Here is a 69,222-nt window from a genome sequence, read left to right as displayed (position 1 = left end):
ATTGAGGCTCCCATGATCCAAGAGGAGGCGGTTAGAGACTTGCTTGCCCAGCTAGACACCCACAAGTCTATGGGGCCGGGTGGGATCCACCCAAGAGTATTGAAGGAGCTGGCAGATGTCCTTTCCAAACCCCTATCCATCATCTTCCAGAGGTCCTGGCTGACTGTGGAAGTTCCACTAGACTGGAGGCTGGCTGATGTTGTGCCCGTATACAAGAAGGGTTGCAGAGAGGATCCAGGGAACTACAGGCCTGTCAGTCTCACCTCAGTGCCAGGGAAAGTCATGGAACAGGTAATCTTGAGTGCTATCATGCAAGAGAACCGGGTGATCAGGCCCAGTCAACATGGGTTTACAAAAGGCAGATCTTGACAAACTAACCTGATCACCTTCTATGACAAAATCACTCGATTACTGGATGGGGGAAAGGCTGTGGATGTAGTCTTCTTGGACTTCAGTAAAGCCTTTGACACAGTTTCTCACAGCATTCTGCTTCAGAAACTGTCAGCCTCTGGCCTGGACAGGCGCACACTCTCCTGGGTTGAAAACTGGTTGGATGGCCGGGCCCAGAGAGTGGTGGTCAATGGAGTTAACTCCAGCTGGAGGCCAGTCACAAGTGGAGTTCCTCAGGGCTCAGTACTGACATTGAGTGCACCCTCAGCAAGTTTGCAGATGACACTAAGCTGGGAGGAAGTGTGGATCTGCTGGAGGGTAGGGAGGCTCTGCAAAGGGATCTGAACAGGCTGGACTGCTGGGTCGAGACCAATGGCATGAGGTTTAACAAGGCCAAATGCCGGGTCCTGCACTTGGGGCACAACAACCCTATGCAGCGCTACAGACTGGGGGAAGAATGGCTGGAGAGCTGCACGGAAGAGAAGGACCTGGGGGTGCTGGTTGACAGTCGACTGAACATGAGCCAGCAGTGTGCCCAGGTGGCCAAGAAGGCCAACGGCATCTTGGCTTGTATCAGAAATGGGGTCACCAGCCGGTCCAGGGAGGTTATTCTCCCTCTGTACTCAGCACTGGTGAGACCGCACCTTGAATACTGTGTTCAGTTCTGGACCCCTCACCACAAGAAGGATGTTGAGGCTCTGGAGCGTGTCCAGAGAAGAGCAACAAAGCTGGTGAGGGGGCTGGAGAACAAGTCTTACGAGGAGCGGTTGAGAGAGCTGGGGTTGTTTAGCCTGGAGAAGAGGAGGCTGAGGGGAGACCTTATTACTCTCTACAACTACCTGAAAGGAGGTGTGGAGAGGAGGGAGCTGGCCTCTTCTCCCAAGTGACTGAGGACAGGACAAGGGGGAATGGCCTGAAGCTCCGTCAGGGGAGGTTCAGGCTGGATATCAGAAAAAAATTCTTCACAGAAAGAGTCATTGGGCACTGGAACAGGCTGCCCAGGGAGGTGGTCGAGTCACCTTCCCTGGAGGTGTTTAAGGAATGGGTTGATGAAGTGCTGAGGGACATGGTTTAGGGAGTGTTAGGAATGGTTGGACTCGATGATCCAATGGGTCCTTTCCAACCTTGTGATTCTGTGATTCTGTGAAAGGCAGGGAGAGAATGCTACAAGTAGCCGGAACTGAGCCAGCAGTAATTAGGATGCCAATTAGAAAGGATACTTTGGACTGGTACCTGTGTAATAGTGAAGAGCTACAGGAAGCACTTTTAGGTGCGAGCTGTCCCATTGAAACAGAAAAGCTCGGCAGGCGCCAGTTCAATGGATAGGGGAGTGGGATTGGATCACTCGGCCAAAACGAGAAAATTCCCCTATCGCAGATGCTTTTTACTGCATTTATGGATGCTGCAGAAAATCCAGAACTGCTATAATAACATGGCAAGAAAATGGACTATGGAAACATCAGATTTTACAAGCAGAAGCCGCAGACAGTCTACAGACTATGGAACTTTTAGCGGACCGATATGGGTGCCTGCAAGTGGACTAAAACCTGTTCTCGATGCAACGACTGCCAAGCAGTCTGACGGAGGAAGACAAGAGAAGAATAGAGGAGAAGCTGCCGCTGATCCTACGACCGCTGCTGTCACAGTTGAAAGGATGCTCGAAAGCCATCGACAGGGCTTTGAAGCACTGCCAGACCTTTGAAGACTGATTACAAACTATTGGACGGTTATCGGAAGTATTACATACAGGGCCAGCAGGTCAAAATTGTCTTGACTGTAATAGTCCGTGTTGCGCTGCTTGGTTGGCTTTATACTGCGGGGGTTGCGATAAGATCTTTTGGATAGAACAGTCCCTAGTACGTGACTTATGGTGTAACAGGTGTGCATTTAACCATAACTTTAAACAGCTGGCAGAGAGAGCTGCAAGAGCAAACAAGGCTAGCAACAACCACGGCCTTTAGCGTGTTTTTGAAGCACCTGACCAGCAAATATTGGCTTACTACCGTTGGGATTGGAGAACATTGTTAAAAGGGTTACAGTTCAAGGTAGATCTCATATTATCTCTGCGAGGTGTAGGAAATTGGTACCCATAACACAGCATTCAGTGGTAGGGCCCCATAAGAGGAGATCCTGACAGGGAATTGGATCAGTGCTTGAGCAAGTTACAGGAGTTAAAACTGCAGCGGCTAGGAACAGTAAGAGTTAAAAGGAATAAGAAGAGAAGGAAGCAGGAAGAAAAATGAGGCTTAACTGTATTGTATTGCTTAGTGCTGTAATAGCCAGTGTAGCAGGAGTTACACACTTTAATCAGCAAGAGATAACATCTGGGTAACATTAGCAAACCAAACTAATCAATCCTCGCTTTGCCTTAGCTTAGGAGGGGTTACTAATCCTTTTCGAACTTGCCTGATAGGTTTGCCTGTTTGGTCCCCAGGGGAATTTTGTGGTTTTGTGAACAAAGCAGCCTGTGCAAAAACTTATCGAGCACTGAGGGTCTGTAGCCAGCTGCGCCAGTGGGGAGGTAACCCTCAGATTGAGGATGGCTGCCAACAATGTAAGATCATACTGTCCTTGAACATCACCCTGCACTCTCCCCCAGAGGAATTAGATCTCTTTGGAAGTGCAAATGCCAGTTTATCCAATGTCAAACAAGGGGGTTGGTTCGGTTTTGAGCCACTGAACCTAAATGACTTTAACAAGAATCGCAAATATTGGGACAGCCTAGACTCATCCCTGGAATCAGGAACAGTGAATAGCCAGCTTTACTCCCGATGTAACGGTGCCAACATTATGGCCCACGAAGAAATTGCCCCCCGGGATATTTTTAATTTGTGGAGACAGAGCTTGGAATGGTATACCGGCAAAGCCACAGGGAGGACCTTGCTACTTGGGGAAATTATCATTGTTCCACCCTAATGTAATCCTTATTATGCAATGGAGTCCAGAGAAAACGCAGTGTGCACGAGCTAGACAGCGGTCAGATAGGGGAACCCACGTTTTGGAGTCAGACGAACCTTCTTGCTCAGAAAGAAAAGCGGGGGAAATGTGGAGAGTTTTGTAGAGATGTGGCTTGAGGAGAAGGGACATGAGAAAATACAGCTGGTGAAGCAATAGCAGCCTCGTACAAGGACACAGTCTCCTTGAGCAAGAAGTTAGGCGATAACAGGATGTAAAAACAAGATCTAGAAAACCACAAACATCCTAGGAATGTAGCAGTAGAGGCAGGGCTGACATTCTGTATCGGACCAATGATGAGCCTTACTTTTGCAATATGTATGAGCCTTATTACTGCTATTATAAAAGCATGCCTATCGTATCAATAAATTGAGACTTGTTGATCATCATCGGATGTGCTTGTCTTCCGTCGACTCCGTCACTTATGTATGTTCAGGTTCCTCAGGTGGTCACAAACGTGATCCTCCCCTACAGTAGGAGAGGCTTTACCCATCTGGTCACCATCTTGTTCTCCCTTGACCCAGGAGGGGTGAGGAGAGGGCTGTCAGTGAAGACTGAGGCAAAAAAAGTTGTTGAGTACCTCAGCCTTCTCCTCATCTCTTGATACAAGGTCACCATTTCCATTCATCAGTTTGGGGTACGCTTCTTGACCTCCCTTTTCTGGTTTGACGTAACTGTAGAAGTCCTTGCTATTCTTCACTTCCCTTGCCAAGTTCAGCTCCAAATGCGCCTTGGCCTTCTGACCCCATCGCCTACACAACTGGGCAGCATCCCTATACTCTTCCCAGGTTCCCTGTCCCTGCTTGCACTGCCTGTGCAGTTCCCTCTTTCCTCTTCAGTCTGACCAACAGGTCTTGACTCAGCCACGCTGGTCTCTTCCCTTCCCTGCCCGATTCCCTGCATCTGGGACTGAGGCACTCTGTGCTTCATGAAAGCATCCTAAATATCTGCATCCTCTCAGTAGGGATGTCTATTATCTGGGTTAAGAAATTATCTCCAATGCACTCTAGGAGTCCCCTGGATTGCCTACAGCTCATCGTGTGCTTTTCCAGCATATGTCAGGATGGTTGAAGTACCCCAGTGGGATGAGAGGTTGCAAGCTTGAAGCCTTCTGTAGCTGGAGGAAGAATGTTTCATCAGTAGGCTGTCCCTTGATCATGTGGCCTGTACTAGACACCACCCACAAGGTTCCTTTTGTTGCCTCGGTCTTTTATTCTGACCCACAAGCTTTCAACCTGTTTGTGGCTATTCTTCAAAGACAGCTCCTCACACTCTATCCTTTCCTGACATAGAGGGCAATGCCTCCACTTCTCCTTCCTGGTCTGTCCCTTCTGAACAGCCTGTAACCATCAATAGCCACACTCCAGTCATGGGATTCATCCCACCAACGTTTCAGTAATGACAAACCAGATCATAGTTTTCTAGTAGCATGGTAGCTTCCAGCTCCTCCTGTTTGTTGCCCAGGCTGTGTGCATTTGTGTAGAGGCCACTTCATCTGGGCTGTTGGCCGTTGGTCACCTTCTTAGTGGGGAGACCCTTTATTTCCCTTAAGGTGTTCTGCAGAAGTTCCCTTCCTCACACCTACTACCTCAGGAGACTCCTGCTCATCTCCAGACGACTTCAACTGTGCCACAGCATCCCCAGCATACCCCAGGGCAGCAGGTGGAGGGCCCATACCAGCACCCCATCCCTCCAACCATCATGTGTCCTCCCGCAGCTTGTCACAAGCAAGCCTGATGTTATCCCCCTCCCCCTTCACATCTAGTTTAAAGCTCTGTCAATGAGCCCTGCAAGCTTCTGAGCGAAGACTCTCCTCCCCCTTTGAGAAAGTTGGCTCCCATTTGATGCCTGTAAGTCAGATGTCATGTAGGCCATCCCGTTGTCAAAAAAACTAAAATTATTATGGTGACACCAGCCACGAAGCTGTGTATTAATAGACTGGACCCATCTGATCCTTCCTGTGTCACTGCCCATAAATGGAAGGAGGGAGGAAAAAATCACCTGGGCCCCAGATGCCTTCACTAGCTGTCACAAGGGCCTAAAATCTCTTTCGATCACCCTTGGGCTCCGTACTGCAGCTTCATCACCTCACATGTGGAAGAACAGTAACATGTAGTAGTCTGATGGCCATACCATACTGGGGAGTTTCCTAGCGATATCCCTAACTCGGGCTCCTGGGAGGCAGCAGACTTCCCTATGAGTAGGGTCTGCTCAACATGTTGGACCCTCTGTTCCCCTCAGCAGGGAGTCCTCCTACAACTATGACTCACAGCGTTGGGATCCAGTTATGTTCAATATCTTTATCAATGATCTGCATGAAGGGATTGAAAGTACCCTTAGTAAGTTCATGGATGACACTAAAACTGGGAGGAAGTGTTGATCTTGCTTGAGAGTTGGAATGTTCTAGAAAGGGATCTGAACAGGCTGAATGGATGGGCTGAGACCAAATGGATGAGGTTTAAGAAGGCCAAGTGCCAGTCCTGCACTTGGTCCACAAAAACCTTTTGCAGCGCTACAGGCTTGGGGGATAGTGGCTGGAAAGCTGCCTGGCAGAGAAGGACCTGGGAAGTGTCGGTCGACAGCCAACTGAATGTGAGTCACCAGTGTGCCCCAGGTGGCCAAGACGGCCAATTGGCATCTTGGCCTGTATTGGAAACAGCGTGGCCAGCAGGACCAGGAAGTGATTGTGCCCTGTTACTCAGCACTGGAGAGCCACACCTCTAATACTGTGTTCAGTTTTGGCCCCTCACTACAAGAAAGACATTGAGGTCCTGGAGCACGTCCAGAGAAGAGTGATGTAAGCTGGTGAAGGAGCTGGAGACAAGTCCTATGAGGAGCAGCTGAGGGAACTGGGGTTGTTCAGCCTAGAGTAGAGGAGGCTGAGGGGAGACCTTATCAGTGTCTACAACTACATGAAAGGAGGTTGTAGAGAGGTGGATGTTGGTCTCTTCTCCCAAGTGATAGGTGATAGGACAAGAGGGAATGGCCTAAAGTTGCATCAGGGGAGGTTCAGATTGGACATCAGGAAAAATTTCTTCCCAGAAGGGGTTATCAAGCACTGGAATGGGCTGCGCAGGGAGGTAGTTGAGTCACCATCCCTGGAGGTATTTAAAAGACGGGTAGATTAAGTGCTTAGAGATGTGATTTAGTAGTGGACAGGTACAGTTGGGCTTCATAATCTCAAAGGTCTTTTCCAGCCTAGTGATTCTATGATTCTATATTTTTATGATATGACCGAGATCTGCTGTTCCCTGTGGTTTCCCGCTCTTCATGTCAACCATGTCCACTTCCAGGCCCGTTTTAGACATTCTTTGAATTCTGCCTTATCATGATCCTGTGCCCCTTATTGCTTCAGCTGAAGTTGTTTTACTGGGCTATCCACCTGCATTGGAAGGAGGTGAATGTATTTGAAGTTTCTGAGCTCTGAACACCAAAATCGCCCTGTCTTCATCTTCCTGGAGTTTCCCAAGGCACAAGCGGGTCTGTATCTGGAGACTGTTTTCCTGTAACAAAGCAGGTCCCTATCTGGAGGTCTGTTTTCCTGCGACAAAAATATGCCCCAGGTGAGAAATTTGCCTCCTGAACTCAGCACAACCTCCAAGAGCTAAAAGGCTTTGGATTAGGATCTCTCAGGCCAGAGGTCTCCAAGGGATGATCCCAATTCAACTCACATTGAAGCCCCACTGTCCCTCTCTCCACTGGCAGCAGACAGAGCCGGCAGCGCCTCCAGAGGTTGGCTCTAAACCAAACTAATGAGCTTCAGTAGGTGTGGTACTGGGGGTCAGTTACATACCTTCACTGGTTGAATGATGGGACCCTGAGCTGTCCTACTCTTTTCTTTGCAGGATGCCTTGTGCAAAACAGATACCTTTAGGGTTAGAATGTGATTTTTCCTAATTTTTAGCATATTCAGATTGACATTCTCATCTGGGCAGCTGTAAGGAATAACAGGGACCCCTCCCTAAACTCTCATACAGCAACTCCCCAGAGGTCTCTGTTGGCCCAGCTCCAGGTATGCACATGCCTCAAAATAACTTACATATTTTCTACAGGGCAGAGGTTATAAATACATCCATGGTAATGCCAGTCCTAAGTATTGCCACTACTGAAAAATTAATAATTAGTTTCTTGCAATATATGAGATTTTTTTTCCTTTTTCCCATGCGTGTTTTAACCTTGATAACTGACAGCGCCCATATCATCTCTTACTTCTGCTGCTTTGTTCCCATCTGATATGAAGACTGCAAACATTTCACTGTTGCTGAAAGCTAATTAAACCAGCCAGATTTTACTCTCAGAGCTTCTCTAACACCCAGTGGGCCTCAATCTCCTTTCCTTTAGCACTAACTCTGCACAGACACAAAACTGTAAGTGATGGGGCCAAGAGCTTTGAGCATCTGCCCACAACATTGGGCTCAACACCTCTTGGCTGAAGGAGCTCAGAGCCTCCACTTCCCGATGGTGCCTACAGACTGAGCTATGGGTGGTTGAGTGGATGGAGGGTGTAAGGACACCCCCTCTTGTTTCAGTTCAAATGGCTTCCTATCCTCTGCAGTAAATATCTCACTATTGCATATGGCACCAGACACATGCCAGAGCTGCGATGGGGACATCAACATCCCTTTGCACAGAGTGTCTTAAACGTTGAGGTAGAGTCCTGCTCCTGCTCAGTCCTGCTTTTCCTTGCTCACTGACCCAATGAGCATCTCAAAGGCCTGGCCACCAAAAGACCACTACCCCAACCTGGACGGCAAAAGCACACCCTTGTTCTCACCACAGAGTCCTTCAGGAAGTACAAGTCATGGCACAGCTCAACCTGCCTCTGCTCCAGGACAGCTGCTAATTCATGTCTTCGCCCCCACACAACCTTTTGCATGTCTGAAAGCAGGAACTGAATTCACCCTCAGATTTCCATCACACTTTCAGACTTGATTGACATTGTCACAAGGTTCAGGAGTTATTTAGTGGGCAGCTGACAGCCAGATGGATGTATGAGTATTGGAACCTCTTGGCTTTCAGATTCATCATCAGGAGCAATTTGGCAGTTTATGATGCTGGTCCAGTCAGCATGCTGAAGAGAAAATTTCCCAGGCTTTTTCACCAAGCTGATGATAGAGACCTTTGGCTGGTAAATGTGACACAGCAGTGACTTCCCTGTTAACCACAAGACCTACCTGACCCTCTCAAGTGTTTCAGATTTTGGTTTGTTTCATCTTTAAACCATCCAAAAATTTGTACAATGACTCACTGGAATGCCCAGCGATGACCCTCTGGCTCCACTGTGCAAATGTGCAAAGGACTGGGCAAGTACATCCTCCTTGTCAAAGCCTGGTGACACAATGGGGTCAGAGGGGATAGACCTCTCCCACCATGGGCTGGAATTTCAGGTCCAGTCCAGGCCTTGCTGTCATACCCAGCACAACACCTCTCATTGTTGCTTGTGCATAGGCTGCTTGGGCCAAGGTCTTTATAATGTCTGTCCCGAAAAGGCTCCATATGAGTCCATACTACTGTACAAATAAACGGCACAGGAGAAGCTCTATCCATCACCTCTTGCTGTGAACATTTCTTCTAATCAGTTGTCCCAGAACCACCAAAGCTGTATCCCCACCTTGACATCTTGTCTCCAACCATGTGCCCAGTAAACCAGGTTGTATTTTTAAACACATGTAGACAATATAAAGCAAATACTGTTTCCATGTACGGATGTTTTTTTATTAATTCATCTTAAGCTAGTACTTCACCACTTTGCCTCCAGAAGCTCTTGCAGACCAGGATGTGCATATACACACATAGATCTAACTGAGCTACCATTTGCAGACTGAATTAAGCTCTGCTGGGGCAACTTTATACGAGTAAACGGTGAAAGCGAAGTACAACCAGCATAAAGCAAATGCTTTTCCAAGGACTCACTCTTTGAACTGTCTGGAGCTGCCAACCCATAACCACCACATAGTCCTGAGGGCTGCATGGATAAAAGGGTCCATTCACCTAATGGGCTTGCAAACAACCTGCAAGACAAGACCCCACAGATGCCTTGGGGAGGATGAGGAACAAGTCAGAATCTGAGCATCACCTAAGTGAGACTGGGATCATGGCTCTGCACCATGAGCCCAGTGGAAATCTGTTTGCAAATGGTTTCCCATGTGGAAACCATGATTTCAAGATGGTGGAGTTTTACCACCTTCCCTTGCATCAGCCATTACAGACACTATCTTTCATCAATAGTTGACACTTGGAGCATATTTCGTATATGATTTAGCAGTAAAAAGTTACATTGTTTGACTCTTCTTTATTGCAGTCTTCTGTAGAAAATATATTGGAACAAACTGGACATGCTGCAATCTGAGAAGCCTGCTTGCACAACCCTGCCTATGACGATCAGTAGAAAGGAATGTGCTAAAGTATCAATGTTTAGACACAAAGGCCTATAGCCAGTTCTTAGATACAAAGCCTTAGTATAAGGCTTCAAGGTTGTGATGTTTTCTGAGAGCTTCGCTATCTCATGAGAATGAGGAGGCTGGCTTGATAAAGTCAGAACCAGGCATGGGAACCAGGTGCATAGTTCAACAGTGTGACTTTACGATTAGAATATGTTGTAAATATTCTGATTCCATGGAAACATGCACTCTGATTATCTGTATAAATAGACCCTCAGATGTTACAATAAACAAGCAATGATTCACACCTCTGGGAGGACTCGTTCATTGACTCTGGGTCCGCCTCCCACTCCGACATCTGGTAGCAGAGGATGGTTACAGGACGCCTTTGACTTCTCCGAGACTGCGGTAAGCAGCTAGAGGAGGGGAGTGGGAAACCGCGGCTAAGGGAAGCGCTGCCTGTGCATAGTCAAGGTAGACAGCTGGTGTGAGGTCGCTCCTCGCCCCTTAGGGATAATTATGGAAACAGAAGCTGCGGCAACGCTACTTGCGGGGATCCTCTCTAAGAGAGGGCATGAACTGCCCGCAAAACTGCTGATAAAACTTCTACAGTTAGGTAGAAAATGGGGACACTTTACTGATCCGCACACGATGTTTTCCGTTACGGAGTGGCAAGATTATGGAGAAACGTTGTGGCAAAAGACTATATCAGGAACCGACAAGGATGAAAAGGAAGTTAAAGCTGTTCGGGGGGACTGGAATTTGGTGTTGGACACTTTGAAGGAGATAAAAGCGGAAAGGGTTAAAAGCAGAGACCCTTTGCTTGCAGACATGGAATCTGCATATGCTGCAGCACAAAAACTGCTATTAGGTATTCTCACTAAGCGAGGTGAAGCAGTTGCCGAAAAGGTGTTAGTGAAGCTCATTCAATGGGCTAGGGAGAAAGGATTTCTTGCAAATCCTTCTCATCTTTTTGACTGGGCTGCGTGGCGCGCCGTGGGGGATGAATTATGGAACTGCACGATCACGAAAAAGGGCAAAGAGCCTCTTGGGGGCTGTGGGGAAACTTGGCGGACTGTTGTTAATGCTTTACAAGCGCTGAAGGCGGAGTCAAAAGTTGCCGCTGCCGCTGTGCGCTCCATAGCCTCCCCCAATCCCCCGTCTGAAACTCATCGCACCACGACGAGTCGTATGAGTGCTTTCTTTGGGGTGAGCCAGAATTGCCCAATGAAAGGAATGGCTGGGAAAGTTTGTACCAGTGTCCGCGAGGTCTTAAATCCGGCTGTGAAGGGGGGAAATGCGTCTGAGGACACAGACGGCCCCAGTGCGCCGGAGGCGCCCGATGTTCACCCATCAGAGGGCGGAAGTGCAATGACACAGAAACCGGAAGTGCCCACAGTAGCCGGCTGCACTGATAAAGTGCGGGGTGGACAAAGCTGTCGGGCTAGCGAGGAATCAGAGGAGGAAGAAGATGGCGTGGCAGAGGAAACACCAGATCTTCGCTGGGAATCAGTTAGTTATGAAGCGATAAAAGAAATTCGAAAAGCTGTAAAAAGAGAAAGTACTGACTGTTTCATCGCCAAGCTGCCCCCACCCCGGTGCTCGAAGCAGCCACCGGCTCCATCATGTGCATGAGTAATTCACAGCTGCCATAGGATAGTCCTTTGCCACGAAAATGCTGTAACGACCAAAGACTATTACCTGTTAAACAATTGATAAAACCTTATTTTACAATATATGTGCATATTTTAAGTGTTGTATGTGTTCGGTACCGTGTATAGTTTAAATATCCATACCATCGTGTTATTCTTATTGACTGGTCGTAAACAATATTGTATAGGTATATTAAGCCAGCTCTCAAAAGAGTGGTTCTGTGTGTGTATGCGTGTGTGTGTTTAAAGCACTTTAAACGTTTGTAAGATTTGCAAATTGGGCTTTGGTTATAGGAGTTTGAGCCTCTGTTTGTTTTGATTAATCTTAAAAATGCAACTCTGAGACCTTTAAATCTCAAACGTCCACTAAGCCGGCAAACAGGTAGATTTACCTGGGACCTTTGAAGTGAAAGGCTGCAGAGGACACAATTTTAAAATACCTTAAAAAAATTGAAAAAATTGAAAAAGAAAGAAAAAATAGGAAAATACAAAAAGAATCGTAGAAAACAGAAAAAGAACAATGGAAAAAAACCCCAGCCCTGTGGCTGTTGTGTGAGTTCCCCCCCCCAATTCCTCCCCACTCACTCCTGATTTGGTTTGAAGGTGAAGTTTTTTTTGTTTTCATAGAATCATAGAATCACCAGGTTGGAAAGGACCCACTGGATCATCAAGTCCAACCAATTCCAACACTCCTTAACCATGTCCCTAAGCACTTCATCAACCCATTCCTTAAACACCTCCAGGGAAGGTGACTCGACCACCTCCTGGGCAGCCTGTTCCAGTACCCAATGACTCTTTCTGTGAAGAATTTTTTTCTGATATCCAGCCTAAACCTCCCCTGGCGGAGCTTCAGGCCATTCCCCCTTGTCCTGTCCTCAGTCACTTGGGAGAAGAGGCCAGCTTCCCTCCTCTCCCACAACCTCCTTTCAGGTAGTTGTAGAGAGCAATAAGGTCTCCCCTCAGCCTCCTCTTCTCTAGGCTAATCAACCCCAGCTGTCTCAGCTGCTCCTCATAAGACTTGTTCTCCAGCCCCCTCACCAGCTTTGTTGCTCTTCTCTGGACACATTCCAGAGCCTCAACATCCTTCTTGTGGTGAGGGGTCCAGAACTGAACACAGTACTCAAGGTGCAGTCTCACCAGTGCCGAGTACAGAGACAGAATCACCTCCCTGGACCTGCTGGTCACACCATTTCTGATACAAGCCAAGATGCCATTGGCCTTCTTGGCCACCTGGGCACACTGCTGGCTCATGTTCAGTCAGCTGTCAACCAGCACCCCCAGGTCCTTCTCCTCCAGGCAGCTTTCTAGCCAGACTTCTCCTAGTCTGTAGCACTGCATAGGGTTGTTGTGCCCCAAGTGCAGGACCCGGCATTTGGCCTTGTTAAACCTCATGCCATTGGTCTCAGCCCAGCGGTCCAGCCTGTTCAGATCCCTTTGCAGAGCCTCCCTACCCTCCAGCAGATCCACACTTCCTCCCAGCTTAGTGTCATCTGCAAACTTGCTGAGGGTGCACTCAATGCCTTCATCCAGGTCATTGATAAAGACATTGAACAGAGCTGGACCCAGTACTGAGCCCTGAGGAACCCCACTTGTGACTGGCCTCCAGCTGGAGTTAACTCCATTTACCACCACTCTCTGGGCCCGGCCATCCAACCAGTTTTCAACCCAGGAGAGTGTGCGCCTGTCCAGGCCAGAGGCTGACAGTTTCTGAAGCAGAATGCTGTGAGAAACTGTGTCAAAGGCTTTACTGAAGTCCAAGAAGACTACATCCACAGCCTTTCTCTCATCCAGTAGTCTAATCATTTTGTCATGCAAGGTGATCAGGTTAGTTTGTCAAGATCTGCCTTTTGTAAACCCATGTTGACTGGCCCTGATCACCCGGTTCTCTTGCATGTGCTTCATGATAGCACTCAAGATGAACCTGTTCCATGACTTTCCCCAGCACTGAGGTCAGACTGACAGGCCTGTAGTTTCCCCGGATCCTCCTTGCAACCCTTCTTGTAGAGTGGGCACAACATCAGCCAGCCTCCAGTCCAGTGGAACTTCCCAGTCAGCCAGGACTGCTGGAAGATGATGGAAAGGGGTGTTTGGAAAGGACATCCACCAGCTCCGTCAATACTCTTGGGTGGATCCATCCGGTCCCATAGACTTGTGGGTGTCTAGCTGGCAAGCAAACCTCTCACCCTCCTCCTCTTGGGATCATGGAAGCCTCATTCTGCTCCTCTAACTCCTGGGTTTGTATACGGAGGGAAGAACTTTCCTTGCTATTAAAGACTGAGGCAAAGAAGGTATTAAGTACCTCAGCCTTGTCCTTATTCCCCTGTCACTGTTTGTTCATTCTGCATCCAATAGGGGCTGAATATTCTCCCCAGTCTCCCTTTTCTTGTTGATTTATTTGTATAGAAAGATTTTTTATTATCTTTCACAGACTCAGCCAATTTGATGTCTAGTTGGGCCTTAGCCCTCCTGATTTTTTCCCTGCACGATCTCACTTCCTCCCTGTAGTCCACCCAAGATGCCTGCCCTTTCCTCCAAAGCTCATAGACCTTCTTCTTCTTTTTGATGCATCCCAAAATCTCCCTGCTCCACCAAGCTGGCTTTTTCCCCCGCTGGCTCCTTTTTTGGAACATGGGATGGCTTGCTCCTGAGCTGCTAGGATTTCATTTTTGAAGAGCGCCCAGCCCTCGTGGGCTCCCTTGCCCTGAAGGACCGTCTCCCATGGGACTTTGCCAACCAACCTTCTGAACAGTCCAAAGTCTTCCCTCTGGAAGTTTAATGTGACTGTTTTGCTACTCCCCTTCTTTATCCCACCAAGAACTGAAAACCCTATTATCTCATGATCGCTTAGTCCCAGGCATCCCCCAACCATCACATCCACCACAAGACCTTCCCTATTCTCAAACAGCAGGTCCAGGAGGGCACCCTCCCTTGTTGGTTCACTAACCAGTTGTGTGAGGAAGTTGTCTTCCACGCACTGCAGGAACCTCCTAGGACTGCTTCCTTTCTGTGTATTGTACTCCCAGCAGATATCCAGAAGATTGAAGTCCACCCACGAGGACAAGAGGTAGAGATCTAGAGACCATCCCCAGCTGTTTATAGAAGAGCTCATCAGCTGCTCCTCTTGGGCTGGGTGGGTCTGTAGCAGACTCCCATATAATGTCTGCCTTCTTGTGGGCCTCCTCTGATTTTAACCCATAAGCTCTCAGTCCCTTCCTTACCATAATCCAGAATCAAGGGTTATCGAAGCACTCTTTAACATAGAGGGCTACCCCACCTCCTTTTTCTACCCTCCTGTCCCCGTCTCTGAAGAGTTTATAACCCCCCTATAGCTGTACTCCAGTTATATGAGTCATCCCACCACGTTTCGGTGATAGCAACAAACATCGCAAGGCACCTTGCCCTACAACAGCTTCCAAACTCCTCCTTCTTATTGCCCATGCTGTGTGCATTGGTGTAAATGCACTTTCAGCTGAGCTGATGAAACCTTCAGCCCTCATAAAGGGCATAGAGTTCATTCCCAATTGATTGGTCCCTTGGAATAACTAACTCCACAGCTCCAGTTCATTCTTGCGGTCCCAGCTGTACTCGCCCCCCTCTTGCTCTGTGGTGGTGTGCTGGTGGTCCACCCCAGCACACCATATCTCAGTCGCTGGACTCCCACTACCGGGCTCATTCCCAACTAGCCTGGTTCTCCTCTCCCTCTCTCTTCACATCTAGTTTAAAGCTTATTTAAGAGCCCTAACTAGATTTTTAGAAAGTACTTTAGTTTCCTCTTGGAGACAAGCGTGTCCCATCCCTAGTTAGAAAGCCCTGGGGGTGCGTGGGTCACTCCATGATCAAAGAATCCAAAGCTCTCTCCTCACACCACGCTCGGAGCCAGGCATTAATCCAGCTGTTTGTCTTTTGACCTCCTGTTCTTTATTCCTTAGTGTGGGATGGAACTAAACACCACTCCAGAGCCTCCCATCATTCTCCCTAGAGCCCTGAAGTCTCTTTTGATGGCTTTCAGCTTTCTGCGCTCTAAGTCCTCATGGCCTATTTGAAATACTAGCATGGGGGGTAATAATCCGTTTCCTTCACCAAGGAAGGAAGTTTTTCTAGTGACATCCTTTACTGATGCCCAGTTTTTGTTTCAGCTTGGAGTCCTTATCTCTCTCTAGGGGAGTAACAGTTATGAAGAACACTCTGCATTTCCAGTGTCCCTTATCAGATCAGCAACTGCTGGGTCCTAGTGCAGACAACTGTAATGGGGATTTTAGCCAGACACTAATGAAAGCATGATTTAAGAGTCCAAAGGGAGTATCCTCTGAGAGTAAAAAAACTGCAAAGGAATAGAAAAGTTAATGTATTTGCAGCCTTGAGAATTCCCATAGAGGTAAAAACAGACAAAAGAAGCCAGAGGGTAAACCATTAACATTAAAGAACCAAGGAAACCAGCAACCCAGCATGTAGGTGGAGACGTGACAACAGTAAAAGCTCCTGCTTGGATCTTCTCCACATTCACCAACAGGTCCAGCAATGTAGAACATTCTCATTCAACCTTAAAGTCACTTTTTGCAAAAACAAAAGGGGGGGAGAAATGTTACCTCCTAGTGAAGGAATTGCAAAGGCGACTTATGTGTTGAACTTTTTACGTTTAACTGGGAAAATAGAACTAGTCCTCCTATTGTAATCCATCACGATCGCTAGAGTCAGGACTGAATAACCCGCACCAGCAAGGTTTCCAGCGAAATAGGTCAGTAATAATGGATGCTGTGTAATGTATAATTTGTACCTATAACGTCACTCAAAAAGGTCAGAATGTAAATGCTACTTTAACCTGTGTATAGAAACACTACAGCCTTGTATTATTATATGTCTCTAAAGTATCATGTTTCTTTTTCTTTTCCAGTTTGCTTTGCCTGTAGAATTTTTTTCTCTGATTAGTGGAGGTAAAGTGTGAGGAGGAATATTATCAAAATTTAATGGCAGGCTATGTAGCCTTGGATGGCTTACGTTACTAACTCCCAATCTCACTATGATTTATAACAAGAAACAAAGTAAACAAAATAAACGATCTATCCATCAATTTGGGGCTGTGAGAGTACAGTCACCTTTCTGGGAACCTGGAGAAATTGTAGCTGCCTCAGCATTAGCTCCTGGGGGTAAGCAACTGCAGCAGCCTTGACAAAGCTGACAAATTTGGGATGTTGGTTGAGAAGCAGGACTAATGCTACTTCAATGGCTTTGAGTGGCTTGTTAGCTGATGTTAATAGTGTTCGGCATGTTACATTACAAAATAGAGCTGCAATAGATTTTTAGTATTAGCATGAGGACATGGCTGTGAAGAGTTTGAAGGAATGTGTTGTTTTAATCTTAGTGATCACTCTGAGAGCATTCATAGAAAACTCTGAGAGCTGAATGAAGTCATTAATGATGTCGTTTTTACCGTTGATTTTTAATGTTGCTCCTTTGGTTGTGTTTGCATGTTTAAGAAGAATAGCAACTCATCTAGTCAGTCAGGCTTTGGGTTGTGCAGAAAGAAAAAAGGGGGAATTGTAGGAACATATATTGGAAACAAACTGGACATGCTGCAATCCGAGAAGCCTGCTTGCACAAACCCTGCCTATGACGATCAGTAGAAAGGAATGTGCTAAAGTATCAATGTTTAGACACAAAGGACCCTATAGTCAGTTCTTAGATACAAAGCCTAGTATAAGGCTTCAAGGTTGTGATGTTTTCTGAGAGCTTTGCTATCTCATGAGAATGAGGAGGCTGGCTTGATAAAAGTCAGAACCAGGCATGGGAACGGGTGTGTAGTTTAACAGTTGTGACTTACGATTAGAATATGTTGTAAATATTCTGATTCCATGGAAAACATGCTCTTTGATTATCTGTTATAAATAGACCCTACAGAGTTACAATAAACAAGCAATGATTCAACACCTCTGGGAGGACTTTGTTCATTGACTCAGGTCCACCTCCCACTCGACAGTCTCAATTACCGCTCAGCAACATGGGGAAAAAAAGGCCTGACTGTACTGTAATTTACTGTGTTGCAGTATATCATTAGAAAAATTTAGCATTGTATTATGCTGGAGCTGTGGTCCAACGCAAAGTATAGTTAACTGGAACAGATTGATTTTCAGTAATCTTTAATTTCCAGATAAATCCTTTTGTAAGGAAGAAAGGATGGGAGGCATTGTCCATGGGCCCACTGGGAAATCAGGACTTCAGACTGTCTCAGCCAGCTAATGTCTGAGCCTCTTAAATTAATGAGATTTTCTGTAAGGTGATTTTCCAAGGAGGGAAGAGTGGAAACCATAGCTAAACCATACAGAGCACGATGATATGTGAGGGGTCCCAGGGCCACCACTGCTCTGTTGGAAGATGTCCATGGATGTCCATGGAGCTGGAGGTGCTCATACCTGAGGAGGTGCCTTATTTAGGTGCTATGGGCATGGAGCAAGAAGGACATCATGTTGCTGGCCAAGAGCGACCTTGATGCTGGACATCAGTGTTTTCATTTGGGAAGGAGCTGGCTCTACCCCACCCACAGATCCCTCCATCCAAGGGCAAGTTTGATTCTGCTCCTTAATCTGGTGCATTACTGATCATCCAAATGTGAACAGATCAAGAGTGGCCACATAACTGCATTTCTGACACATTACCTCCAGCACTTGGAGTTCATGCAAGCACATGTGTTTAAGTCTGGCTTTGTGCAGCGCTGCACAGGGACTCATGTAAAGTGAGAGTGGTACAACCAGATGAACAACGCCAGCAGGACCACATTGAAACAGGTTTATACTAGGTCAGCACTTTGCTTTATGTGGCTGCAGCTTTTCTGAGCCCAAAAGATGGATTTACAGCATCAGCAAACCCCAGTCAAGGGGGAAATTCTTTGTCACTTTAACCTCTAATCTCTATTTTAACTTTTAGACTACTCCCCACTCTGCATCTACCACCCTAGAGCTCTGGGCGAATGGGGACATATATGACAGCATCCTTCTGTTGTGTTTTTTCTTGTTTTGTTTTTTTTGTGGGTTTTTTTTTTTTTGCATTGAATGAGGGCTAAAGTTACCTCAGCAGGAGGTTGATAGACTAAAACATTTAAGCTAAGCTGCTGTAGTATTGAAAAGTCATAGTTCTGCTGATTATTTTCCCAGCTTTCTTGTCTGTGAGCATCATTGCTTGGTCTTTTATTTTGACAGATGAAATGCAAGTCAAGATCTCATAAAATAAAAGTGCTCCATGAGGTGTTTCAGTTCGTTCTCCAGGACAATCCACTGAGTAACATTTTGACCTGAAAGGCATGTCTAGCTGAAGGTCCAGCAAGTTCAACATTGTCTCAGCCATGGCCAGGGCTAGTCACATAAGACAAGGTGTAAAATGGGGTGTGTGGAGGATAGTCCAAGGCCCAGCAGGACACTTGCTGCACCTAGCAAGTGATAGAACAGTCCACCAGCACTGCCACACTATCATGGGGACATCTCCACAGTCAGCCTCTGGGCTTTGCTGTATCATTTTTCCTCTTTGCATTATCATAGAATTATAGAATTATTTGGATTGGAAGGGACCTTAAAGGCCATCTAGTCCAACCCCCCTGCAATAAGCAGGGACATCTTCAACGGACATCAGGTTGCTCAGGAGCCCTGTCCAAACCTGACCTCAAATGTTTCCAGGGAAGGTGCTTCTACCACCTCTCTGGGCAGCCTGTGCCAGTGTTATATGTGGCAACGATATTGTGCCACATCATAAAACATTTTCTTCCTGCTATCTACCCTGTTTTAGTGTAAAACCATGACCCTTTGCCCTATTGCAATAGGCCCTGCTAAAAAGTCTGTCCCCATCTTTCTTATAAGCCCCCTTTAAGTATTGAAGGGCTGCTATAAGGTCTTCCTGGAGCCTTCTCTTCTCCAGGCTGAACAACCCCAAATCTCTTATCCTATCCACACAGGAGAGATGTTCCAGCCCTCTGATAATTTTTGTGACCCTTATGTATTTCGGAAAGTTGCTGTGAAGAGTGCTCATTTAGGGGTACAGTATTTCCATCTTCTGCTTTCAGCTCTCAGGAGGAGCAACGATTTGTAACCTCTGTATCTCGCAAGTGGAAATTCTGAGAAACAGCAAGGTTAAATGATTTGGTCATATCTCATGGACCAATGAGCAGGGACAAGAACCCATATCTCCAATTCAAGGGACAACATAATTTATGCTACAATTTGGCTTCAGAGCTTTAACCACTAGGATATGATATGTACCTCACAGAACAAGGTGAAAACATCTCTTAAATGCAGAGTGCTCTGGTGTGCTGTCACGGTCCACTCATAAGCGGACGCGTGGTGGTTCTTTTCAGCTATGATCTTGGAGTACAAAAAGAAAGCAAAGCAATAATTCAACAAGTCAAGGGAGTTAAATTTCAATCCAAACAGGAACTTTATTAATGTGCCCATAAAGCGGCTTTGCGATAGAGAGAGACAATAAGGAAAAAGGATGGGGAGAAAAGGGAAGGAAAAAGAGGTTTATAGCTACCACCACGGGTCCACAGATGTCCGGCGTTCTCTGGGAGTCCCAATCCGAAAACATTCCTCTGCCTCTGTCTTCAATCGATGTGACCTCATGGTGGGGAAGATCTTCAAAGTTCAGCTGCTCCCAGAGCTGTCTTTTATGCTAGTTCAATACACCTGGTTCCTCCTTGTGACCCGCCTTTGGTCCACCCTCAACCCTGTGGAGATATGCCAAACTCCACCTGGCAGGCCACACATGCCAAGAGAGGAGTGTCTGAGGCATGGTCGGCTTTGGGAGACAGGTTTTCTTCCCTTGAGCATGCGCTCCTTCTGGTCGGCGGTGGTCAACTTGGGGTCCCTTGATGAAGGCTAGCAGTCATCATCACCTTGAAACCCTGGATGAACGTTGTTCCCTGCGCATGCTCTGGTGGGGTATGGGTTCTGTGGTAAGTCCCATCATTAATTTTCCTGTTTCGCTTCATGGTTCTTTCACAATAGTGGTTAGCAGGGAGGTCTATGGGTCTGTGGTCCTGTCTTGCTTCATGGATCTTTCACAATAGTAAGGACTTGGAGACAGGTACAAAGCATTCGTTCTGTTACTAACTTTGGCAGGTGCAAAGCATACCAGCTTTGACTGTTATCGTAAGGCCTGCATCTGTGATTTCTGAGGCTTAGCACCTGATGAGAAATGTTGAGACTGAAATCGATCCTTTGACGGACCCTTACATGTGCCTATGTTGCTCATTGCTACTTTGGTGTCATATATCAGGGACAAAACTATGATCTCATCTCTTCTGGGTAAAGGACCCATGTCTAGTTGCCAGTACAACAGCGGAGGTGGGAGAAGTATGAGTGAACCCAATATTCCCTATATTTTGGTTAATCCAGAGTTAAAAGTCAACTTCTCAGCCAGCTGACCGTAACCCTAGTGTGGCCATTGACCTGATGGCTCCTAGACTTGGAGGGATCTTTCTAACTGCAAGTTCTCTACTGCTTGCACAGCCCTGCTCCCTGCAGCGTGAATGCTACGAAGGCTTGGAAGACTTGACAGTTGGTTTTGCAATGAAGTTGTCTGCTTCATCCTTCATCTGCAGGGCCCTTTGATGGAGTGTTGCCTGAGTGGGTGTCGAAGACATGAGCAGGTGCCACTCTTCCTTGAGCTTCTGATGCAAGCCATCAATGCTAGCTTGGCTGCTGGACCATAAAGGTATGATGTGATTATTGGATATTTCAAGGCTGCTGGCACAGAATGGAATGGAAATGTAATGAGCCAAATTGTAGCATAGATGACATTGTCCCAACATCTGGTCCACGGGTGTCTCTTAGTGCATGTCAAACAAGACAGGGTGGGTGGGTGCATCCATCATGCCCTCAGCCTTCGATGCGACTTCACCTGAAGGATGAGGTTGAGAGCCTGGAAATTAAAACTCCATGCAAATCTCACACATGATCAAAAGCCATTGGAATCCAACCGAAGGCAAAGTCCATTCAGAGCATATCAAATACTGTATCTCAATCTGGATTGGGCACATTGTTGAACAAAAAGGCACAGCGTTAAGTGAAACCTGGTCCAGAGGCTCACAGAGCCTGATTCTGCTATGGTCATCAACCACATAAAGGTCAGCAGAAGCTAGAAGTCACATTCCTGAGGTCCAGGCGCTTTGACAGGAAGGGAACTTACAAGTCCATCTGGACATCATACTTCTGCAAATCCTTCAGTCTCCACGACTCTGATAGTTTCCACTCAAGGTCCCTCTCAATAAAAGGCAGGAACCAGCTGTAGTAACCTCCCTGGTAGAGGACACGTGCAAACAGGATGTGGCACAGTGGAGCAGTGAACACCTGAAGGCAGGGTGAGAGGGGCAAAAGGAAAAATAACCTTTATTTCTAGAGGCATGGGAGATGAAGGAAGTAGGTAAATGTTGAGGAAAACCCACTGAGGACTGTTTTTCCTTCGCCTGGTAGCATGGGCCACCCGTGTCCCAGCATAAAGCAGAAGCTTGACTTCCCCTGGTATTTCAGGGGCTGGGAGAGTGTCAAATGGGAGTTTGGTCCCTAGCATGGGGGCTGTTTCAAGTTGAAAATATGAGAAATAGGAATAACAAAAATAACACCAGAAGATTTTGGGCAGTGAGCCAGGGACACCTGTGCAACCCACCCAGATCTGGCCACCTCCTTCAGACTTGGGCTGATTGGATGCATCCAAGCGAGGGAGCCCAGAGCCACTTAGAATCATGGAATCATAGAATCACTAGGTTGGAAGGGACCCACTGGGTCATCGAGTCCAACCATTCCTAACAATCCCTAAACCATGCCCCTCAGCACCTCGTCCATCTGTCCCTTAAACACCTCCAGGGAATGTGACTCAACCACCTCCCTGGGCAGCCTGTTCCAGTGCCCAATGACCCTTTCCATGAAAATTTTTTTCCTGATGTCCAGCCTGAACATCCCCTGGCAGAGCTTCAGGCCATTCCCTCTTTTCCTGTCCCCTGTCACTTGGGAGAAGAGGCCAGCTCCCTCCTCTCCACAACCTCCTTTCAGGTAGTTGTAGAGAGCAATAAGGTCTCCCCTCAGCCTCCTCTTCTCCAGGCTAAACAACCCCAGCTCTCTCAGCTGCTCCTCAGAAGACTTGTTCTCCAGCCCCCTCACCAGCTTCATTGCTCTTCTCTGGACACATTCCAGAGCCTCAACATCCTTCTTGTGGTGAGGGGCCCAGAACTGAACAAAGTACTCAAGGTGCAGTCTCACCAGTGCTGAGTACAGAGACAGAATCACCTCCCTGGACCTGCTGGTCACACCATTTCTGATACAAGCCAAGATGCCATTGGCCTTCTTGGCCACCTGGGCACACTGCTGGCTCATGTTCAGTCGGCTGTCAACCAGCACCCCCAGGTCCTTCTCCTCCAGGCAGCTTTCTAGCCAGACTTCTCCTAGTCTGTAGCACTGCATAGGGTTGTTGTGCCCCAAGTGCAGGACCCGGCATTTGGTCTTGTTAAACCTCATGCGATTGGTCTCAGCCCAGCGGTCCAGCCTGTTCAGATCCCTTTGCAGAGCCTCCCTACCCTCCAGCAGATCCACACTTCCTCCCAGCTTAGTGTCATCTGCAAACTTGCTAAGGGTGCACTCAATGTCTTCATCCAGGTCATTAATAAAGACTTTGAACAGAGCTGGACCCAGTACTGAGCCCTGAGGAACCCCACTTGTGACTGGCCTCCAGCTGGAGTTAACTCCATTTACCACCACTCTCTGGGCCCGGCCATCCAACCAGTTTTCAACCCAGGAGAGTGTGCGCCTGTCCAGGCCAGAGGCTGACAGTTTCTGAAGCAGAATGCTGTGAGAAACTGTGTCAAAGGCTTTACCGAAGTCCAAGAAGACTACATCCACAACCTTTCCCCCATCTAGTAGTCTAATCATTTTGTCATGCAAGGCAATCAGGTTAGTTTGGCAAGATCTGCCTTTTGTAAACCCATGTTGACTGGGCCTGATCACCCGGTTCTCTTGCATGTGCTTCATGATAGCACTCAAGATCACCTGTTCCATGACTTCCCCTGGCACTGAGGTCAGACTGACAGGCCTGTAGTTCCCCGGATGCTCCTTGCAACCCTTCTTGTAGATGGGCACAACATCAGCCAGCCTCCAGTCAAGTGGGACTTCCCCAGTCAGCCAGGACTGCTGGAAGATGATGGAAAGAGGTTAAACTTGCAACGATTCAGACCAACAGAGCCCAAAGCTCACAAGTGCCCTTATCTGGGTGCTACCCACACCAGTGGTCCCACATGGGGATGGATGGGGTGGGTCTCCCCATTGCCTACCCCACACAGTACCTGCTTAGAGCAGCATCTCTCTTGCCTGCCTCATCCCTGCCACTAAAAAAAGCCACACAGCACAGCCTGGGATCGTGTGTAATTTTTTATGTTTTTAATAGAACATAAATGCCTTTAGAAAAAAAGATATTCACTTGGATGATAACATCCATAGAAAAAACACCGATCTCGTTTTCTTTTTTTTTCTTTTTTTTAACTTGGCATTTGTTATTTGCAGTTATATTAAAGCAAAGTGCATCTTTCTTATTTTTTCTTGTTTATACACATTGCACAATACATAAATAATGATGCTTATAAAACATCTTTATATTTACAAGTAATAATATATATATAACATAAAATACATTTTTTCTTTAATAAATCTCAAGGTTTTTTTAAGGAGTCTTTTATGTATGCTTTTAATTTCCAAAGCACTAAAATGCTAAAGCTCTGATGAAAATGCTCTCATTCATTTAAACTTTTATATTTAGAAAAAATAGCTTATGTTAAGGTCTAAACATGCTCATTGAGCTAAGAACAGTGTAAAAGTATCATACTCGTGTATGAATTGAAGAAAAAATGAAAACACAAGTGCATTTCCAGATAGGATGGTACCAGGATAACCTGGTCTAAGCAGGTTACAACAGACCAACTATCATAAACACCTTTTTCTTTTGTTTTGCCATTTGTTTTTCATTTGTTTTGTTGGTTTTGTTTTGCTTTGTTTTGTTTTAGGCTTAGGCTTCTGTTGCTTCGCATCTCAGCTCAAATTATAAAGCAAGGGCCACACACAATGTTTCTCTGCTGTTGTTTTCTCCTCTTGCATCAATCCATGACCATAAAAAAAAGCAGTGGAAGGATGAGTAGTGACAAGACGTGAACCCAACAACAAGAAAAATAAAATAGAAATTAAAAGGGTGCATAAAGACTTAGTTGGGAAGGTTTTGCACCATCCTTTGACAGAAACATGGGGTTAGCACTGCTGGGGAAAGGGTCTCAGTGTCACCATCACCAAGGATGGCTGACGGCAAGAGGAAGGTGGTGTGTAAAAAATACAGGTATCTTGTCATTTTATCCAAGGGAAGGAGTTGTAACATATAGCAAGTGGATTCCAAATCCATTGATCACATAGGATAATCCTTTCAGAGGCATGAAATAATTATCATATGAGATCCATCCCCTCTGCACTCTTTTCTCATCCTGAGTTATTGGTCATTCACACTTTTAAAAAAAATCGATGCATTCATCAAAATAGCCAAGGCAAAAAAAAAATCTTTCCATGAGCTATTTCTCAGAACTGGAGGGATGGGACAGACGACAAACAAAAAAACCACAAACCATTTGCATGAAAAGCAAGCACTCAGAAGGAAATAATAGCAGCAAAGTAGTATAAATGTCGTGAGTCCACTCTGTCTTGAGTCATCAGTTATTAAAAATAACCTCCAACCAGCAAGGGCAACTGCTGATGAACTGTCTCGTGTAGCACTGGCCCCAGCCTTTCACAAAGCTGATCTGAACAGTAAATCCGGTCCATGGTTGCTGCATGAACTCATGGTCGTTGGGTCTCTGCAAGCTGTATGCCTTCTCGTAGTCAAAAGCCTTGATGGAAAATCCTGGAAACACTTTGTGAACCATCAACGTCCTGGAGTCAGGGTTGTCCAGTGTGGCTGACTTGATGAAGATGGGGTAACTGCTGCGGTTGTACACCCACACGCCGTCCACTTCCTTGGTAAGCTGGATGCCATAGCCGATCTTGCTGCGGACCTTCTGCACCAGTTGGCTTTTGTTGTTCGAGTTGAGCTGTCCGAGGCAGAAACCATTCCCCTGAGGTAGATCATAGAAGATATCCAGGGAGGGCTCCTGGACAGAGTACAGCCGACCCACACGTGTTTTCTCTTCCCAGTATGCCACCATGCACCAGTGTAACCGATCCCCTGGCTCCTGAAGAACTTGGGAATCTACAGAATAGGAGAAAAAAGGGAAGAAAAGGAGAAATTGAGCACCACAGGGGTAATATGATGCAACGCTACCAGGTCCTTGCCTGCTCATATCTTCATGATGCCCTCCACACACACACACCAATGCCCATCATTACCATCATTACCACATCCATCATTACCAAAAGCCATGTGCTAAGGCCACATTAATACCATTTAAGTTGACCCAGGTTTAGGTCAACTATGTTGCTTCACTGCCTAGCTCTAGTTAGCGATGTAGCAATTGTGGGTCCTAAATTGCCAGGTCCACCTTCGGAAGTGGCTTGAGACCCACCAGCGGCACCTGTGGCACAGTCATTTTTCACCCAAACCATCACTAGGACCACCTTCAGTGCCAACAGGAGAGATGAGATGTTCCAGCCAGCTGCATCCAGCGAGACCAAAGGCCCTAAAACCCCTTATTTGCACTCAGCAGACAATGGAACCATTTCCATATAACTACCTACTGTTACAGATGCCAAAGAAAAAGAGGTGCTGCTAATAAAAGCACATTGAAGGTCACCCCATGGGACCAGAAGGGACAAGGACTCATCTGCTCTAGTTCATAGGGCTTTTCCCTGCCTATAGGCAGAGCCTGGGTGATTGAGAGGATGGAGAAGATGGATGAAGCCCTGACCCACAGGAAGCACCATCAGACAGCAGCAGTGTGGGCACCAGAAATCCGTGCTCATTGACACAAACAGACTAAAAGAAAAAAACACACAAAACTAATTTGCATAGCCCTTCTTTTGACTCCCTCATCTGTAGCTACTCCCTACAAGCAGCAAGGATACTATGTGTGAGGAAAAAGCAAAGTGGGGACTGAGAAATGTGAAAAGCCCCTTTTCCTGACAGAGGACCCCTAGCAGCCTGGCACTGTTCAAGCAGGTAATTCCTTCCAGCCTCAGTAGGCATGTTAAGACCTAGGAACCATTCATCTCTATAATCACATTAAATAATACATTAAAAAAAAAATCAAGTTGGAAATGCAAGTTAGTGAATACTACCAAAATAATCACCTGTACCATGGGAGCAGCTATGGGACCGGGGATGGTGGGTGACCCAGACCCCAAGACCCCCCTAGCATGAGCAATGGCAGCGACACACTGGCTGCTCTGTTTTCTATAATTTTTGCTATTAATAAGCCTGTTACCTCAGCATAGGAGTTTTTCCTCCTTTCTCTGAGTTGTACTTCAAGCCCTTCACTGTGCTTTTGTAAGAAAAAGAAGCCCAGACACTCACTTTTAATTTCTTCGTTTCTATGCCAGCAATGAAAATATTTCTCCAGTTGCTGAAGGCAGCTACTAAAATTGGGCCTGACTGCATATGCCCCAAAATAGAGATGCTCACTCCTGGGTGAATTCGGGGATGGGAGTCCTGGCAGTGTGGAGTGGTCCCCAGGAAAGCATCTGTTGAGGTGTGTCCACCTCCCCTTTTTGGTGCCTTCCAAGACTTTGTTGCAGGTAACTTTATATCCTGCTGAAACCTGGCACCGCGTGAGAGACCAAGGGGGAATGGGGTGGGAAGCTTGGGTTACCTCACCCCCAACCTAAATGGGGTGTCCCCCACCCAAGGGTGCATCCAGCAGGGCAAGAAACACCTCCGGGATGGTGTTTCCCCCACCTGCCTGAGAGATAAAGGAATTTGGGGAGAGATGCTTGGGAGACAGAGGGATTTGGGAGGGATGCTCCTGGATCGAGGGAGATGATGCTCCTGGATCCGTCCCCATCTTGACCATTCACCATCCCCTCCACCACACCCTCCTCATTGACTGTCTGCCAGCAAAGTTGGCAGGCAGTCAATATCAAAATAATGATAATGTTTAATGCTATAAATGTCCGCATTATTATTTCACTATTAAGCATTCCTCCATTTGCTGCTATCATCTGGGGAAGGATGCTGCAGAAAATGCAACATCTATACAGAAATCCTGGAGGATGGGATGCCAGAGCAATAACCCCCCCAAAATTAAAAACTGCTTCTGAACCAAGGAGGTTCAGGTGAAGGTGGGTATGGGAGATTCACAGCATGGAAACACCCAAATTTATCAATAACAGCCTCATGCATGGTTCTCCCAAGCTGTGGCAGGAGGACTCAAATCTCACATCACTTGGAAGTGGCAGAAAAATTCTGTTGTGGCTTTTCTCCTTGATGCACCAACATTTTTACATTTTTAAGATAATGAAACCACGTCATCTGTATGTTTTATTTCTGAGCTCCGGCAGTTTTATTAGGAGCATGGGAAGAAAAAGTTCTTTTCTTTTTTTCATTCAGGAAGAACCAAAACACTTCAGCAAAACTGAATTTGAAAAAAAAAACCACCCCAAAACCCAATGCAGCTCCTGGCCAGCTTTCAGTTGTCAGCTTTGTCCCAATGCCAAGTTCATGAACATAGGAGGGGAGGTGGGCTGGGGATCTTCTGTTTTGTTTTGTTTTGTTTTGTTTTGACATAGATAAAGGCTTTCCTGTAATCAACCAATCTCTAAAAAAAAAAGCAAGTTTAGCACACACTGAGTAATCTCACTCCAGTACTGGGACTACTCCCATCTGATCAAGTCAAGAGCTATCTAAATTGTCACTGATATCTGCAATAATAACTCATCACTGAAAATGGGAATACAACTGCATCCCTGATTAGGTTTTTAAATGCCCGTAATTTGAACTTTCCTCAATGATATTAAGACTAGATGCAAATTAAATTATCCAACTGCAGAAGTGTTTCAAACTACATATCTATACTCTTTTTTATATAAATATATTTATAGTTTGGGTTTTTTTCAAGAGCAGATTTGACCCAAAGCATCTTCTCATGCTCTTCTCACCATCACACTCCCTCCTCTCCCTCATTCCTCTGTGATCCCTGGGGCTGGATTTCCCACCAAACATCAACCCAAAACAATACTCACCATGGCATCATCTACCTTGAACTGCTAACAAAAGTCTCCTTGTTTTCACAGAATCATAGAATGGTTTGGGTTGGAAGGGACCTTTAAAGGTCATCTAGTCTAACCCTCTTGCAATGACTAGGGACATCTTCAACTAGATCAGATTGCTTGGGTTTTGTGGTTCCCTCACCTGGGCCACTTGTGGAGGTGACACTGCACACATGATTGATAAGCCAACACGAATGGGTAAAGGCAATGGATAAATTAATGTATATGTCCACCAAGAAATCAGCACCAGAAGGAGACTGGTCTTACAGATCTTTCCTAAAAGGACCATGCCCCAGATGTGGGCTCCTGGGGCAGCAAAGAGACACAGAGAGTTGGTGAGATCCCTGCTTGGCTTCCCAGGAGGCAGCTTTCTGCTGGAAAACAAACAATGTGGACACTGCCAATGAGTAGATGAACCTATGGTCCTTCCTACTTTATCCATCAACACACATGGAGGGCATCTGTGCTTAAAAAAAAATTGGCTGGACAATCTGTCAGCACATGTCATCTGGCTGAGGCCAAGGCTTAGATCAACCTCAGTGTGTCTCGTGCCCAGTAATCTCTCTCGTCTGACCTTAAATGGCATTTGCAAGCCCGGGGCAGAGCCATGCCCCTCATCTTCTCCTCCTCATGGAGATGGAAGAGATGAAGACACAAACCCTGGAGTTTTTTAAGGGTTTTTGCACGCTCTTCTTGAGGGTCCTCAGGGCAGCTCATGGTACTCCAGTTGCAGTTTTGCCCCTTGTGTTACTGGCAAGGATCTCAGGAAAAGTACACCCCCTGAACTCTTACTCAAGAGGTCAACAGGCATTACATGAAGGTTAAGAGAATACCAAGCACAACGTGCAACCACACAGCTCATCAAAGCAAAGAAAAACAGGCATCAAAAAGGCAAACTTTACTTCCTTTCTAGTCTCTCAGGTAATTTACAGGCTACTTGGGTGAGGGAATAAACAAACAAAAAAAAAAAAAAAAAAACCCAAGAAAAATCCTGCAAAGCCAGATTTCCAGGTATGCTTTTCAGAAAAGGGTCTTTGTACCTTGAATAGAGTTTGTGGACAGTCTGGAGACACCACCCACAGCAGTTTGCCCCAAACCTTTTATATCTCCCTGCCCACAAGGGCTAGACAGCTTCAGATTCCTCAACACCCACCCCCCACCCCCCACCCCCACTTTAAATGGCTGGGATAATTTCTGAAAGGCTAATTTAGAGGATGGTCATGTGTTAAGCTCCTGTTGTTTGCAGAGAAAATAAACCCTTACCTACTGCAGGGATGCCACCACCCAAGGTAGCCCATGAGGTCCTCCACTGCGCCAACACAAGAGCCCCTAAAGAGCTGTGACAGTCAGTTCATGTCAACACATACTTAGGGAGACCTTAATCTGTGGATTATTAACACAATAGACCATAACATCTCTTTAGAAGCCATTACAGCCCATCATGCCAGTAGGTACTTACAGAGTCCTTAATCCATGGGTTGACAGGCTAGACCATAAATTTGTGTCTATCTGATTAGGCAGATCTTATTACTCAACATATACAGTAGTCATGCAGGCTAAAGAGCCTTATGATTATTTCTTCAATTTATTAACAAGTTGTCCACCCAATCACTTAAATGGCTCCTTGCTCCTAGCAAAATAAAGCCAACCTTGCATGAAAATAAATGTCCACCTGAGATTCCCTCCAAGACTTCAGTTTGCTGAAGGTTTTTAAGGGCTAGTATCCAGAAGCTGAGATGTTGCCAACAGATGTGAAACCTTGCAAGTCTGATGGGGACACAGAGGATAAAATTTGGCAGAAGTCATCAGGGGAAAGAGTCTGGAATTTCCCAGTACTTGTAACTAGGGCTTTGGTTCAGACTCTTGTTAGCAGCGACCTATGAGCTTGGGAATGCTCTGCTTGGACCCAACCAAGAACTTCCATCACCTTCACCATGGCTAGGAAAGTCTCTGGTGAAATCAGGACAAAAATGAGGTCAGGTTAGATGGTGAGTAGAGATGATTGATCCCTGAGGACATCCCCTATGGTTCCCAGCCCAACTTGGTGGCGCCTTGAGTCAACCTTCTCCCAACCTGGAACCCACCCCTGACCTTTGAGGGTTAACTCAGAGATGGGACACAAAAGAAAAAAAACAAACCAAGAAAGGGTCCCTACAAGCATGTTGTTGCAGACCTACAAAGCCTCAAGAGCAGGCACCAGTATGGCAGATGTCAAAGCTGCCCCAGGAAGGATATCCAAGCTTGAAAAATACAGGGCAATTGATATATACGTGTGAAGGAAGTCCAGCTCTCCAATGTCCCCTGCATCAAAGCATGGCAAAGAAAGAACCAAAGTGAAACTGCCAAGTTCATGAAGTCCACCAAAACAGAAATTTGATTTATAAACATCCTATTAGTCACTGCTGCTGTCTAATTACAGTGATTAATCAATTACCACAGCTAAAAAAGACTTGAGAAGATAAGAACCTTTTTTGTACCTATTTTCTTTAATAGTTAAGCAAGGCTGCAGCTACAAGAGGGAAGGAATATGCAGGCACACATCAAAAGTGCCTGTCTGCCTGTCTCCAGCGGTTAGAGAGGAGCCAGCTGACTCCAGTTTCCTCCATACCAGGCTTCGGGCTTCACCAGCCATGCAAATTATAGAGTACTGTGCTGCCTGAAGGCTGAATTTCAACTCAACTCAGAGAAAAGCCTTAGAGGAAGGGTGGGGCTGAAGAAGCCAGCCAAATCCATTCATAATATTTACAATAAATTGGCCTCTTTGTGGTTGTTTACAGTCAATCTAATTGGTTTTGAAGTTTTAATTTAGAGACTCTTCCTTATCTGCCTCTCCTACTACACCCCTCAAAGGTGTGGGAAAACTTTTCCCTTGTTTCAAAAAAGCAGTAGGATGGGAATCTCTTCCCTAAGCTCCAATCTGGCAGTTGGGTGGGACGAAGGGATGCTTCAAGAGGGGAGACTCTTCCAGAGGGGTGCTACCAACATCCACGGGTTTTTTAAAACCCCATGGATAGATGCAAGGTCATGTGGGTCCAGGTGGAAAATGTCCAGAAATCCTTTTTTGCTGCATGTATCACCATTGCTGTTCTCCAGCACTGGTAGGGATGTCCTGGGAAGACTTGCTGTTTTAGGAGGTGTTGCAGGATGCTCTGCAGCCCCATGCACTCTCCAGTCTCCTCTCCTGCCTTGATAGCAATCCAGAATAATCACATTTTAATGACAATCAGCCAAGAAGCTCCTCTAGAAAATGCAGGAAGCCCAAGCCAGTATTCATGAGATGCTGCTGAGCCACGCTCAAGTGACTCAGGGCTAGTACCAGCCCCAGCTCCTAGAGATGAGCAAACACCTCCATGCTTCATCCTCAGCAGATACCAAGACACACCTCTTCTCCACTGATACCCAACCAACATCTCAACCAGAAACCTTATGAGAAGGAGAAACCAGCACACAAAGGCCTCCTGACTTACAATGACGCAAATCAGACCTGAGGATGAGCTTGCTAAAATATTTCTTTTAACTTGGGTTGTGCTGGAGCTACTGTGACAGCATCCTGCCCATCACTCTTCCAGCGCAGGGATAAATCACTGACACGGATGTTGAAGCCACCAGAGGCCACTGGGTTGTGTCAGCCCTGGGATCACAACCCTCCTGAATGGAGCCACCGAGTCAGTTTTTGAGGATGAAGACCTTAAAAAATCTTTTGCAATTAAAAATAAAGCTCCACTGTTGCAAGGGAGGAAGGTCACCTGGTACCCGGCAATGCCCTAGGGGAGGGCAGGGATATGGCCCCCAGGAAAGCCACAGCTCTCCACTGACAACATGTAGCTATGTGGGTTACACATTAAAAACCTTGTAAAGACTTTAATAAAAACTGAAGCAGAGCAGTCCAGGATTTCTAAACAGATACCTAATACAGCATTGCTGTCGCTCTCATTTCAGTAAGAAAAAAAAAAAAAGGCCTCTCCTCACAGAACACTAACCTAGAATTCTCCCCAAAAACTGAAAACAGACATAAATGTGTTAACACACACACACACACCCCGGTCAAAAAGAAAAAAGACCACCCTCAGCTTCCTTTTCCAGAGCAGCATCTCTTGCAGAGATATAAACCCATGGAAAAAGCAGGGTTTGAACAAAAGTCCTTTTCACACCCATTGTGCCCTGCTCCATAACAATTAATAAAACTGTTTAGCAGGGCTGGCATTTGGAGCATTTACTGCATTTCTACCAATAAATTCCAGTCCCGGATCTGATGGAAAAGGCTCTCCCCCTTTCCCCTTCCTCCCTTGCCTTCATTCCTCCTGGCTTTCTTTACAACCTAATACCCTGTCAACATGAGGCCAGGGCCTACTTAGGGGGGAAAAAAAACACCCAGCGTCAGACTTTAGACAGCATGCAGACTGAAAAAGTTAATCATTACTTCTGTCTGCCTTCATAATCTAATCACACCTATTCCTAACAGCAGGCGATGAAGCACACTCGTGTACAGGCAGGATTGCTGCCCAGGAATGGATGGACCAACAGATGGATAGCATCAGCCCCTACCCGGGTAAGGGGCAAGTGAGGGATGGACAGACAGACAGCATTTAGGCAGAGTTCATAAGCCTGGTCACGCACACACCCCTCCCCTCTCACTTTGCTCTGGATTAATAACACTTAGCAACTATAGAGAATATTACATTCATTAAGTAATTAACCCTCCTGGTGCTCTGGCAGAGTTGGCACCCCTTCGCGGATGGAGGCTGGCAGAGGTTTGCCCCAGGCTATAAAATGGGGCAGGTTGGCAGCACCCAGATTTAAAAAAACAAACCCCAAAAAAGCTCCTTGTGCTCATCCCACCCTGCTTACGGTGGCAGCAGCAAAGCCATGTCCAGGCAGGGACTATGCCACAGCCAGGGAGGCATCACCAACAACCAGCAGCGTCCTCCCATGGGGGACAAAGCCCAGGGGATTTGGGGCACCATCGAGCCCCAGCAGCATCCTCCCACAGGGGCAAAGCCCAGGAAATTTGGGGCTCGGCACCACCACTCAGCAAACCCAGTAGCATACCAGGTGCTCTATAAAATAACCTCTCAGGTGTATCAAGGCTTCATGCTCCTGACACCTGGGATACATTTTCCATGCTCGGCTGTAACAAAGAACAGGAAAACTACAGGCTTACACGTATGAAGATTTCCTTATAATGAGCTAAGAAGTCTCAGCCCAGCTTCCAAAGAAAATGAATTAATCAGTTCAAATGCAGTGATGTAACTTCAAGCTCCTAAATCTTTTTTCAAATAAAACTGTTATTTGATTCCTGCTCAAAAGATGACTTTGTGGAGTTATTTACTCCGTCCTCTCTGCCTGGGAAGGTGTTCCCAGGGGGTCACTGGCAGCCATCCTGCATGGGCAAGCAGCACCCCATCTCACAGTTTAATTTCTCGACTATTTTGCTATATTCTTTGTTTTTCCACTCAAAACCTCACCTTGCATACCAGTGTGCAAACAGACACACAACCCCTCCAGCATTATTTTGCATTACCTGCTGTGGAGGAAGCTCCCCCTTGGCAGTGATGCCTGGCAATTTTTAGCATCTATAAATTCAACACATCAGTTTCCATCACTGAAAATCACCAGATCCACAGCTGACTGTAGAAGCAAAGGTGTTTGAACTTTCACCACCTTTCCGAAACACGAGTTTCTCCAATGCAAAGCCAGCTCTTACTGTTTCAGCATTGGCGGCTCTACAAACAAAATCTATTCAACCTCTATATGTGTGTGTGTGGGGATGTTTCAACTTCTCTCTATATATGGGTTGAATATATTCAACATATTAATTATATAATCACTATACTGAATATATTGAGTATGTTGAATATATTCAACCTATATATAATTCATATATTGAATATATTCAATGTACATACATATATATAATCTATATATATATATTCAACATATAAATACATATATATATATATAACTGACCATGGCCTCGCTTATTATGTACACATATAGGAACATATTTGCAACAATGCTTTGAAGGTTTAACAGCCTGAGCGGTTCTAAATTATTCATTTAATGGAGAAATCTGCCTTTCCATCTATCTGCTCAGGTATTCAGGGAAAAGCTGGGACTCCCACAGGAGCCAGGACTTCACTCCAAAGATAGCTCGCCAAAACCCAGCACCCCACCAGGCATCTTACTTCATCCCTGAGGAAGGATGAGGAAGGACCGCAGAGCTGGGTACCTGCCATTGCACATGGAGGAGCATCCTCGAAAGCATCACCAGGACCCCCTGCACACACCCCGTGGTGCTTTGGGGTTGTTTTTTATACAGCGAGGTTAAAAGGGTAGAGAAGGACTGAGCCAGCTCTTACAGGGTGAGGTATTTTTTTTCCCTCACAAGTTAAAACCAAGATAATGACACTGGGTGGGGATCAATTTGAAGGGCTGAGCAGCCAAACCATAATTAGTCTCCAGGCCAGGAGCTTCCTAGGCCTCACAGTTTGGGGAAGGAAGTTGAGAAAAATATGAAAAGTACGAAAAGTATGAAAAAAAAATAAATTCCTCAGGAAACTCGAGCGTCGTGCTCAAGCAAAGGTGACCTTGCTAGTCAAATATTTTTCAACATGATAAAGCCAAAATAAAAGTACTGGAGCAGCTTCCCTTGGAAAAGCAGGGCCCATGGGATGAGGGTTTTTTTCTCCTTTTTCCTCCTCCTCCAGTACTTTCTTTCCTTTCACTAATAACTATGTTTTCTTGTATTTTTTTTTCTTGGCTCTTTCCTCATAAAAGACTGATGCAATTTCCTGTCTTGCCCCAATGTTTCCTGTTAATTAACAGGGTGAATGTTATCATCATGTATTTGGCTACCCAAAAGAGGGAAGGGGGAAAAAAAAAAGGAAAAGTAAAAAATGAAAATAAAGGGGAAAAAGGTGCTATCTGTTAGCAAACGCCATGTCACATCCCTAGTAGCACAAAAAAAACCCAGGAAAAGAGCTTTTTGGACCTGACAGCTCAAGCCCACTGGCAAAGAAACCCCTCCCCCTCAAGGGTGGTTACTCTGCAGGTCTGTGCATCCTTCACCCTTCCCTGGATGGGGATGGAAAATGATTGCCCAGAAAAGCTTTTTTGTTGTATTAAAAAAGGAAAAGGAAAGGGAAAAGGGAAAAGAGGAGAAGAGAAAAAAAATAAAATAAAAAATAAAATGCAGAGAAAGAGGCAGCCAGCAACACCCAAGACACTTCTTTTCTTAAAAACAGTTAAAAAATAAAAAAGAAAAAAATCCCAAGGCACTAATCCAAAGCCAGCAGGCAGAAATCCTCCAAGACGTCGAGCTCCTTCCCTTCCTCAACCTCAGACCCGTGCAGGATAAGGCTGCTCACTTCTCTGTGCCTTCCTGTTCTTCAACAGCAGCCGTGATGCAGACAGTAACCTGGCAGCAATGGAGCTAAGCCAAAAGCCTTGGCACGCCATTGAGCGGTGAAAAAAAAGCGATTTAGGCAAAAAAAAGAGGGTGGTTAGAACAGAGACTGTGACTGAGCAGTTAATATCTCGGCACTGAAAATAAACTGGAAATGAAGTTCCTTTGTAACAGCCAGCAAGCAGGCAGGCAGTCTGCGGCATGGGTCAATTAAGCTGGCTGTGCACCCTAAAATGGGATGTACCCCATTTTTCCACCAGCATTGAGGTTTACGGTGCTGGCTGCTGCTATTAGAAATAGGCATCCCCCCATGCTGGCAGCAGGGAAATGCATGTGGTTAATTTTACTGGTTCCTCCAGTGTAAGTGATACCCGCTGGCAGACAGCAGGGATGGAGACAATGCAGCCCGCATCCCTGCCAGCCTGGGGCTACTCCTCTATGAGTGTCTTTGTCCTGCTGAGTTTTAAATGTCTCTAAAGATCAAGTTGCTGGCACATATCTGGACATCTTTTGCGAGCAGAGCATAGTTTGAATTGACACCTAACTTCCAAAATTCATCTTTTTGTCCTGATTCCTCCCTAAAAAGTGACAGGTTGTGGGATAAAGCAGTACCCATCATTGTCCTCACCATGAAGGACTTGCTGGTGGTGAGGCCTTCTGCCTTTTATTGTCAGCAGCTCTCAAGGCACCATTTGGTTGGGAAAAGCTGTCGGCGCCTGGAAAAATGGATTTAATGAAGCTGTACAGGGATGGATTGAAACTGGATGCTGAAGCGTGTCCAGAGTAGGGCAATGAGGCTGGTGAAGGGTCTGGAGAACAAGTCTTATGAGCAGCAGCAGAGGGAACTGTGATTGTTTAGCCTGGAGGAGACTGAGGGGCAACCATATTGCTCTCTACAACTACCTGAGGAGGGTGTAGCAAGGTGAGTGTTGGTCTCTTCACCGGAGTAACAAGTGATAGGATGAGAGGAAATGGCCTCAAGTTACATTAGGGGAGGTTTAGATTGGATATTAGGAAATATTTCTTTACTGAAAGAGTGGTGAAGCATTGGAACAGGCTGCCCAGAGAAGTGATGGAGTCACCATCCCTGTAGGTGTTCAAAAAATGTGTAGATCTGGCACTTCATTACATGGTTTAGTAGGCATGGTGGTGTTGGGCTGACAGTTGGACTGGATGATCTTAAGAGGTCTTTTCCAACTTTAACATTTCTATGATTATATGAAACACCCAGCATATAATGACAGGAGCACCTCTGCCATCATTTTTTTTTAAAACCCACAGGGTGAGACCTCCCTTATAGAAAAACAAACCACGGGGCCAAAGGAGCTAGAACAGGCAGCCAAGCCAGGAGCCCCAGGGCTAGTGCCAAGCATCAGATCACTCTTCCCTGCCGGCCATAGTTAGTGAGGCAAGCTGCCAGGAGGTGCTTAGTCTGGCAGGCAGCCTCCTTTGCTCCAGATGCTCCAGTGCTGTCATCTTGGTGTTAACCCCTAATAATCTTGCCTTTTCCAGGATGGAATGGTGTTTTTTAAGTAAGCAGGGGGTGGTTTGTGTCTCCAACAAGGCTGGGAAGGAAAGGGTGCAATGCCTTGTGATGCTCAAAGCAAATTAAAAAACATTAAAAGGATGTATGCTCAAAAATAAACCAAGAATAAGTGATTGAAAAATAAAAATTCCCAAGCAATTGTTTATCCCTAGGACAAATATACAATCCTAATTCCACAGGAAGATGTCTCAATTTCAGATTATAATAGGACGCCAATTTGTAAATAAAGGCATTACACAGGAGGTTATAAACTCTACAAGAGGGAGGTGGAAAGGGGGGGAATGGGAAAACACAAGTAGGACTCTGTTGGAAAAAAACCACACAGGATCCTGTTTACATGGCGAGGCCTGTGATTTTGGAATGAAATGTTGTTCAGCCAAATGGTCCCTTAAACGAGATGAGATCCCACCCCCAGGAGAGCCAGAACAGGGAGCGATGCTTACACTTCTCCAGCCTCCAGAGGTCTTTTCCCATCTTTTCAGTGCAGAGGAGTCAGGAGGGAGAAACTGAGGCTGTGCTTGCTCTGGAAGATTCTTGTGGGTCTCGGCCTCAAGCCTTGCAGAGCCTTGGTCCAGCACCCACCAAGCACTGTCACTCAGCATCCACTGGCTCCAGGAGACCCTGGGCTGGTTCCAGAGCCAGGGTAAGTCAACAGGATTGGGCTGAAATCTGGGTAAACCCTCAGGTTTGATATTTTATGAATAAATCCTATAAATAAAAAAGCAGCAGAGGTGGTGAAGAAACAAGTCAGCTCACCTTACTTTCCCCTGTCATGGCCAGCTCTAGGCTTCCTGGACAGCTTCGCTTTGCCTGCAGATCCAGCACCATTCATCTGTCCTGCAGGAGAGCCACCTTCTCACCCACCACAGGCACCACAATCTTCCAACAGCCAAGAGCCACCAGCCTCACACAACACATCAGTCAAGAGGTAGATGTTCAGGGCTGGGTAGAGAGCATCCCATGGAGACCCAACACCAACACCATCAAGCACCATAAGCTCACTCCTACTCTTAAAGTAGAGGTCCTCCACGGGTTTTATGGGAATTCAGCTCACACTGATCAGATGCCACTGGACCGTGGGCCAGCCACCTCCAGGCTCTCTAAGCATGGTTTTGCTTGTTTGAAAGAAGAGTCATAACCCACCACATCTGCTGGGAACAAGTCAGCTCAAACTACAGGAAAAAAACACCCTCTGCCTCTATTTACAGAAATTATTTTTATCTCCAATATAATATTTTTGCTGTCTTCTTTATCCACGTCAAGGATACAAAGGATCTGATAATACCTGAGCACAACCATCTCAGTGTGAGAGTGTGAGCAAGGAGTCCTGACCTACCCACAGAGTGACCATTGAAAAATAAAGATATAATAAAATAAATAAAGGCAAGAATATGGAAGCGAGAGCCAGCACCTCTGCGGGAGCAAGGGGTTCATCAATCAGAGAACAGGATGTCTAGGGAAGAAACAACAGAGTTAAGATGAGAAGAGGACACCAGCACAGTGTCAAGGACTGCACAATATTGCATTCCTGGGCCAGGAAGGGGAACAGAAAGAGGAAGAAGGAAAAAAACAGCTCAGATCAGTTATCGCAAGGGGGAAACACTCCCCGTACATCATCCCAGCCATGTTGCTGCCCATCCCACATTCTCCAGCGCCTTTGGTATCCATCAATGAAACTGCCTTCAGGCTCCAGGAGACTGCAACGCTGGTGTTGGCCAGACCAGAGACTTCTTCTCATCAAAGGATCTTCATGGAGAGCTGCAAGGGCACTCGCTTTCATGCCCCTTTTAATGGTCCTTTTGCTATTATCCTCTCCACACGGTTTCCCTGCCAGAGTAGCTGTGAACCCCAGGTTGGCCCCATGACCAAATTTTTAGTGCCAAGAGCAATCTGCCTCACTAAATCTTGCCCTTTCAGCTTCCAGACGTTAGGACAGGTCTACTAACTTTGAACACCACTACTACACCAGCATCCACTGCCCATAACTGGTGGCTATGGTGCTATGGGAACCCACCACCACCATCCACCCGTGATGTCTTCTTCCTCAGCCTCCTGATCATTTACAAATATACCAAAATTAGGGCTTTTTGCTTTTCTTAAAGCCACCCTTTCAAGGAACTGCAAATTCAGCCCAGACAGCCCTGGTCTGGAGGGGATGAGGGATGCTGGATTCTCCACCCAGCATCACCGATCTCCATCTGCCCAAACTCGGGTCAGACCAAGCCAAAGTGCTCCTCATGTATCCTGCCAATAACTCATTAAAGCTCTCTTCAAATACACTCTTCTGCTAACTAAAATATGGGGGGTGGGGGGTATAGAAAAAAAGGAGAAAATGAGCTTTGGAGGATTGCTGCAAAGTACGTTTATTTTCCTATCTCGACTGGGTCTCTCCAGTTGGGAATTTTGAGTGCTGCACTTCTACGTGCAGAAGGGAGATGCCAGTAAACCAGAGCAAATTCAAAACAAATGCTTTTTCATGTGGAGCCATTCAGCTTTGTTTCAGGTCTTGGGTAGCTAACTGTATTACTTCATAAGTCAATTCTCCTATCAGCTCCTCATTAAACTAAATGGCTACAATTACATTTGGGGAGGAAAAAAGAGTGATTAAGGATCGTAAAAGGTTTTGTTTCCAGGCTTGGGGAAAGAACCCTTGATAAGGGAGACAAAAAATAAATCTAATCCAATGAAATAATAAAATATAATAAAAAACGTAAAAAAACCCTGCATTTTCAGGGGGAACCATGCTTTCTTTTGGGTAGAAGGCTCTATTAAGGACTTGGGGCTCCCCTTCCTGCAGCCCTTTGAGAGGCACCAGGAATGAGTTGTGTTATTTCCTGCAGCTCAAGCCCCCAACTCCCTGCCTTCCCTTTGGGAGCAGAGAAACCAGACAGGAGCAGAGTAGCCAGACAGAGATGTTATAAATAAGCTGAACCTTACAGAAAGCCCACTTTTAAAAGTGAGTACTTCCTCCGCTTATTTCATGTGGTATCCTGTGGAACTGAACTCTCTCCTCCCCTCTGCAATGGGTGTATTTCAGGAGGAAAAAGGAAAAAATATATATCTAACAACATCCTTATTGTGTTGTTTTGTTTCTTATCTTTTTTCTTTTCACAGTCTCTTTTTTTTTCTTCCCTAAAGCTATAGACTCCAATATTAAAAAAAAATAAAGAAAAACCCATAAGTCTTCTGCATAAAAAAAACCAAAAAAACAAAAAAACAAAACAAAAAAAAAAACCCAGCAACAAGTTTCTCTGATCCCTCTCCCCCTCCGTTTGATTAATACTCATTAGGGACTTTGAGCAAATAATATAGAATCATAGAATAGTTAGGGTTGGAAGGGACCTTAAAGACCATCTAGTTCCAACTCCCCTGCCATGGGCAGGGACATTCCACTAAATCAGGCTGCCCAAGGCCCCATCCAACCTGGCCTTGAACGCCTCCAGGGATGGGGCATCCACAAGTTCCCTTGGCAACCTGTTCCAGTCCCTCACCGCTCTCATGGTGAAGAAATTCTTCCTAATGTCTAGTCTAAATCTGCCCCTCTCCAGTTTATACCCATTCCCCCTGGTCCTATCCCCACAAGCCTTTACAGATAGCCCCTCTCCAGCTTTCCTGTAGGCCCCCTTCAGGTACTGGAAGGTCGCTATAAGATCTCCTCTGAGCCTTCTCTTCTCCAGGCTGAACAGGCCCAACTGTCTCAGCCTGTCCTCGTAGGGAAGGTGCTCCAGCCCTCCGACCATCTTTGTAGCCCTCCTCTGGACTCGTTCCATCAAATCCTTCTGCACGGTACAACCACACCTGCTCCAATAATCCATGCATCTGAATGAACAGGTGGCCAACACCACATCACCTTCCCCAACATGCCTCTTCCTTTCACACTCCAAAAACTAATGGAGCGCAAAGTTGGAATTCAAAGGAAATATGGGCTTTCAGGGATGGAGAACCTCACCTGGGATTTCAACACATCCTCTGCATGAGAGGTATGTAGCTGCTACTGAAACAAAACCCAATTCTTCCTTCAAGCATGCCTTTCTCAATGACTCACATCCCCAAAACTCCCAGCATCACTTAGTTGTTCATAAAGACCCTTGGTCAACGCAACCTGCGGCCAAAATCAAGAACAACAAGAGATATCTTACCTGAAAGCCCCCCAGGGGCTAGACTATTAGTTCCCCCTGTTTCAGTGGAGGAAGGCACAGAGTCTGGACAATCTGCTGGAGCAGAGGAAAAGAAAGAAAAAAAATCAGTAGATAGGCAGTTCTTTGCAGGCTTCCAGCATCACCACAAGCAGAACACACATTCCAAAGAGTTTAACAGGAAGCAATTACTAATTGTCCGTGCAGAGACAGCAGTTCATCAAGAAGCATGCACCTTAACTCATTGTCTTAATCAAGGCTGCACTCTGCGCTTCATCACCAGCCAATGCTGATTATAGACTGAGAAAAATTACAGACTGACTGCCATGTCTCTGGCCAAGTCACTGAGCAATGAGGTCAAGGTGGTTGTTGTTGATGTAAGCGAGCTCCCAAAAATGCTTAAATCATGGCTTTACACACCCAATTTGGTCAACACCTGTAACTCACTGAAAAGGGAACCAAAAGGGAAATTTCTCATTGCTACCCTTTTGTGGCAAACAGTCTACATTTGCACTCCTCTGCTCATTTTTTTTCACTGCCAACTGCTAGCAGATCTTACACCCTGCTGTCACTTGGAACAGGTGGGCAACTGGATCTATTCCTCCACCTATCACCAAAGGGCAAGGACAGGGTAAGACTAGCTGCCCCATTAGAGGTTTCTCCTGATGCATGGAAGCATTCAAGCTCAAGGTTTGTACCTTTCCATCCCAAGCCTGTTCTTCCAGGTGACAACAACTAGGAACCAACACCGATCCCCTGGTCCTATAGGCAAACTCCAGCTTTTCAGTCACTACCATGGGGGAGACAAGCTCAAGAACACTCTGTCTGTGAAGATCCACGAAGTTCACACAACCTTCTGGTCCTCAGCAGGCTGACAGGGATTTTGGGTTTCATTAAATTTGGGCTCCCTAATGACATCATTTTCCTCATGGCTGTATCTCAAAGCAAAGGCCACCACCAGGAGAGCTGAGATAATTTTCTCCCTACTGATAAAGTATTTTTTCCAGTTTTCATCTCTGAAATCCCAGTGAAGAAGAAATTCCTGTCTGCATAACATTATTTTATCAGAGTAAAGAGACAGGAAATGGACTTGTGAAATATTGTATACGATACACTCCCTAAATACTTTGTTGTACTTTCTATGCTTTTAAAGAACTATGCTTTTTCTTTTTATTAACCCTTTCTAGTCCAGACAGAAGATTCCCCCTGCCCTTGCCCTGAGATGGCTTCAACTGCTTGGGCTACAGATCCCTTCTGAATGCAGGCTGGACCACCTTGCCCCATGCTGGGCTCCATCTGCCCCCAGTTACAGCTCCCTGATGAGCCTCTGTGGGATAAAGGACATAATTTGCCATTTCCATGTTGTCTTACTCTAGGAATCATACGCGATCAGGTCCTCTGTTAGCACACTGGACAGGATGGCAGGAGAGAATCTTATCCCAACTTAAAACACATAACCCTAGCAAAGGAGTGAGGCTGGTCTTACAGCAATGCTGCTCCAGTTTGACTGCAAATCCACTTGACATTTGGCATTTCTGCACTGAGGTTGAAAACAAGGACAAATTCAGAGCTTCCCTAAACATGTACACCACTCCCTGATCTGCACTATCCATCAACGGAAAGCCCAAGTGTGCTTTCATGACTTCTTTACAACTGTCAACTCCCTTCCTGTGTCCCATCATCCAACAAACAGTTAATTAACATCTATTAATTACCCTCTGAAGTGTCTTTAGAGGACACAGAGTTGATGTGCCTCGACTCTAGACCAAGCGTGATAGTCAGGTGTGGGATAAGCCCAAAAGCAGGACCCTTCTAGGCTCTCTGCCCTACACGTGGCTGGTTTCATCCTTGCACTCTTCCCATCACCCACAGATCTGCCAAGCGCATTTGCTAGTAGGGGGTACTTGGGCTCATTTTATTTTCAGCACTAAGAGGTCATAGTATCAGGGGTTTACCCAAGTTCACTGCATGTGAATCTCCTCCCAAAACTGCCTTCCCGCAATATAAAATCATCACAGAGACATACAACTATTCCTGGTGGCCATCAGTCCAAACTTGCAAGGTGCTGAATAGTTCCTGGAAGCTGCCAAACCTCCAATTCCTCTGAAAGTCAATGCCACATTCTGCTCTGCAGCAACATCGGTGGGTTTCCTGCACTCTCATACTCCAGCAATACCATGACCAGCCACCCAGGAGCATGATGGACACAGCCACTTGCAGCCCCTTGTCCCACTTAATGATGGGTCAAAATATCTGCTTGAATTATTTGGGGGCACCACTATCCATCTCACTTCCAACACAGCCGCAAGTGTCTATCCTGCAGGGATAGATATTAGGGATGCTGAGCGACACATACCTCCAGGATTGCATAGTGAGCTTGGCCCTGTGCAAGCCACCTTCACCCATCCCTGCAACCACCTCACATAAGGAAGAGGGAAAGTCCTCTCCTTGATGAACAAGCAAGCCAGCCTAGACCTACAGCCTTCCCTCAGGTAACCTGGCTGTCAGGAGCAGATCTTTACACTCTACAGCAGGGGCACAAATACCAGATCTATCCTATCAACACACAGACTTATGTGTCATGTCACTGTCTGCAGCAGAACCCCTAGCTCCCTGTCCATCCCCGCTTTCCTCCAGCCAGCAACACAGTCTCAACTTCCATCACCTCCAAAAAAAAAAAAGCATTCCCCACCATAATGGTTTTACACTAAAAGAGGGTAGATTCAGATTAGATAGAAGGAAATAATATTTTTTTCCAATGAGGGTGGTGAAACACTGGCACAGGTTGCCCAGAGAGGTGGAAGATGCCTCATCTCTGGAAACATTGGTCAGGTTGGTCGGGGCTCTGAGCAACTTAATCAAGTTGAAGATGTCCCTGCTCACCTCAGGGGGGTTGGACTAGATGTCCTTTAAAGGTCCTTTCCAACCCAAACCATCCTATTATTCTATGATCATGGGAACTGGTGACTGCTGCCAGAGCCCATGCTGGTACAGGTATTCCTGTCTGTCTGTCCATATGAAGCACTTACAAGACATAGCACTAAGTACTTAAATATTTTTATTACCACTATCATGCTTGATAGAAAAGCAGAAGTTTCCTGCTGGATGCATGTTCCCAGCTCCATTAGGAGATGCAGTTCCCCAAGTCTAAATGGAGGGATCACTCCCACCCAAGTTCCTAGTGAAGATTGTTTATGTGTATCAGCCAGGTAAAAGGCTTCACACCTTCCCATCATCATCTACTGTCCCTCTCCCATCTAGACAGCCCATGGAGAGCAATCTTCCAACATACAGCTGAAAAAAACTGCCACGGGAGATGGCACTGATGCTGGGAGGTGAAACCCTCAGTCCCTCCACAGAGGAAACACTGAGAAACCCTGAGCTTGCAAAACCCACCTGCAACAACAGACTTCCAGGTTTTGCTTGTGCCTGTCACAGCCCCATTAGTCAGAGTTCAGCTGGCCAAATGTATTATTCTTTTAAAAAGGAAAAAAAAAAAAGGAGGATTTTTTGGTGAGTAACCCAGTTGTTTCTGCATTTCCGATGGGCAGTGTTAATCACTTCCTATTGGCCGATAAGAATAACTTTTCCTTTTGAAATGTCACATTCATGTTCTGCAGCTTTTCTGTTTACACACATTTTGCTACCTTATGTCAAGCCTTGCTAATGAATAAATATCTCACTAACTGCAAATGAGGTCCTGGCAGAGGCAGATTGGATGTTTAAACCCTGCTAATAGATTTATCCTAACATCTTCACAGGAAATCAAAGGTAAGCTTTAACCCCTCTCTCCTGCATCTCCGAACTCCTTTGCAATCCATGCCAGGACCATCACTGGGTAGAAAGAAAGGCAATAAAAGCAGAAATACAAACTTTTGGGGGAGGACTGCAGGGACACAGTCAAAACAATGCCCATCTCACCCAAACCCACAAAACTTCTCCACACAGCAGACCCTCAGAGTATATTATGGAATAACTCTTCTACATCTCAAAACTTGCTTGGGATGCTGGACCTACTCCCGATATCCCTCTTTCATTCATGAGCCTTTATCTTCTGTTTTTTCATGATGAGGCAAAATATTTCATGCTTTGCAAACCAATTGTTTGTTAAACAGATACGCTTGTTTCCACAAGTCATAAAAAGACTTATTAGTGTTTCTTAGAGGGGAAAAACAATAGTCCAGCCTTTGAGGGAGTAATGGGCAGGATAGGACTCCACAACGGTACCCCATGTGCCTGAGCAACCTCAAGTCTGAGGTTCCTTTTAGTCTCAAGAAACTAAAGAGCAGTAATTTTAAAGAAATTGCTCTTCAGGCCAAAAATAAAGAAATATCTATCTTTGCCTCCCTGCAGCGCCATGCCCCTCCTGTCTGCTCTGACCAAAGGACAGGATCACAGAGACCACCATGCTCCAGCCAACCCTCCCAATCCACTAATCCTGGGAGAGCCAGGAGCTGCTCCTCCAGAGCTCTCCCCACCTTTCTGATTCTCCCCACCTCTCCTCCTTCTTCCAGTCCCATTTATCTCACACCTGGTGAGCTCACTGCCAAATGTTTAAGAGCTGGTGCCAGCCTCAAAAGGGCTTCTCCCCTGGTACCTTGACATCCAATTACAAGCAACAGGCATGCAGAGCAGTGCTAAAAAAAGATAACAGGACGCACGCATCCCTTTTCAATCCCCTTCCCTAATTTTATCAACCCAACAAGGTGGAATTAGGCTCCTTTGAAACAGAAAGATTTCTACTAACTTCATTTGTCAAGGTTCATTGGGATTCCCAGCCATCAGAGAGACGCTAATCCAAGCTGTGCTGGATTCCAACCTACATCCCTACAAATTCATCTAGAGATGTGGGAGCAAGTTGCACCACTGCCATTTATAACTGGAGCCCACGGTTTTCCTGGCTTTCCAAGTGATTCAAGCAGCAAAGGCCTGTGCTGCATTGCAATCCCTCCTAAAGTTTCCTGCCAGAGTTTAAAAATCCTACTCTGTGTAGAGGGTGTCTTAGATAAATTATAGGTCAATTCTTCCGGGGCTATCAGAAAGCACAGAAGCAGGCAAGCAGCCCAAAAGTTAAATGCATCGCAGTGTGACAAAGGCAGGAGACAAAGTTTCCCCTTGGGAAAGGCGCCCATTTTCCCTTTTTTCATCTGCAGTCTGCATTGAAAAAGTCCACTTACCAATTGGTTTGAGAAAATCCATTGGATATCTGGAGTAGGGTGGAGGGGGAGACTCTGGAATTACAAAAGTACATTGAAAATAGAGGCAGAGACATGAGAAAGAAAAAAAAAAGTAAAAGAGAAAAAGAGATAGGAACTTATGATAACAGCGGCATTTTTTAGCTAAACTGTTTGTCTTAGCTCTGGGGGTTGGAGGCAGGACAGCGAGGTGGTGATTGCCTTGATATTTAGCTGTCAAGTAAACAAAAGGGGCCGTCTGGCGCCAGTCTCCCTGCTATCTGCCGCTCGGGATGTCTGATCTGGGCCTCCTCGGCTCAGCGGAGCCGCGGCAGCGCCAGGGCCAGACAACGCGCCAGGCGGGGCCCCCCGGCATGGCAGGGGGTCGGCGAAGAACCCGGGGACGCCGGGGGCGGGGGGAGAAGGCTTGCCCCCCTCCCCAAAATAATAATTTAAAAAAAAATCACATAAAGAACTGCAATGTAAAGGAATTTTTATTGGTGGGGGGTGGGGGTGGGGTGAACCCTCTGGAAAAAAAAAAAAAACAATTCAGTGGGCAAGGAGCCAAGTAGGGCTGCATATTCCCTCTCCCCCCGCCGGGCCCCTCTCCCCCTTCCACCCCACACCCCTCCTCGCCCTCCCAGCCGCCCACCTAGCTCGCAGAGCCGGCTGAGGTGGTGCGGGTTGCAGCAGACGAGCTCGGGTTGAGCCTTGCCGTAGGATTCACAGCAACATAACCGCTTTACTTCGGAGCAGTGGTGGAGGTCGGGCCAGCGGAACACCTTGCAGAGTAGCACGGGCAGCGGATACCAGTGCTGGCCCAAGCGTGAGTCGGCCTTGGCGGGCAACAGGAGGCAGGGGGTCTGCGCTCCGTCGCGGGACTCCACGGCGTGTAACAGCCTCTCCAACTGCCGCTCCTTCAACCGCTTCAGCACGGCATGGGTCAGCGCCTTCAGTTCCGCCTCCGCGCCCGCGAACGCCCGGCTGCCGCGGCCCGCCTTGCCCGGGCAGCACCCGCGCCCCCCGCCGCAAACATGCGCCCGGGCCTCGGCTGCTGCGCCGGGTTCGCCTGCCGCCGCCTCCTCCTCGCCGCCAGGCGCACGGCTCCGCCAAAGCCGCCGAACGAGCACCGAGCGTTTCGTCCTGAACATGCGGGACGAGAGGAAGGCCCCCCGGCTACAAAACGGGCATGTTGTCTGCCGCGCATGAAGGGGCCGGGAGCAGAGACGTGGCGGCGGCGGGCAGCGGCAGGCAGCGGGCGGCAGGGAGAAGGCGGCGGCAGGGCCGAGGCGGGCTGTGGCATGCGCCAGTCTTCGCGCTGGGGCCGCGAGTCCCGCCGCCTCCCGCGGGGGACTGCACCTTCCCGCGCCTCTGCCCGCTGCGAAAAACAACAATAACAAAAAAAAATAAATAAAAATCTAAAAAATACTAAAGGAGTAGGGAAAAAACCGGGGGGGGGGGGCGCTGCTCGCTGTGACTTTGCCTCAAAAAAAGAAAAATAAAAAGCCCGTCTATAGTCTGCGGCTCATCGCGCTAGGGAAGGCAGGCTGAGCTCGCCAGCGCCGCGCCGCCCTGCGCGGCTGCGGAGCGCGGCGGGGGATCCTCGGCCTTCTCGGGGCCACAGCTGCCATCAACTCGCCAGTGATGGGGGGAGGGAGACGAGACGGGATTGATGCGACGCAGGGCAGAATCAAAAGATAAAAATTAAAAAAGCAAGTCAAAATAATGTTTACTAAAAAGAATTTTAAAAAACAAAACACCAACCCTAAGATTTGAATGTCGGAATCGGTTTAAACATCTGTCACAAACAAGAAGTTCATCCAGAGTGTTGTATCCGTTTTTAAAGCCCAAGTCGTCCTGATGCAGGGTTTGGGTGTTTTTTTCTCCTTCTTCCCAAAGGTTTTAATACACACACACGGAGTCTTGATCCGTCTGTTATGAAAAGAAAGAAAAAAAGAAAGTGGGACCGCGTCCCTTCCTTCCACAGCAGCGCGGTGCCGGCATGGGAGAGTCGGGCTGCCCGCTCTGCGCCCTTCCGCGCCGGCCCGCGCTCAGCCGCCACTTCTCCCGGCACCGCTCCACGACGATGCTTACACGGGTACAGGGGCAGCACGCCGGCGACTCTCTCTGTGCTGCCGGTGCGTCTGCCTCGGTGGTGTTTTGTTTGGGGTTTTTTTTCCGCCTCTCTCCCCCTTCCTGCCTTCCTTCCCCCGCCTCTGCCCACCCCTCCTCCTCCTCCGTTTTTTTTTACCTTCCCTCCGCCTGTTGCAATGAGGCTTCCTCCCTGCACCGATGCCTCCGTCTTTCCCTTCCTGCGGCGGAGCCCGGCGCGACGGGAGCATAGCAGGCAGCAGCGCGCTGCCTGCACCTTCGGCTGCGTCCGCCTCCCCACCTCTCCCTGCGACGGCGGCAACCATACGCAGCACGCAGCAGTGTAACCCCGGCCCGGCTTGGCCCGGGCTCGGCCCCGTCACGTGGACCTCTAGACACCATGTCGCTCCGGGAAAAAAAAAAAAAAAAAATATTTATCTCCAACCGCCTTGCGCAAGTGGCGGCTCGGGTTGCTGGAAGGTTGCGTGTCTTCCCCGCCCCGCACCGTGAGGATGCGCCGGTAGCGCCCGAGGATGCCAGCCCTGCCCCAGGAGAGCTGTGCGGGTGCAGAGCGGTTGGTCCCCTCCGCACCGCTCCTCCGCACTCAGCGAAGCCTGGCTATGGCCGAGGGGCTGTAGCCCGCTGTAAATATTGAAATGTTAAACCCCATCCAGCCATAAAAAGAAAAAAATATATACATATATGTGATTCTGGGCATCAAAAGAGAGCATGGCACAAAACGCAATAATGCTAATAATACTTTGCACTTTTACAGCACCTGTCACCAAAGGAAGGGAAAGTATTTCATAGAGGGTAAGTTTACTCCGGTTCTCACAAAATGAGAAGCAAGAATGATTAGCACGCAGCACTAGGACTATTCTTGTTATGGGTACTACTAGCGGTAATAATTTCTGGCACCGGAGGTGCTCCACAGATCCTCCATTTCAATTCTGCCAGCGAGAACCCTTGGAGGATGGGGAAACCAAGCCACCAAGAGGCTGTGTGGCTCGTACAGGTCTGCTGGGGAGCTGGGGACATCCCAGCACCAGGCTTTGCAGGGCAGGAGACGTCCCCAAGGGTCCCTGTCCTGCACGCTCACCCACGTATCAGTAGCTCCATTTTCATATAACTGTGGGCAGATAAGTTGCTTAAGGTCACTTGGTAAGTCAGTTATCGCATTGCAAGTAGAAGCCAAGATTCTTAAATCATGGCTCTTCAAAGCAAATCCAGTTCTAAAACAATTGCACCCAACTAAACACAACACCAGCCGTAAAACACAGAAGAGACAAAACTAACGTGCTGTGCAGGCAGGGTATTCCCGGGGTTGGCTGTCCTGAATGCCTGCCTTCAGTGCAGGCAGGAATGCAGGGATAATTTTAGAGCCCAGTCTTGCAAATATTCATGTGAGCAGGGCAGGGAGACTCTTAACGGGCCCAGAATCGCTCAAGGTATTTGCAGAATCTGGATCTAAATTAGTTAGAAAGGGGCTAGATTTTGGAGTAGCCTTATTAAATATTCATGAAACTATACCCGCACAAGTCCAAAATCTGCTCAAAATCTGCTTTCTGATGAAACAGCATGAAAAAATTGAGGAGGGGAAGAACATTATTTACTGGCATCTAAATAAAAAAATTAAGTTTGTTAAGAAATTGGAGTCTGAGGAAAGAGATGGACTACTCACTTCACCTCCAAAAAATTAATGGGCACAAATATAAGCTGCCCATTAAATGACCCATCAAATTCGGCAGCTACTGATGCAGCAGCCAAGGCCTTTTCAGGGGTGGGGTGAGCTGCATGGTGCCCAGGACACAGCCACCTGGCTTTGGGGTGACAGAGGATGGTGCCAAAGCAGAACAGCACCAGCATCTGGATCTGCTGTGCTTGTAAGAAAATCCCATTGCTTTTAAAATGGTCACTTCTACATTCTGAAAAATGGAAATTTGATAATATTTTTAGCTTAACATCTTGTTCATCAGCCTCCGGAGTGACCTCATGTACTCTGAGGCTGGTTTTCTCAGAGAACCTCAATCTCTTTTCCACTGTGATGCATATGGTAAATTGATTGGGGGGGGGGGGGTGTTAGAGTTCCTTCTCCTCCCTGTATCTGCTGGTGAAAGACACACTGGACATGTCCATTAATACATGTGTTATACTTTTAAAATTTTTAACTTTCCAAGCTGTTACAAATGAGATTGATGTCTTTAGGAGATTTTTTTTTCCCCCAGTTATGACTGCAATTACTTCACTGTCATGAACAGAGTGACAAAGAGCATAATGTGGTATATGCTGTGAAGGGATGGAGAACAGGAATGGGGTCCAGGAGTCAATAATATATATTTTTTGTCCGTGTCACAGGTTCTCTGGGTGACTTTGGGCACATCTCTTTCCCTATCCTGTGAGTAGGGATCTGGGCTTTGGCACCTCTGGTTACCCGTTGGTATAGCTGGGCCACCAGCACTTGCTTAGATAAGATGTGTGATCTCCACAAGTGAAAATTACTCCAGAAGTGCTAAATATTAAATAACTGATAAAGAACTGATTTCTAATTAACCCTGCAAACTTGTTTAAACAAACCATATGTATGTCCCCATATGGAAAATTCAGAAATAAGCATAATGAAGCTGACAAAAATGAGCACAGTACCTGGGTTGGAGAGATGCTCTGAAAGGGCTGATACCCACAGCCTGTGCTGCTGTGGATGCCATTGCTCATGGGCAGGTAAATGTCAGCCTGGACCAGAAACCTGTCCCAAAAAAATGTACCAGGGTTGCTGCTAATCCAAGAGAAAGAATAAAATCTGTTTGAATCATAGAACGGTTCGGGTTGGAAGAGACCTTAAAGGTCATGTAGTCCAACCCCCCTGCCATGAGCAGGGATATATTAAACTCGATCAGGTTGCTCAGAGCCCCATCCAACCTGACCTTGAATGTTTCCAGGGATGGGGCATCTGCCACCTCTCTGGGCAACCTATTACAGTGTTTCACCACCCTCAGCATAAAAAATTTCTTTTAGTCTGAATCTACCCTGTTTTAGTTTAAAATCATTACCCCTTGTCCTGTCTTTACAGGCCCCAATAAAAAGTCTGTCCTCATCTTTCTTATAAACCCCTTTTAATTACTGAAAATATTTGTATGATGTATTTGTATAATACATTGCATCCCTCGTGTGATACACATTAGGTCCTGTACCTAAAAATCCCACCTAGCCGAGCCCTCACTCCCCATCCCTAGACCTCAATTCTGTGGAAGTTTCTGGGGATCTTTCCTGAACGCAGCTATCTTTGAAGAGCTAAAGCCGAGTTCATTTGCATTGCAATTCAGCCTTTGACAGACAGTTGGAGCCAAGGCACGGTTAACCTAAATTGTTTTGCTAACAGCACCAGGGTGTGAGTCTCACCAAAGGCGCTTCCAACAAAGGGGATAAAACCAGACTTGGGGAAAAAAAACTTTTCCTAACATCATTACCAGGTACTAACAAACAGAGCTGATCCCTCTTCATACACTTTCGAGAGGAGGGTCAATAACAAACACTCTTTGGTGGTTATGTCTCTCTTTTCTAACAGCAGTGAAAAGCCATTCAGGTGAGGTAGGAGAGAACAAGCCAGGCTGAAGGCAGGGCAGAGGCAGCGGCAGGCAGGCTCGTGGCACTCTCCCATGCTTTTGTGCACGTGAGGAAGAGCTAAGTTTGTGGCCCTGCTTCTGTTTTTACACATTATTTTCAGAGCAGAGCTCTCAAGCAATGTTCAAAGTCTAGGTTATGATGCTATTTTGTCTGAATCTGAGGTCTCCTTCCACTCCATCAACAGCAAATTCAACACAGCTCACATCAACACAGCAAATTCAAGCTTTGAGACCTCAGGTCTGCAAAGAAACCTCTTCTCCAAGCAACTTTGCTATGTGCTGAGAGGTAGGTCACAGAGAGACACGGACTTCACATGCTCTCACTCTCCTCACCCATCACAGCAAGCTAAAATCATCATTTCAATGCTGGTGCTCTTGGGTGCCATCCGCCACTCCAAGGCTGCACCTGTTGGAAAGGGATTCACTGCAAGTGAGTAGAAAAAATGAGAAAAAAGAAAAATGTGTAGTGAGATGGACCCTTGCCTGTGCTTATCAGGCATGGGGAAAACCACTCCTTTCTCAAGCCCTGGGAATTGATCCATCCAAATCAAGTGGTCCATCAGTAGCTATGGCAGGCACTGGTACTGGCTGGGGGGATGGGGGGAGGGAGATGACGACCACCATACACTCATTCAGTCATGGGAATACTTTTATTCATCAAAACACTCACACATGACTTTAAGTACGTGCTTTGCTAGGTAAAATTTCGTTAGCTTTATGGTTCAGCTGCACAACTGTTGTATTGCTTAAGTTTTCTATATAGAGAGGGGTTAAACACAAGGCAGCTTCCTTACCTGGAGTCCCTTATGCCAACATAAAGGAAATTTTATATATGTATATATATGTTAAATTGGTATAATCTCTCCCTAATTTGCTGGTTTGAACATAAGGTGCTGGTATAATGATGTCCATCAAAGTGGAATATACACAGTGCAGGGATCAGGCCGGACCCAGTGTGCTGTGGGGCAGGGAAGAACAAACATGGGCCAGTGTCAGAGGGCAAGTGCTGCTGCAAAAGTGTATCTGGTGCCCCACAGCCGTGATGCAAGATGAGGTGGGCAGGAACGGTGACTGCCCTTCATGACATCTCCAGCATTCAGCCATACAGTGTCCATTAATTTGTGTCACACCTGCATCTTTGCCCAAATCACACTGCCATCCCCCAAATAACCCATGACGGTAGTGCCATGTCACTAGTGGGGCCGAGGTTCAGCCCAGCTAGGCTGGTGGTATTTATGACCGGGAGGTGAGAAGAAAGGGATTTAGGTCAGGCAGTCTGGGAGGGGATGACCCAGGAGCTGGGAATTGCAGTGCAGGGGAATGTGACACCATTTGGGAGCCACTAGCCAGGCAGAGAAGACGTGGGTCTGTTGAAAGGGAGGTGTAAAGGGGAGCATCAGAGGCAGGTGGAATATTTGACTTTATAGGTAAAGGAAAGTCTGCAAATCCCTTTTGCTACATATTATGCTAAGGAAGAGATCAGCTTCTTTCTCCAGTGGTCCAACACAGAGATCCCAATGCCTTTGGGATCTGTGTGTATTCTGTGAAGTTTCCTAGGATCTTACAGAGTGGGAGGCTCAATATTAATATAAACTATACAACCTTAATGCACCACCTGATGTGTAACCCTTCCTTTGTATCATACCTGTACTTTTGTGTTTCAGATGTCTGAAGTAGTGAATGTATGTTTTCAGACTTGTTTTGGTGTGTAAGCTCTCAAGAAGGGATATTGCTATATGGAAACAGAGACCATAGCAGCTTTACTAGAACATTTTAAATGTAAACAAGTGGACAAAAGAGCTGGTATCCCTCTTTCAGCATTTTAGTTTCAGTGGTGTAAATCAAAATCCTCTTTATTTCATGTAAGGACATTTCCCAAATGCATGAACTGCAATGCTTTATTTGTAGTTACCTATAGTATTTGTCAAGCTCTGGACCAGATAATGCGTATATGTAAAGAGCTGAGGCTGAGCATTTGTTACCCTACAAAAGAGTGGTGGTGAATGGAGTTAAATCCAGCTGGAGGCTGGTCACAAGTGCTGTTCCCCAGAGTTCAGTGCTGGGTCTAGTCCTGTTCACTATCTTTGTCATTGCCCTGGATGAGGGGATCAAGTGCACCCTTAGCAAGTTTGCAGACGACACTAAACTGAGAGGAAGTGTTGATGTGCTTGAGGGTAGGGAGGCTCTACAGAGGGATCTGAACAGGCTGGATCGATAGACTGAGGCCAGTGGGATGAGGTTTAACAAGACACAAAAACCCTGCAGCCTACAGCCTTGGGGAAGAGTGGCTGGAAAGCTGCCTGGCAGAGAAGGCCCTTGTGGTGTTGGTTGACATATGAGGCCACGACTCTTTGGGCCTGGCCATCAAGCCAGCAGAGGGTACACCTGTCCAGGACAATGGCAGCCAGTTTCTCAAGCAGAATACTGTGAGAAACAGTGTCAAAGGCTTTACCGAAGTCCAGGTTATCAACATCCATAGGCTTTTTCCCCTGTCCATTAAGCAGGTCACCTTGTCATAGAAGGTGATCAGGTTAGTTTGGCGGGACCTGCCTTTCATAAACCTGTGTTGACTGGGCTTGATCCCCTGGTTGTCCTGTGTGTCCTGTGTGATAGTACTCAAGATGACCTGTTCCATGACTTTCCCCAGCACTGAGGTCAGACTGACAGGCCTATAGTTTCCTGGATCCTCCCTCCAACCCTTCTTGTAAATAGGCATAACATTTGCCAACCTCCAGTCAAGTGGGACTTCCCCAGTCAGCCAGGACTACTGGTAGATGATGGAAAGGGGTTTGGCAAGCATGTCCGCCAGCTCCCTCAATACCTTCAGGTGGACCCGATCCGGCCCCATAGACTTGTGAATGTCTAATTGGCCGAGCAGGTCTCTAACCATTTCCTCTTAGATCTTTGTTCTGCTCTCACTGCTGGGCTGTGCACGGCACACAGCGTGCCAGTCTCGGCCATTCAGGCTCATCCCATGCTCAAACTTGTCAATGGAGTTGTTCAGCATGATGACATAATTACAGTTTCAATTGCAGATAAATAAAAAGTAGGTATATTTTTAGAAAACTCTTAGATATGCCTGAACTTGGAGGACAGTTCACCTCCCCACTGTCTGGGAGCTGAAGATGCCATACCCTCTTTGATGTTTTCTGCCTTTGAGGTTTTACAAACGCTGGTGGCAGCACTAATGTGCTTGCTGCAACTACCCTTCCCATGGCACAGTCTCCTTCGGGAAGCCACACAGCTTTCATCTCCAGCCCTCAGTTGGGCAATCAATGTATAAAAAGACTGGGGAGAAGCCATCATCAGCCTATAAACACCATTTGCTGGTGGAGGTGCAGGGGCTGATAACTGGGATGAAGGGGAAACTGAGGCAGAAGCAGCTTGTCTGAGGACATTCAGAGCATTTCTGTGATGTGACGAGCTTAGGGATACATCCAAAAGGCTGCAGCAGTGGGAGAAACTGGCAGAGAAAGGCTACCATGGACCACTGTGCAACCATGAGATACAAGGGAGAGATCACATCCATGGGCTAGATACCAGAAGCCAAGCTTAAAGTCTAGCCTTTAGCATTTTGGGGTAGGCCCTGGGATACAACTGCTTAGAGCAAAACCACAGAGGGACAGACATTTCTTGCTTCAGGAGATGATGTATATGGAAGGATATATCCATATCCAGTATGACTTCTTGTCTCTGTGTAAGGTCTGCCATTTTTCCTCCCCCCCATCAGTCGGTGAGAACCAGTGGCAGGGACGGCAAGTTCTGCAGCCGGGCGCTAGATCGAGGCAGAAGGGTGGTCCCTGGAGTGAGAGAAGGCCAGGAGGGAGCTAGGGGCGGGTGGCTCCTGACTCCTGGTATCAGCAGCTCCCACGTGGCATCTAACGTGGCAGGGGCGTTCCTGGGAGCATCCGTGGGAGATTTAAATGGCCCCTAAGGGATGCCAGCGACCAGAGCGTGGCGAACAGGAGTGGGCAAACAGGTGCGTGGCGTGTCAGAAAAGCATGGTGTGTCAGTTTGAGCAGGGAGGGCGAGCAGGGAGAGTGCTGGACCTTGGCCAGAAGGACCAGAGAACCATGGTGTCCACTCAGAAGAAAATTAAGGCCTCTCCAAACTCTGTACCAGCCATGACTGAAGCAGACTCCCAGACAGAGCCCCAGTGGGTGCATGTTGCCACCCAGATGCTGGGCTGCAGAGTGTGCCCCACTTTTGCACTGGTATCGTATACCAGTGGGGAATTCACCTGTGGGAGTTGTGCTCGGGTGGAGGAACTCCTCTGCTTGGTGACGGAACTCAGGGAGGAGGTGAGCAGGCTGAGGACCATCAGGGAGTGACAGAGGGAGCTCAACCACTGGAATAACACCTTATGCTCCCTGTTTCAGACCCAATAGGCAGGCATGCCTTGTGTGACAGAGGACTCCCCATCCTCTCTCCATTCAGCTGAGGAGAGAAATTTAGGATGTGGAGGGGAATGGCAGTAGGTTCGTCCCCGGCACAGCATGTGTGGCTCCCCTGTGTCAACCTCAGCCTCCCAGGTTCCCTTGCACAACAGATACGAAGCTCTGCAAGTGGAACCAAACCTCAATGAGGATGATGGGTCTCACAGCCTAGAATGTTCCCTAGGTTAAGACACCCTAAGCCATCCATCAAAATGGCTTCTGTTAAGAGGAAAAGACAGGTCATTGTCATAGGGGACTCCCTTCTGAAGGAAACAGAAGGCCCGATCTGCAGACCAGACCCATTACATAGGGAATTCTGCTGCCTACCTGGGGCCTTGGTTAAAGATGTAGAAAGAAAACTTCCAGCTCTGGTCAGGCCCACGGATTATTATCCTCTATTGATTTTCCAAGTAGGCAGTAATGAAATTCCAACAAGAAATTTGAGGGCAATTAAAAAGGGACTCCAGGGCCTTGGGACGAATGGTGAAGGCATCGCGTGCACAGGTAGTGTTCTCCTCTGTCATTCCAACTACAGGGAATGATGAGGGAAGGAGTAGAAAGAGCCAGGAAATAAATACCTGTCTCTGAGCCTGGTGTGAGGAGCAAAACTTTGAGTTTTTTTACCATGGGTTGGCCTGCACAACACCAGTCTTGCTGTCCAAGGATGGGGTACGCTTGTCCCAAGTGGCAAAAGGATGCTTACCAAGAAGATAGCAGGGCTCATCAATAGAGCTTTAAACTAGATGTGAAGGAGGATGGGGACAAAACCAGGCTTGATAGAAAAAGGCTTGGGAATGGCACTCCACTGTCTGAGGGATGGTGTGCTGGTGAGGCCCTTTGGTCTGCCACCTCACAGGAAGTAGGGGATAACAATCCAAGTGCGTGCAGCAAAGATGCAAAGGTTATTGATGGGTTAGAAACTACAGCAAGTCCCCTGAGGAGCGTAATGGGATCAATAGCCCAACTGAAGTGCATCTACACCAGCACATGAAGCATGGGCAACAAACAGGAGAAACTATAAGTCATTGTAAGGCAAAAAAACTTCAATATAACTGCCATCACGGAAACGTGGTGGGACAACTCATGTAACTGGAGTGCTGCTATGGTTGGCTATAAACCCTTCAGGTGGGATAGGTGAGGAAGGAGAGGTGGTGGGGTAGCCCTCCGTGTTCAAAAGTGTTTTGATTGCCTTGAGCTCAATGATGGTGATGATAGGGTTGAGTTTCTATGGGTAAAAACCAGCAGAGCACCTAATAAGGCAGATGTCATGGTGGAAATCTGCTATAGACCACCCAGCCAGGAAGAAGAGGCTGACGAGATATTCTACAAAGTGGGAGAAGTCTCGTGATCGCTAGCCCTTGTCCTTGTGGGAGACTTCAGTTTACCAGATGTCTGCTGGAAGTATAATACAGCAGAGAGGAAACCTGGGATAAGATCGGAGTTCGACTATGGGATCAAACGACTCGGTCGGATAAAACGGCTACTAAGTTGCTCGGTCCCTGGCGGACTGTTTTTGAAGCGCTAAAGGCACGTGCCGGCTCCAAAGAGCACAGCGATGATTCGGAACCGAGTGCAGGACCGTCAACAGCTGCACTAACCCCCCCCCCCCCCCCCCCCCCCCCCCCCCCCCCCCTAAACTGGCTGCGCTTGCCTCTGCACCCTCCGACGGGGATGCCGACAACCCCTTTGATCCGGGTCCGATAGACCCCGGGAAGGAGCCTGATCTATTTCCACCCTGTCCCTCAGACAGATGGGCACAAGTCAGGAGGGAGGCGCAGCGGCATGGGTAGGTTGAAGTGTTGCAAGCTTTTCCTGTGATCTATGCATGGGACACCGGTCCTTGCTGTGAACCCATTAGTTATGAAACGATAAAAGAGATTCGAAAAGCTGTAAAAGAGAAGGTACTACCTGCTCCGGTGCCGCGCCGCCCGGCCGAGGGGGGTCCGCCCCCGCCCCGCAGCTCCCGCGGCAGCCGCCGGGCCCTCTCGCAGCGCGGCTGGAGCAGCCCTGGAGCATTGGCAGCGCCCACAGGAGAGACCCTTGCGGCGCGTGGGGATCGGCGCTTTCATGGGCGAGGGCAATTCTATCGATTCTGTAGCCCGAGCTAGAATAGCAATGGAAGGGCTGCAACAATCAGGAAGTTTTACTGCCTTTAAAGAACAAAAACCTGTCACACTACAGTTCGGCTCATCCCTACGGCTGTTAAGGGCCCCTTAGGAAACGGACTTAGTGCACTGTTAATTGAACGATCATCTGTCACAAAGCAAGGATTGTTTGTTTTACCAGGACTGATTGATGCCTATTTTACAGGAACAATACAAGTAATGGCTTGGACGCCTATGCCTCCTTGCTTTATACCAAAGGGCACTAGAATTGCTCAGCTGATTTGTTTTCAAGCGATTGTACCCCACGCAGCAAATCGCATACGGGGAGAAGGCGGCTTTGGCTCGACTGACCAGCCCGGGATTCTATGGACGCAGAAACTACAAAAATCACGACTGACGTTAACCTGCAAAGTACGACACTCACAGAGCAATAGAGAGCAATATTTTACCCGTATTATAGACAGCAGCGCCGATGTAACAGTTTTTTTCTTTAACAGAACAGCCGACAGATTGGCCATTGATTAAACCACTTACTGCTCTGACGGGGAGTGACTAGCCCACGATAAAGTTTACACTCCGTAATCATATATGGGCCCGAAGGTCGTGTGGCAACTGTTAAACCATATGTTCTGTCACTTCCCACCGCCTCATGGGGTAGAGACTGCGCAGCACAATGGGGACTGACTTTGAGTTTAACGGGGGCTGCTGTGGTGCAGACCACCCTTCCTCTTACCTGGACTACAGATGAGCCAATTTGGGTGGAACAGTGGCCCCTCAGCAACGAGAAACTGCACCACCTTAAAGCTTTACTGAAAGAAGAATTACAAGCTGGACACCTTGTACCAACTACCAGCCCGTGGAACACGCCTGTGTTTGTAATACAGAAGTTCCTCACCACCTTCATTGTGAAGAAATTCCTTCCTATGTCTAGTCTAAATCTGCCCCTCTCCAATTTAAAGCCATTCCCCCTCATGCTGTCACTACATACCTTTGTAAAAAGTCTCTCCCCAGCTTTCCTGTAGGCCCCCTTCAGGTCTCTATAAGGTCTCCTCAGAGCCTTCTCTTCTCCAGGCTGAACAAGCTCAACTTTCTCAGCCCATCCTCATAGCAGAGGTGCTCCAGCCCTCTGATCATCATTGTGGCCCTCCTCTGTTCCAACAGTTCCATACACTTCTTATGTTGAGGATTCCAGAAATGGACACAATACTCCAGGTGGGGTCTCACAAGAGAGGAATAGAGGGGCAGAATCACCTTCCTCGACCTACTGGCCAGACTTCTTTTGATGTAGCTCAGGATACGGTTGGCCTGGGCTGCTAGTGCACATTGCCGCCTCATGTCAAGCTTCTCATTGACCAGCACCCCCAAGTCCTTCTCTGCAGGGCTGCAGCCCAAGATACGTTTGGCCTTCTGGGTTACGAGTGCGCATTGCCGGCTCATGTTGAGCCTCTCATTGACCAGCACCTCAAGTCCTTCTCTGCAGGGCTGCTCTCAATCACATCATCCCCTATCCTGTACTGAAACCGCAGATCTCCCCGAGCCAGGTGTAAGACCTTGCATTTGGCCTTGTTGAACCTCATGAGATTCACACAGGCCCGTTTCTCCAACTTGTCTGGGTCACCAGGGACTTCTCCTAACTGCCATAACTTTTCAGATATCATGTAGAGTGGCCACATCAGCCAATTGCCTCAGGACTCTGGGTTGCATCTCATCAGGTCCCTTAGACTTATGTGTGGAGAGTTTTGTAGAGATGTGGCTTGAGGAGAAGGGACATGAGAAAATACAGCTGGTGAAGCAATAGCAGCCTTGTACAAGGACGCAGTCTCCTTGAGCAAGAAGTTAGGCGATAACAGGATGTAAAAACAAGATCTAGAAAAACCACAAACATCCTAGGAATGTAGCAATAGAGGCAGGGCTGACATTCTGTATCGGACCAATGATGAGCCTTACTTTTGCAATATGTATGAGCCTTATTACTGCTATTATAAAAGCATGCCTATCGTATCAATAAATTGAGACTTGTTGATCATCATCGGATGTGCTTGTCTCCCGTCGACTCCGTCAAATGGTGACCCCGACGCGCCAGAGCAAAACGCAGGCATTGAACCACGGACGAGCGATGACAGGTTCGGGTCCCGAAGCAGCCGGGACGGCAATAAGCGCGAATATAAAAGGTGACCGTATAGACGAGCCTGGCCGATACGTGCTACCGAGACATTGAGGGGCTGCAACAGCGCTGACAAATTAGATATGGAAAGGCAAGCAGCATATTATTTATTTACTGCTTTCCTGCAAAAGCGGCAGGTTAAGGGAATAGATTTGCAGAAGGAGTTACCGGGGTTTTTAGTATACGGGCACGCCAAGGGATTGTTCATAAATCCACATACCGTACATGAGCTGACAGAGTGGCGAAAGTTCAAGGATGTGTTGTGGGAGGCTACACTAGAGGATGATAAAACGGCAAAAAAGTTGGGAAAGCTATGGAGGGTGGTACAGCATCAGGCAGAAAAGAAAGCAGCTGAGCAAGCATCTGCTGCTCACACAAAAAATAGAAGCTATGAAAGAGAGTGGTCCCAAACCACTCCGTTGCCCGCTACGGTCACGCAGGTGGCTTTACCTCCCCCGCCGCCACCGCCTTCTGGGTCTGGTTCAGAGGCAGCTTCTGAGCCGTCCGCACCCCCCGAAGAGCAGGGGCCGTGGCCGAAAGCGCCCCCGGCCGTCCTCCCTCTGCGCAATGAGCCAATTCCTGGGGCGGAAAGCGACCTAGCGGAGGTCATTGCCAGGGAGCGGAGAGAAGCTTGGGCTGCGCTTGCAAAAGACGGCTTGGAAAGGGGAGGAAGAAGATGGCATGGCAGACGAAACACCAGATCTTTGCTGGGAATCAGTTAGTTATGAAGCGATAAAAGAAATTCGAAAGGCTGTAAAAAGAGAAAGTACTGACTGTTTCATCGCCAAGCTGCCCACCGCCCCAGTGCTCAAAACAGCCACCGGCTCCATCGTATGCATGAATAATTCACAGCCGTCATAGGATAGTCCTCTGCCACGAAAATGCTCTAACAACCAAGGACTGTTACCTGTTAAACAATTGATACAAACCTTATTTTGTGATATATGTGCATGTTTTGAGTGTTGTGTGTGTTCGGTGCTGTGTGTAGTTTGAGTATTCATACCATCATGCTATTCTTATTGACCAGTCGTAAACAATATTGTATAGGTATATTAATCCAGCTCAAAAGAGTGGTTCTGTGTGTGTGTATGCGTGTGTGTGTTTAAAGCGCTTTAAATGTTTGTAAGACTTGCAAATTGGGTTTTGGTTATATTGAGCCTCTGTTTTGACTAATCTTTAAAATGCAACTCTGAAACCTTTCAATCTCAAACGTCCATTAAGCCGGCAAACAGGTAGATTTACCTGGGACCTTTGAAGTGAAAGGCTGCAGATGACAAGATTTTAAAATACCTAGAAAAGAAAAAAGAAAGGAGAGAAAATTAAAAACAAACAAACAAAAAAATAGAAAATAGAAAAAAATAGAAAATACAGAAAGAAAAACAGAAAAGAAAACGGAAAAAGAAAAAATAGAAAAATAGAAAAAGAACGTAGAAAACAAAAAAAAAAACTGGGAAAAAACCCAGCCCTGTGGCTGTGTGTGAGTTCCCCTCCCATCTCCCCCCTCTTACTCCTGTAAGGTTTTTTGTTTTGTTTCAGCTTGGGAGTCTTTATCTCTCTCTAGGGGAGTAACAGTTTATGAAGAACACTCTGCATTCCAGTGTCCCTTATCAGATCAGCAACTGCTGGGTCCTAGTGCAGACAACTGTAAAGGGAATTTTAGCCAGATACTAATGAAGACATGATTTAAGAGTCCAAAAGGAGTATCCTCTGAGAGTAAAAAATTGCAAAGGAATAGAAAAGTTAATGCATTTGCAGCCTTGAGAACTCCCATATAGGTAAAAACAGATAAAAGAAGCCAGGGGATAAACCATTAACATTAAAGAACCAAGGAAACCAGCAACCCAGCATGCAGCAGAGACGTGTGACAACAGTAAATGCTCCTGCTTGGATCTTCTCCACAGCCTCCTCAATAATAAGGGATTGAAACGCTCACAAAGTTTCGCTCCAAGCTTTTGGTCCTATTGGTAACAGTTTAAGTGCTTTGGTTAGTAGGTCACTCGAGTGTCACTTTGCAAAGTCTTTTTGTGTAACCTGGTGTTATTAATTCTGATTTTACTGGACAAATACAAGCTATGGTTTATATTCCTTTCCCACCTGTGTATATCACCCAAAGCAGTTGTGTTACTCAATTAATACCATTTCAAAGATTGTATTAGAGAAAATAGGCCTTCAAGTCGCACCTGAAAAAATTCAAACCTGGAAATATTTTAAGTGGAAAATTTTGAATGCCACAATTGAACCCCAGCAAGCCAAATTGCAAATAGTAGTTAAAACAATTTACAAAAGCTCCTAGGAACAATCAATCGAGTTAAACCTTATTTGTGTATAACTAATGCAGAACTAAGTCCATTATTTGATCTTCTTAAGGGAGGACATGGCTTTAACAGCACCTCCTACTTTTATGAGTGATGCACAACAAACTTTGTGCAAAATTGAAAAAGCCATTACTCAGAGAAAAGCTCATAGACGACTTGATGGTCAGGCATTTGGTCTAATAGCACAATTAGTACCTTTTAAAAGTAAAGATCCCCAAACTGAAGGAAAAAAAAAAAAAAAGGGGGTGAGAAATGTTACTTCCTAGTGAAAGAATTGCAAAGGCGACTTATGTGTTGAACTCTTTACATTTAACTGGAAATAGAACTAGTCCTCCTATTGTAATCCATCACCGATCGCTAGAGTCAGGACTGAATAACCAGGACCAGCAAGGTATCAAAGTACTATACAAAGACTGGGAATCAGGCAAATGGGAAGGACCTGTTGAGCTAAAAATGACAGGAAGAGGTTATGTTTGTGTCATTACAGACAGTGGTCCAAGATAGGTTCCAGCGAAATAGGTCAGTAATAATGGATGCTTGTGTAATGTATAATTGTACCTATAACATCACTCAAAAAGGTCAGAATGTAAATGCTACTTTACCTGTGTATAGAAATGCTACAGCCTTGTATAGTCATATCTTTCCTAAAGTATCATGCTCTTTTACAGTGCGCTCTTCAAAACAGTAATCAGGCTACACCGAGTGTGATTAACACCTTGGGTGCAAGTTGGACCATAGAGGAGGCATTAGAAAGGATGGTTCAAATGCCCTTAGGATCACAAGCATTTTTAGTAGATGCTATTAAGCAGCTGGGGCTGGGATTACAGGAACAGGCAAAGGCTTCACAAAATCAGGTGTTAGCTGCTCTCGCACCCCTTCAAGCGTCAGCTGCAGCTGATTCGGCTCCATCGGGAACCCGTACGCGATGCTACAGATGCGGAGGCATGGGTCACATGCGCCGAGAATGCCAGGCTACAGGGATATGGTGCTGAAAGTGCCGTTCGGATACTCACACTACGGGCGCCTGTCGGCGGAGGTCGGGAAACTCCGGCAGGAGCGCGAATTGCAGTGGCCGCGCTCAGACACAAGTCGCCGCTGCAGCTCAACCGACCTTCCCTGCCTCCAGCCTGCCACCACAGGGAGCCTCGGGCTGGACTTGGCAGCAGCAGTAGAAATCACGCTAATGACATCGCACCCACAAAAGATCCCAACAGGAATTAAGGGACCTATTGTTATACAAGGTCGAGCGGTGGGTGCACTGCTATTAGGACGATCGTCTGCCTCTATGATTGGATTATTTGTGCTATCTGGTGTTATTGATGCGGACTTTACTGGAGAAATTATGGTTATGGTGCATACTCCTTTTCCACCCGTTCAAATTAATAAGGGACAGAGAATTGCTCAATTGGTACTGTTGGAGCAAATGACAAAAGAGATAAAGCCTATAAGGGAACAAGAGAGGGGAGAAAAAGGTTTTGGATCCACTGGCGGCCTGACCTTGCTGACTTTAAATCTTAATGAAAGGCCTAAGAAAAAGGTGGAGGTGGAATATCAAGGACAAAAGAGGTCATTTTCAGGCCTTTTGGACACTGGGGCTGATTCCAGCATTATTAGCCCTAATTGCTGGCCTCCACATTGGCCTTTACAACCAGCTGCCACCACAGTGATCGGGGTTGGGGGTTTAACCCTGGCCAGTGGTTCCCCTCCTATCAAGGTGAACATCGATGGAAAACAATTAACAGCTACTTTCTCAGTAGTCCAATTGCCACCTACCGTGCAGTGCCTTATAGGGCGGGACATTCTGGCCCAATTGGGAGTGGTGCTAACCAATGAGCACCCTTTGGGGTAGTGGCCATTGCCTGGACTTTCCCGATTCCCATTACCTGGAAAACCAGCTCTCCGGTGTGGGTTAAGCAATGGCCTTTAAAATGGGAGAGTCTCCTGTGTGCTCATGATCCAGTGAAGGAGCAATCTGGAACAAGAGCACACTCTTCAGAAAATAATGGACTGCGTTACGCAGGGGCAGGTCCATCGGCGAGATCCAGAATTATCCATAGACCTGACGATCTGGAACGGTCCCAAATACCTCCTTGGGGCACTGACTCAATTGCAAAAGAAAATGGGGGAGATAAGGGTATTGGAATGGATTTCCCCCGCGTTACAACAAACCAAAACTCTGTTTCAAAAAGGCCGAAATGCTAGCGGATTTAATATGGGTTAAAATCAGAGGAGCCCACAAGAAGGGGGACTTTGTGATAGGAGTCTGTTACAGACCACCCAGCCAAGAAGAAGCAGCTGATGAGCTCTTCTATAAACAGCTGGGGACAGTCTCTAAATCTCTGCCTCTTGTCCTTGTGGGTGACTTTAACTTTCCGGATGTCTGCTGGGAGTACAATACAGCAGAAAGGAAACAGTCTAGGAGGTTCCTGGAGTGCATCGAAGACAACTTCCTTGCACAGCTGGTTAGTGAACCAACAAGGGAGGGTGCATCCCTAGACCTGCTGTTTGTGAATAGAGAAGGTCTTGTTGGGGATTTGATGGTTGGAGGATGCCTGGGATTAAGCGATCATGAGATGATAGGGTTTTCAGTTCTAGGTGGGATAAAGAAGGGGGTTAGCAAAACAGTCACATTAAACTTCCAGAGGGCAGACTTTGGCCTGTTCAGAAGGTTGATTAGCAAAGTCCCGTGGGAAACAGTCCTTCAGGGCAAGGGAGCCCATGAGGGTTGGGCGCTCTTGAAAAATGAAATCCTAGCAGCTCAAGAGCAAGCCATCCCTGTGTTCCGGAAAAGGAGCCGGCGGGGGGAAAAGCCAGCTTGGTGGAGCAGGGAGATCTCAAGAGGTGTCAATAATAAGAAGAAGCTCTATGTGCTTTGGAGGAAAGGACAGGCATCTTGGGTGGACTACAGGGACGAAGTGAGATTGTGCAGGGAAAAAATCAGGAGGGCCAAGGCCCAACTTGAAATAAAACTCGCTAAGTCTGTGAAAGACAACAAAAAGTCTTTCTACAAGTACATTAACAGGAAAAGGAGGACGAGGGAGAATATCCAGTCTCTAGTGGATGCAGAAGGAATAACAGTGACAGGGGATAAGGACAAGGCTGAGGTACTTAATGCCTTCTTCGCCTCAGTCTTTAATAGCAAAGAAAGTTGTTCCTTCTGTTTACAAATCCAAGAGTTAGAGGGGCAGATTGAGGCTCCCATGATCCAAGAGGAGGCGGTTAGAGACTTGCTTGCCCAGCTAGACACCCACAAGTCTATGGGGCCGGGTGGGATCCACCCAAGAGTATTGAAGGAGCTGGCAGATGTCCTTTCCAAACCCCTATCCATCATCTTCCAGAGGTCCTGGCTGACTGTGGAAGTTCCACTAGACTGGAGGCTGGCTGATGTTGTGCCCGTATACAAGAAGGGTTGCAGAGAGGATCCAGGGAACTACAGGCCTGTCAGTCTCACCTCAGTGCCAGGGAAAGTCATGGAACAGGTAATCTTGAGTGCTATCATGCAAGAGAACCGGGTGATCAGGCCCAGTCAACATGGGTTTACAAAAGGCAGATCTTGACAAACTAACCTGATCACCTTCTATGACAAAATCACTCGATTACTGGATGGGGGAAAGGCTGTGGATGTAGTCTTCTTGGACTTCAGTAAAGCCTTTGACACAGTTTCTCACAGCATTCTGCTTCAGAAACTGTCAGCCTCTGGCCTGGACAGGCGCACACTCTCCTGGGTTGAAAACTGGTTGGATGGCCGGGCCCAGAGAGTGGTGGTCAATGGAGTTAACTCCAGCTGGAGGCCAGTCACAAGTGGAGTTCCTCAGGGCTCAGTACTGACATTGAGTGCACCCTCAGCAAGTTTGCAGATGACACTAAGCTGGGAGGAAGTGTGGATCTGCTGGAGGGTAGGGAGGCTCTGCAAAGGGATCTGAACAGGCTGGACTGCTGGGTCGAGACCAATGGCATGAGGTTTAACAAGGCCAAATGCCGGGTCCTGCACTTGGGGCACAACAACCCTATGCAGCGCTACAGACTGGGGGAAGAATGGCTGGAGAGCTGCACGGAAGAGAAGGACCTGGGGGTGCTGGTTGACAGTCGACTGAACATGAGCCAGCAGTGTGCCCAGGTGGCCAAGAAGGCCAACGGCATCTTGGCTTGTATCAGAAATGGGGTCACCAGCCGGTCCAGGGAGGTTATTCTCCCTCTGTACTCAGCACTGGTGAGACCGCACCTTGAATACTGTGTTCAGTTCTGGACCCCTCACCACAAGAAGGATGTTGAGGCTCTGGAGCGTGTCCAGAGAAGAGCAACAAAGCTGGTGAGGGGGCTGGAGAACAAGTCTTACGAGGAGCGGTTGAGAGAGCTGGGGTTGTTTAGCCTGGAGAAGAGGAGGCTGAGGGGAGACCTTATTACTCTCTACAACTACCTGAAAGGAGGTTGTGGAGAGGAGGGAGCTGGCCTCTTCTCCCAAGTGACTGAGGACAGGACAAGGGGGAATGGCCTGAAGCTCCGTCAGGGGAGGTTCAGGCTGGATATCAGAAAAAAATTCTTCACAGAAAGAGTCATTGGGCACTGGAACAGGCTGCCCAGGGAGGTGGTCGAGTCACCTTCCCTGGAGGTGTTTAAGGAATGGGTTGATGAAGTGCTGAGGGACATGGTTTAGGGAGTGTTAGGAATGGTTGGACTCGATGATCCAATGGGTCCTTTCCAACCTTGTGATTCTGTGATTCTGTGAAAGGCAGGGAGAGAATGCTACAAGTAGCCGGAACTGAGCCAGCAGTAATTAGGATGCCAATTAGAAAGGATACTTTGGACTGGTACCTGTGTAATAGTGAAGAGCTACAGGAAGCACTTTTAGGTGCGAGCTGTCCCATTGAAACAGAAAAGCTCTGGCAGGCGCCAGTTCAATGGATAGGGGAGTGGGATTGGATCACTCGGCCAAAACGAGAAAATTCCCCTATCGCAGATGCTTTTACTGCATTTATGGATGCTGGCAGAAAATCCAGAACTGCTATAATAACATGGCAAGAAAATGGACTATGGAAACATCAGATTTTACAAGCAGAAGCCGCAGACAGTCTACAGACTATGGAACTTTTAGCGGACCGATATGGGTGCCTGCAAAGTGGACTAAACCTGTTCTCGATGCAACGACTGCCAAGCAGTCTGACGGAGGAAGACAAGAGAAGAATAGAGGAGAAGCTGCCGCTGATCCTACGACCGCTGCTGTCACAGTTGAAAGGATGCTCGAAAGCCATCGACAGGGCTTTGAAGCACTGCCAGACCTTTGAAGGACTGATTACAACTATTGGACGGTTATCGGAAGTATTACATACAGGGCCAGCAGGTCAAAATTGTCTTGACTGTAATAGTCCGTGTTGCGCTGCTTGGTTGGCTTTATACTGCGGGGGTTGCGATAAGATCTTTTGGATAGAACAGTCCCTAGTACGTGACTTATGGTGTAACAGGTGTGCATTTAACCATAACTTTAACAGCTGGCAGAGAGAGCTGCAAGAGCAAACAAGGCTAGCAACAACCACGGCCTTAGCGTTTTTTGAAGCACCTGAACAGCAAATATTGGCTTACTACCGTTGGGAATTGGAGAACATTGTTAAAAGGGTTACAGTTCAAGGTAGATCTCATATTATCTCTGCGAGGTGTAGG

General features: G+C 47.0%; 1 protein-coding gene across 2 annotated transcripts; it reads right to left on the bottom strand.

Annotated features, from left to right (window-relative positions):
- Positions 1–25,088: 25,088 nt before the first annotated feature.
- Positions 25,089–47,987, bottom strand: LOC104063571 (mothers against decapentaplegic homolog 7). 2 transcript variants are annotated; one of them, XM_054053264.1, is made up of 4 exons: positions 47,489–47,987; positions 46,840–46,893; positions 41,666–41,740; positions 25,089–25,624 (listed from the first exon to the last, which is right to left on the bottom strand). In XM_054053264.1, exons 1-4 carry the CDS (start codon positions 47,985–47,987, stop codon positions 25,089–25,091), a joined length of 1,164 nt encoding a protein of 387 aa, XP_053909239.1. The 2 variants fall into 2 exon arrangements, with proteins under 2 accessions (XP_053909239.1, XP_053909240.1); XM_054053265.1 differs by having other exon boundaries at positions 41,666–41,737.
- Positions 47,988–69,222: the final 21,235 nt, after the last annotated feature.

Source organism: Cuculus canorus, chromosome W (genome assembly GCF_017976375.1).
Source record: "Cuculus canorus isolate bCucCan1 chromosome W, bCucCan1.pri, whole genome shotgun sequence".
Taxonomy (NCBI): domain Eukaryota; kingdom Metazoa; phylum Chordata; class Aves; order Cuculiformes; family Cuculidae; genus Cuculus; species Cuculus canorus.
This window is presented reverse-complemented; position numbering and strand designations above follow the sequence as displayed.

Excerpts from the sequence above, each read along its gene's own strand:
- LOC104063571 (XM_054053264.1), bottom strand. The coding sequence starts at position 47,987 with ATGTTCAGGACGAAACGCTCGGTGCTCGTTCGGCGGCTTTGGCGGAGC. Across the intron at positions 41,741-46,839 it reads GGATTTTCTCAAACCAATTG|CAGATTGTCCAGACTCTGTG; the intron begins GTAAGTGGACTT and ends CCTCTGCTCCAG. Across the intron at positions 25,625-41,665 it reads AGCCCCTGGGGGGCTTTCAG|ATTCCCAAGTTCTTCAGGAG; the intron begins GTAAGATATCTC and ends CCTATTCTGTAG.